The sequence below is a fragment of the Neophocaena asiaeorientalis genome, unplaced genomic scaffold (genome assembly GCF_003031525.2).
Source record: "Neophocaena asiaeorientalis asiaeorientalis breed wild unplaced genomic scaffold, Neophocaena_asiaeorientalis_V1.1 scaffold39, whole genome shotgun sequence".
Classification (NCBI taxonomy): domain Eukaryota; kingdom Metazoa; phylum Chordata; class Mammalia; order Artiodactyla; family Phocoenidae; genus Neophocaena; species Neophocaena asiaeorientalis.
The window spans coordinates 6,004,588-6,076,676 of record NW_020175670.1 but is presented as its reverse complement, the minus strand read 5'-3'; the positions used below and the strand labels follow the sequence as shown (position 1 = coordinate 6,076,676).

Genomic DNA, 72,089 nt, shown 5'->3' with positions numbered 1-72,089 from the left:
GATCCTTACCAGTTAGGGCATCCCATGATGTATTGTTAAGTAAACAATAAAATCAGAAAAGGGTACATAATATAACTGTTTTTGTAAAACAGTTAATGGCAACTCCAATATGTATATATTTATGATTATATGAACAGGAAGAAGGCTACGTAAATATAAACAGTAGGTAGTTAACTTCGGTTGAGGAGCTAGAAATAAGGCAGAGGTAAACAAGAAGAAAAAAGTATGCTTATATCTACCTACATACATACAAATATAAGAAAGTGCCAGTAGTAGCGATAAAAATTTGGAGAGTGCGGACTTCCCTGGTGGCGCAGTGGTTAAGAGTCCGCCTGCCAATGTGGGGCACACGGGGTTCGATCCCAGGTCGGGGAAGATCCCACATGCCGCGGAGCAACTAAGCCTGTGCGCCACAACTACTGAGCCTGCACTCTAGAGCCCGTGCTCTGCAACAAGAGAAGCCACCGCAATGTGAAGCCCGTGCACCACAACGAAGAGTAGCCCCCGCTCGCCGCAACTAGATAAAGCCCGCACGCAGCAAGGAAGACCCAACACAGCCAAAAATAAATTTTAAAAAAAAATTGGAGAGTGGTCTTGGCAATGTTGAATGTGCATGTGGGTTCTGAAGAAAAAATTTAGAACAGTGGAAAGGGCTGTGATATGGACCAGATGTCGTAAGTTTCACAGACAGCATTGTTTCGATGGAGCTCTTATAATTAAGTAAGATTGGGGAATTTCCAATTTGATTGCCTATGTTAACAGAAATAGGCAATAACAGACTTGAGTCAAAGTGATCACCCTGTTGTCATCAGGGAAGATAGTTTTGATTTTCTTGAAAAGGAAGTTTCTTCTCAGATTTTATATTTGCTCTATTATTTTAATAAGAATATTGTGTTAGTGTAATCTTTGACCTATGAGGTCAATGTCTGAATAGTTCCATCCACTTTATGGTTTCAAAACTTTTAAGTCTAACTTGTTATAAATGATAGTGGAAGGATTACTTTCTGATGTCTAAATGTTGCATTCTCCTTGGAGCATCAGTATTGTTTTTTGTTTTTGTATACACTTCACTATGTGTGATTAAGTGATGGATCTGCACTTGTTAGCACTTACATGGTCATTGATTGTCCATACATTTCTTTCCTTCCTTTGCTTGCTTTTTTTTGGGTTTTCTCCTGATCGCTAGTACTCTGAAGAGGCTGGGGCAAGGAAAAGAGTCTGAACATAAACCGAAGGACTGTTGCTTTGCACGGACTTCTTGTCTAAGGCTTGTTTGCATGAGGCTGAAATCAGCATTGAAGTGTAAGTCAGCCAAGGAGTTCACTAACATTCCAGAACCACCTAGAATCAAAGTGACCAGTGACCTCTGAGATTGTGGGTGACTGTCTTCCCCTTAATCCTTTTAGCAATGGATTCTCTCCCCAATGGTAGCAATAATTCAGGATCGAGTATGATATATTTGAGGACCTTATTACAAGTTTACCACTAGGGGTCAGAAATTAGCCCATGAATCCTGAACAGTTTCACCAAGAGTATGCTAGCTGATAATGCTTTATGTATTTTTCCTTTGTTTCCTACTTATGACGAGTTTCAGAACACTAATCAGATAGCTTTGAGGTTTAAAGGGAACCCCTGTAACTTTTTTACACCAAACTTTAGTAACTGGATTACTTGGAGTCTTTACTCTAATCCACCCTCAATCATTAAAATTTTTTTTGGCCTACTCATTATACACACTTACCATCCCAACATAAGAGTTCATTGTGGTAATATAAAGATTACAGATAAAATAAAAAATGAACTAGGTAGACGTCTAATAAGGATCTCAGCAGACCTCATCAATTTTTGTGCTCTAATTAGAAATTGTCAATTACATATATGTTTTCAGCTGTATCCTTTTGGCCAGATGTACCAAATGAGATAATTTCCTGTTCAATAGCTATGCTGAGTTATGCATTAACTTAAATGATTGAGTTAATGTGTCATGGGTCATTTAAGACAGTGTAACTGTCTTTCAAATATCCTCTTGTTCAATGATGTCTCTCCTACTTTGGTTCCTCTTTGGTGTTTGGAAAAGGATTGAAACTAGGAAACAAATGATATGAAATATATATTTTACATGTTTACACTTGAGAGATTTAATTGTTTTTTGGAACTTGTTTGAGAATTCAGTTTTCATATTTCGGTGAACTCAGATTGGCATATTTTATTTAGTGGTGTCCAGTTTAATGATTTTATCAGTTATGTTGGGGTTTGGTAGAGGCGTTTTGATGTATTTGGCCAGTCTTGCTGGGTTGCGTATTTAAAGGACTGAGCTTCCACTTTTCTCCGTCTGTCTTCTGCCCTTGGCTAAGCCCTCCAGAATGAAGTGCTAGAACATGTTATCATCGTCCTTGTTTGCTGTGGGCCTCTCCCTACTGCCAGAAACTAGGTAGGAAAATAGGATTCAAGTTGCAGGAGAAGGCTGCCAGCCCCCTTGGTGCGATGAGAGTGCCGTCTTGTACCTCACCTATTGCTGCCGTGATTGGTGTCCTTGCTACTTTTGCTCCCAGGGATAATGCTGGGTGCTAGTCCCCATGCAACATGGCCAGAGAAGCAGTTCAAGGCCGTCTGATGACGTTTGGGTTTAGCTTCGGATTATCGCCTAAGATGTGGCAGGGTATTATGGGTCGAACTGTATTCTCCCAAAATTCATACTTCGAAGTTCTAACCCCCAGTATCTCACAATGTGATCATTGAGTTAAAATGGTGTCCTTTGGGTGGTCCCTAATCTAGTACACTGTGTCTTTATAAAAAGGTAAAGTTGGACATAGCGATATACAAAGAGGGAATATAATACAAAGAAACACAGGGAGTAGAGGGCCATCTACAACTAAGAAGAGCGGGGCCTGGAACAAACCCTTCCCTCAGCCTCAGAAGAAATCGACCCTGCTGACCTTGATCTTGGACTTCTAGCCTCCAGACCAGTGAGACAATTAAGTTTCTGCTGTTTAAGCCACCCAGTCTGTGGTCCTTTGTTATGGCAGCCCTAGCAAACTAATATAGTGGGTTTAGATCAGTTCAACTCAGCTGTTTGTTTAAGTCTCTGAGAGTGACCATTTCACTACAACCTTCCCAACAATATATATTGTAGTCTCCCAATATCCAGCACATGGCCTGTATTAATGTTTGATGACTAAATGAACAAAAGCTTATATTGAATCTATGATGTTTCAAAGCTAAGAACTTTTTTGTCTTTTTGCAAAAGCACCACCCAGTTTTCCCTGTAGGTATCTCTGGGAGTAGGTCCAGGTGACACTTCCCTGATGCTGTTTGCTCCCCCGACTCCCCATCCCATCAGCAGAGAACATCCCTTGCAATCAGGCCAACTTTCCCTTGAGCCCCTCATGTCCTCAGAGGGGCTGGTCTAGGAAACCTGTCTGTTATACCACCTCAGTAGGTTACTCAGATCCTGGATGTGAGCAAATCCACAACCCAAAGTTGCAAAAGGAAGTTGACTGTCCTAACTCCTGGACCTCTCTGGAAGGTACCCTATGATGACAAAGAGTCCTTGCTTAGAATACAGCTAGATGAGGATTCGATGTGATCTCTGCCATGTTAGGTACTGTGGGGATATGGAATAGGAGGAAACACAATAGGACACATAATTGCTATACTACAAGGTAGCATTATGATAAATACTATGGGGAAGAGGCTATAGGGAAACATAAAGAAGTTTACTTTGACTGGGACAGCCTGGAAGGGGTTCATGGAAGATGGAGCACCTAAGCAGGGTTTTGTGGATGGAGATGGGGGTAAATGTGCTCTGTGCAAGGAGAAAATGTATACAAGGGCTCAAAGTGATGGTCAGGATATTCCCAACAACACCTTCCCTTGAAAAGTGAGCCTGAAAACAGGATGACATTCAGTGGGAAGACATCAGTGTGAGTGGACCAATTAGTTATAATTAAATTGTGTTCTCACTGCATGGTGCCTGGGCTGGACTCCTGTTAAACGTTTTGAATATCATTCCTACTAGTAAACCAACAATATTTCTTTTTCTCTGTGTTGTAACTTCTTCCTCTCCTCTCCTTTCCTCCCTTCCCCTACCCTTTTCTTCTTTCTTTTTTTTTCCCAGAACTGATTTCAAGAAATAGAAGGTACAGATTTGAACTTTTTACCCATAAACGTTCCTTGATTTACTTATGATTATAAAAGCAATAAAGCTTGTGAGAAAAACACTAAAAAAAAAAAGAAAAAAAATTTAAAACTCTGTATTAATCCTATTCAACACAAAAAAACTGCTAGCATTTTGGTGATTTTCCTCTGCCGACTTTCTGCTTTGTATATAAATTAAATATTTAAATAGCTGAGATCATACCTTGCATATATTTTTGTATCCTGCGTTTTACAATGAAAGTTAAACCATGCATCTTTTCTTATGGTATTAAAGGTCATGCTAATAGTTATGAACATACTCCATAGTATGGATTATAAATGATCCATAAATAAATGATAATTTATTTTCCTGTTTTTGGACATTCATGCTGATCCAAGTTTTCATCATTAATAATGTATGTGATGAACATCTGTCTCCACTTCTGATTATTTCCAAAACTAGATTCCTTTGAATCTTTTGTTATCTCCTCTCTTCTTTGATTATATCATTGTTTATCATTCCAGGAGTGGAGAGTGTATAATTTCAACCAAAAAAACCCTCTCAAGGTGATTCTGATAGGCATACCTTACCTCTCCCCCAACTCCAGTTAAGAACTGCAGGATTACGGCAATGAAATCACTCCATGGTGTCTGAAGAAAATAGGATAATAGGAACATAATAAAACCCCCAATAACTGTGACATGTCTTTTTTCTTTTCCTTTTTTTTTTGCGGTACGCGGGCCTCATCACTGTTGTGGCCTCTCCCGTTGCGGAGCACAGGCTCCGGACACGCAGGCTCAGCGGCCATGGCTCACGGGCCCAGCTGCTCCGCGGCATGTGGGATCTTCTTGGACCGGGGCACGAACCCGTGTCCCCTGCATCGGCAGGCGGACTCTCAACCACTGCGCCACCAGGGAAGCCCTGACATGTCTTTTTTCACGGAGTTAACTCTGATTATTCAAGCTCCCTGTGTTTGCCTCTAGACTTCGAAGTCAAAGCAGATGTCACCAACAGCCAGCTCTATTCTGCCTTCTAGAATTTTCCTCCAGCAGGGGAGGAGGAGACCTGGGACAGTGCCCTGAGGAAGCTCAATTTTGAAAACAGAATTTGCACAGTATTTTGAATTTGAGGTGTTTATGAAAGGAAACGGTTAACTGGGTTCTTTGTGGGATTTTAGGTGATCTGGTATCACGCAGAGAGAAGGAAGGGAGGAAAGAGGTAGTTCTTCCTTGCTTTGCTTTTTAAGACTTCTTGCTCAACTAGAGCACAGACTTAGTGTGAGGATATCTGATCTTTTAATATCAGACAAATTATTATCTGTCACCTGAGCCCTCATTTGTATTGTGTAGGATTCTGGGTCTCCTTAAGGCTGCTTCCAGTTCTGTCATTTTGTTCCGCAGTCATCTTGCACCCAGGCCTTTTTTGGTAAGAGCCGGTCTTACTTTTGTAAATCATATGTAGCCTAGATGTCTGTTGGGGTCACCCTGTCTTTTGAAATTCAAATAAAATTGCCACAACTAAATGTTTTTATTATGAAATGAGAGTAACTGAAAAGAGGCTGAGCATTTAACTTAAGCAACTTAAGAAAACAAAGAACAAAATAAATCAAAGAAAGTAACAGGAGGGTGAATTGTTTACTCAGAAATGAGTGCAGTGGAAAAGCAGTCTACCTTTCTGTCGCCTGTCAGTGTCAATACAAGTGAAATAGGTAAAATCAGAAATGAATGAATTAGAAAATAAAAATATAGCAGGAGTTGGTAAGTAAAACCAAAAGCTGTTCCTCAAGATATATAAATGCTATAGAGAGAAGTCTGGCAAGACTCACCAAGAAAAAGAAAAGAAAAACAATTCAGATTTAGGCATGATACTCACAAATATGGAAGAGATAAAGGAATTACAAGAAAAATTAATGGTACCTGGTACTCGGGCAGCATGTGCATTTTTGGTAGATTTCAGTGATTATTAACAAAACACGGGCACACTTTATCATTGAAAAATCAATGAACAAACTTGATCTTTAACTACAATTTGTAACAAGGACAATGATCTAGCTCTCCAGATAACATAAAGTTGCCCAAGGCTGAAGAAAGTTTTTGAAAGGTTTGCACACAGGGTCACCCCTGATACTTGCTCAACATATAAGCTAAATATATAGGAAACAACCTTCCTTTGAATGTTAACGGCACATTTGCCTCAGATGGGATGACAGGTTTGTGCAGCTGCTGTTTGAGAGCCCTGCCTGTCAGGGCAAGACTCATAGTTGAAACATCTAATTCCTACCTTAGGCTCTTCTATTTGCTTCTTCTAACTTGTTGAGCTTTTGCAGCTGGTACTTCTATTTGATTTGTGTGTGGCACTCTGACTTTCTCATTTGCAGTCTTCAGTTTTCTGTTTGTCTTCATTTGCAGAGTTCCGTTTTACTGATCCAGGCAGGTGGCAAAAAGGTTAAGACCATTTATAAGGATTAGATGCATTCTGGAGCAGTTATTTATGGGACATATCAGATATTAAAACATTTTGGAAAACTCCTGTCATTAAGATGCAGCAAAATAATGGTAGCTAATGTTTATTGAAACTTCCTATGTTGCGAGGGATGTTTAAACACCTGGTATGTACTAACTCATTTAATCCTCACAAAGCCCTATGAAGTACAGATGCTAGTATTATCCCCATTTAATAGCCGAGGTAACCAAGGCACATAGAAGTTAAATAACTTTCCTGAGTTTACACAGCATAATCAGGATTTGAAATCAGGCAGGTTGGTACAAAGGATTGTACTCTTAACTATTACATTATTGCCATGTAATTTTGAAAGAATGATAAATCATAATTATAGGAAAATATTGTTTACATTTTGGAGTGGTAAATAATCTAATCAATCTCAGAAATTAAAAACTTGAGCACAGCAAAAGTCACCATAAACAAAATTAAAAGACAAATAACAGACATAGAGATATTTTTGTAAAATATATATAAATTATTGATATCTTTACTATATAAAGAATTTTCCTAAATCAATATGAAAACAATAAATAATTCAATAGAGAAAAATGGGCAGAGGATATAAATCTACATTTCAGAGAAGACATAGAAGTAACCAGTAAATATGTGAAAAGACGTTGAATCTCACTAATTAATTAGCACGATATCACTTTTCAGCTGACAAAAACTAAAGAGATTTATAATACCTAGTGTGGTGAGAGTATAAGCAAATAGGTGCTGTCATTCATCACTGGCAGACTTCTCTGGAATGTAATTTGATAATACCTGCTACAATAAAAAATACATCTCTTCAGAAACCTTGCAAAGTCTCTTCCTGTCATTTATTCCACAGGAATACTTAACTGCTCATGCACAATTGCATTAAAGTGTTACATCGTTTTGTACAAGTACAGCACTTGCAATAGCAAAAAAGTCAATTTACATCAACATGGACTAAAATTAATTGTGGTACTTCCATATGATGGAATACTGTGCTGTTATTAAAGGATGAGGTTAACCTATCTGAAAATATGTCCATGGCACACTGATTGGTTAAAATAAAACAGAACAAAAACATGTTGCGAAACAATATGTCAAGCATGACTATTTCTGGTGTAAAGAAAAATGATATGCAAAATATATGTAAACATGTCATTAAAACATGCTAATATATGCAAAATATTGGTTCTAAAAATCATTCCATATTGAATGGGAAACATAGCATTTATACCTATTTTGCTGGGAATTTGGGGAAGCTTATGCTTAATATAAGCTCTAATTTCTAGCTTCCACTGAATGAACAGCCTTTCAGTGTTTCATTCTCTCTTGACCCCTTTCCCTTGATTTTCCAAAAAACCTGCTCACACCAGGCTATTGTGTATACAGGATTTTTACTGAGAATTTGGTGGTAACATTAGGGAATTACATTGTAGCAGAGTACACTAGGTGACTTAATATTAGTCATCTTTATTTTTAAAACTTCTTTAGCCAAATCTGTACCCCCATCCTCTCCCCCAAATAGTCATTAGTGGCCCTAACTTGTCACCATATTGCTAGCCCTGCCACGCCAGCCCCCCCTCCGCCCTTCTTCAGCCTTCTGTTTTCTTTTGTGCCAGCCCCAAACCTCCGACTTTCTGTTCATGTATTCTGGATAGTAATTTGATGATATTGTTGTCACCCCTCTTCTAAAAGCATTTTTGTCAGTAGCTTATCTCATAAATTAATATATCAGGGACTTCCCTGGTGGCACAGTGGTTAAGAATCCTCCTGCTAATGCAGGGGACATGGGTTCGATCCCTGGTCTGGAAAGATCCCACATGCCACAGAGCAACTCAGCCCGTGTGCCACAACTACTGAGCCTGCATGCCATAACTACTGAAGCCCACGTGCCTAGAGCCCATGCTCTGCAACAAGAGAAGCCACCACAATAAGAAGCTAGAGCACTGCAACGAAGAGTAGCCCCTGCTCGCTGCAACTAGAGAAAGCCCACATGCAGCAACGAAGACCCAACACAGCCAAAAGTAAATTAATTAATTAAAAAAGAAATTAATGTATCAATTAGGATTAGGTTAGGTTGTGTGTGACAGAAAACTCAAAAACAATAGTGGGATGTGCAAGATAGGAGTCTATTTCTCTGTTTTGTGAAGATGGAACCCAGAGGTAGGCGCTCCAGGGCTGGTGTGGCAGTAACAGGCTCATCAGGGACCCAGCCTTGTCGTTCTTCCAAACTCAGCTCACAGCTTTCATTGATTTCGTGGTCCAGGTGGGCTGCTCAAACTTAAGCATCTAAGAAGGAAAGGACAAAAAGAGCATCCCTCTTCCTATATGTCCTAGCCTTCGTTTCAGCTGGAGGTTGCCCACACCTCAGTAACCAGAACAAAGCCACATAACTACATCCAGCTGAAAGGAAGGCTAGGACAGGTTGCCTTTATCTTGGGCTGTGGTGTGCTCAATTGAAAATTATTTTCTATTATTGAAGAGGGGGATTGAGGGGAATAACCAGCAGTCTGCCACATCTGGTGGTGTTTCCCTTGCACAAAAGGAAAGGCTTTTCAGGTACGAAAGAGTGTTCACTGTGGCTGGAACAGAACATGTAGTAAGGCATGGGACTAGAAAAGTAGGCAGGGGACGTGTGAGGAAGGGCTTTGAAAGTCAAGCTGGGAAGTTTGAGTTTGGCAATAGGACGCCAAACATATTCTTATACTTAATATAAATTCTTCCAGGGATTTATACTGCCATACCTCATTTTATTGCACTTCATTTTATTGTGCTTCCCAGATACTGCATTTTTTTTACAAATTGAAGGTTTGTGGCAACCCCGCATCAAGCTAGCCTATCGGCGTCTTCATTGCTTCCTTCATGTGTCTGTGTCACATTTTGGTAATTCTAGCAATATTTCAAACTTTTCATTATTATTATATTTGTTATGGTGATCTGTGATCTTTGATGTTACTACTGTGACTTGATGAAGGCTTGGATGATGGTTAGTATTTTTTTAGCGAAAAAGTATTTTTAAATTAAGCTATGTACATTGGTTTTTTAGACATAAGGCTGCTGCACACTTAATAGACTACAGTATACACTGGGAAACCAAAATGTGTGTGACTAGCTTTATTGCGACATTCACTTTATTTTGGATTTCTGGAACCAAACCTGCAATATCTCCAAGGTATTCCTGTTTGTATGAGTTACTTCATTTTATATATATATATATTTTTTTTTTTTTTTTTTCAGTACGCGGGCCTCTCACTGTTGTGGCCTCTCCCGTTGCGGAGCAGAGGCTCCGGACGCGCAGGCTCAGCGGCCATGGCTCACGGGCCTAGTCACTCACGCAGCATATGGGATCTTCCCAGACCGGGGCATGAACCCGCGTCCCCTGCATCTGCAGGCGGACTCTCAACCACTGCGCCACCAGGGAAGCCCCATTTTATATTTTTTAATGTAAAGGTTATAACATATGAGTCCCAGTATTTAGAAAACAGGGGAATGGATAAAAATCTATGGGCAATTCTATCCCCCTAAGACAATTCCTGTTAGTGGTTTGGGTTTGTTTCTTCACAGTCTTTGAAAACATTGTTGTAATCATAGTGCATGTACAATCCCAAGTCCTGTTTTTCCTTTTCTTACCCACATAATCTTACATCATGTGACCACATGATCTTCCTACACATTATTTTTAAATAACTGTGTAATATCACAGCAAAATAATCTGCCTAACCATTTCTTTTTATTTTCAGCTTTATTGAGACATATATGACAAATAATATTGTGTATACTTAATATTTCTTTATGACATTCTACACTGTTAGCCATTTAGGTTGGGTATCGGCTAATTTTTTTTTTTCTTGCTAAATTTTTTCAATTTCAATTTAAAAAATTTTTTTTGGCTGTGTTGGGTCTTCATTGCTGTGCACAGGCTTTCTCTAGTTGCAGCGAGCAGGGGCTACTCTTCGTTGCAGTGCGTGGGCTTCTCATTGCGGTGGCTTCTCTTGTTGAGGAGCATGGGCTCTAGGCGTGCAGGCTTCAGTAGTTGTGGCACGTGGACTCAGTAGTTGTGGCTCATAGGCTCTAGAGCACAGGCTTAGTAGTTGTGGTGCACAGGCTTAGTTGCTCCGTGGCATGTGGGATCTTCCCAGACCAGGGCTCGAACCCATGTCCCCTGCATTGGCAGACGGATTCTTAACCACTGTGCCACCAGGGAAGCCCCAATTTCAAATTTTTTTGTTTCAATTTCAAATTTTTGTTATATGTTACTACATCGTTAGAAGACATTCAGTTGCAAGTATTAGAATAACGAACTGTGGCTTAGATAATACCTGCATTTTATTATCTCACATAATAAAAATTAAGAGGTGGAGAGTGGGTCAACAGTGTTCTGGCTCTGTGCCTCTGCAGGTTTCTGGGCTTTCCCGTGTGTCCTGAGATGACCACTTTAGTCGTCAGAACATCACATTCTCATATGACAACAGTCAAAGCATGAAAGGAAGGCAGGTGTTTTTTGACGTCTCTCACTGATCTACCCGATGAAGAATACCTTTCCCAGGAACACCCAAGAAGACTTTCCTGAATATTTCATTGAGTGGAACTGGGTCACATGGCTACCCATAGCTGCAAGGGAAGCTGGAGAGCCGGGAACCAGAAGAGTCTCTTTCACTACCTTAGACTGGACATCATGATTCATTCCCTGATTTGGGACACTTTGCCCATCACCAGACAGAGATTCTTTTTAGCAAGGAAGAAGAAATGACTTTGGGGAAGGTAGACATTCAAGTTAACAGTTAAACATTGGGACTTACTGCAGACACAAAGAAAACCACAGAAATGGTTTTTCAGGTTAAGTTCTCAAAAACCTGTCCTATATTGCTACATGGGCTAGAAGAGAGAACCAGATCTTCAGAATATGGCACTGTGATTTCACATTACTTTTTTTTTTTTTTTTTTTCACATTACTTTTTTAAAAATTGAAACCACACATACCTTTTTTTTAAAATAAAAAGTTCCCAGCAAACCAAAAAACTGAAGCGAAACCACATGCATTAGAGAATCACTGATGAGAATAAACTGTATGTTTAGAACACTTTATTAAAAATAGCTGGTAATGTTTGTTTGACTGATTATAGAGTTAATCCTTACTGATAGCTAAACATTTGCAGAATACAAAAAATCAGAGAAAAATAAATGAAAAATCATCTCCAATTTCACCATTCAGAGATAATCACCATTACTGTTTGATATAATTACTTTTAGTCTTTCAGACATGAATAATTTTTTCATATAAAATTAGGATTTTATTGTACAGATCCTTTATTTTTATATCTTATTCTTTATACTAATAAATCTATGAGCATTTAAAAATAACGGATTTTCTGCATTTTTTGCATGTCTCTCTTCAGTGTGTATCTCTTATCATGTTTTAATGAATCAGTTGGGAAAAGTAATTTGTTTTCTGCAGGGAAAATGCTATAGAGGTAAATTGATCTAGAGAGTTCTCTCACTAACTGGCTATGTGGCCTTATATAAGTTGCTTAACCTTTTTAAGTTTCAGTTTTCTCATTTATAAAATGAGGTTGCTGAGAATAATAATAATACTTGTTTTGCTATTTTACAGTGATCTTGTGAGGACCAAATACACGAATATACATAAAAGTACTTTGTAAGTTGTAAATTGAATCTGAAACATAAAAATTCAAAGTTAGAAGAAAACTTAGTATTTTAATATTTTTCTTCCAAAGCATTAAAAAAAAACTCATTATTTTATATTTAGAAGATTAAAAGGCAGGAATTATAGAGAGCAAAACAATCTTACTTTATGTTTTGAATAATAAATATACCATAGAGATAGCTTTGTTCAAAATTATAAAAAAAAACCATTTTGTTTCTGATAAATATTTAAGAACTTAAATTTCTTTTTTGGAAAAAATGTTTTAATAGAAATTTTGCCTTTTAAAAGGTTTATATGGTTTAAAAAAAGTAAAGGGTAACCAATATTTTATCATTGGACATTGAAATTATTTTCATTTGTCTCTACATTAAATAAAACTGCACTGAACAACCTTGGAAATAAATCTATGTATGGGTGTCTTATTAGTTTGTGAAGATAAATTACTTGAAGGAGATTGGCTGACCAAAGAATTCACCACAATTAAGGGATGTTTTTGTGAGACAATTTATAATTTATATTTATACTCATATATGTGTATCTATGTACTACTATACACTACTCATGTGAATTTAAATGGTATGAAGGTATATAGGTTTATGTATATGTGTATGTATTTATAGACACATATACACATGGCTATTTTTATACATATACATATTAATATGTATATTGTATCTATAAACATGATGGAATTTAAATTCACATGAGTAGTGTATAACAATCCTCATTTTTTTTTTTTTTTTTTTTTTTTTTTTTTTTTTTTTTCCTCATTTCTTCATACTATCCCCATCCTGATTATTAACTTTTTACTTACCTTTAATAACTGATGATATTATAAAAAAAAGTAAAGGTAATAGACATTTGTTTATGACTAAACTTGAAGTTTTATGAATTATTTTAAATGTCATTTAAACAGAAAGATTAAATGTCATTTAAACAGAAAGATTAAAAGAAAATTAAGGAAAATTTACAAAAATACTCCCTTTTCTCCTAAATGATTAAAAAATGCACAACTATAATAATTTAGGTAATAGTAATTATAAGAAAATAGCAGATTTAATTTGAAACCAAATCTTGCAATCGTTGACTGCCCTTGGCACAAACATGTTTACCTCTAATAAGCACCAAGCATTTCCCACTACCTCTTTCTTTTTGAGCTCAGACACTGAATAAATTTCCCAGAAACCTCACTTTTATTTCTGAGTACTCCTTTCTTTATCTTTCCCAGAAGATAGAGCTACTAGATAGCCTAGGATCTTTCCCAGCTATGATTTCCATTTTAAGGGAAATTTAAGATTGGACTTCTGAGAGGTTTAATGCAAAAGCCGCTGGAATCTCTTGTTTTTGAAGTCTGTGTGGAAGTGCAATTTGTATCTGGTTGGAATCATCTAAATATGACCCAGTATAGGCTGAGCGATGAGGAAGATGACTTTGCAAGGTTCAGCTATGGTTCAGTGATTCTATTCTGAGAATCAACTGCTATAAAATCACTGGTTATTACGCAAAACATATTGAGACTGAAGCAGTAACAAGGGTTTATGGAGGAAACAGGTAGACTTACTCAATGCAGTTTTAAAAAACCCTATAATTTTCTATCTGGCTTACATAGGTGTTAATATAAAAAATTTGGGAAATACAGAAAAGGAAAATGTAAAAATTACTGGTGTCCTGTCACCTAGAGATTACCTCTATTAACATTTGCATATGTGTACATAATAACAAGTTGAATTCAAATTCTGTCTTGCTTTTTTTTACTTAATGGTATATTGTGTGCACATTTCCACGTCATTAAGTATTTTTTGATTTATAGTGAGTTGAAATTGCCTGCCTCTTAGGAATGAGTCACCATCAGCAGAGGTGAAATCAGTGCCTCCTAGAAGGAAGTAGTTGCCTCTACTGCCTACACCTGCCTCTCTTTCATTGCACCCATAACTATTTTTCTAATAAGAAATGCCAACTGGTGTCAAGTCTCAGCTGGATGATGTGATGTTTTGTTTTGTTTTGATCTATGGGCTGAAGTGCAATTTATAAATACCCTAAGTACAAAATTTCGCACAAATGTTTCAAGCTAGTTCTCTCCATGAAGGTTGCATCAGTAATAAAGTGAATGGAATTCATGATTTTACTTAGCAGACTCAACATTTATCATTTAAGCAAGTGGGTATTTCCAACATAGGAAGTTAACTGGTAAGGAAGAAGGGCTATGCTCCTCTGAGTCTGGCTTCCCAAAGCTCAGGCCACATTATTCCAGGTTTGCCAACAGGTGAAATATAAATTTTCTATTGAAGTAAACACCGGCTTAAGAAGTATGCTACTTTCTGGTAAGCTTAAAGAGATACTGAACTGATTTTCTTAACCATTTTTAATATTGTAAGCAGAACCTTAAAAAACAAAGGAACAAAAAACAACTACATTCATCCAAGGACAAAAATGTACACACATTCCTGGCATTTGTGCAAAAAATTTTAAAAACTGCTATATGAAAGTAAAACACCACTGGTCATCTTATTTTCGACTCAGAACATACCCTGACTTCCTTGTGTTGGTTATATATTCCTATAAGATGTATTTTATTCATTTAAGAGAGCTACCTGTTCAGATTACGAACTGACAAGTAATAAAAATTCTAGTTTCATGTGATTTTCAGAAGATAGTGCCTTGTCTCTTCCATAAATCAGTATATATCTGTAATAGCTTCCAGAACTTTGTTCAGGAGAGCATATGAAAGCCATTTTTACACATGTCCTTCACATTGTCAGCACAGCTATTCAGTAGTGGGTGAAATTCCTTTTCTTTTCTTTTTTTTGTTGTTGTTTGTTTTTTTATTTATTTTTGGCTGTGTTGGGTCATCGTTGCTGTGCACAGGCTTTCTCTAGTTGCGGTGAGCAGGGGCTACTCTTTGTTGCAGTGCACAGGCTTCTCGTTGGAGTGGCTTCTCTTGTTGTGGAGCACAGGCTCTAGGTGCACGGGCTTCAGTAGTTGTGGCACATGGGCTCAGTAGTTGTGGCTCGCGGGCTCTAGAGTGCAGGCTCAGTAGTTGTGGTGCACGGGCTTAGTTGCTCCGTGGTATGTGGGATCTTCCCGGACCAGGACTCGAACCCATGTCCCCTGCATTGGCAGGCAGATTCTTAACTACTGCACCAGGGAAGTCCTGAAATTCCTCTTGCTTATTGGTATAGTGGCAGTAGCTAACAAAAAGTGCATCTAAAAACAAAATGTCTGAATTCCCTGGTGATCCAGTGGTTAGGATTCCACACTTCCACTGCAGGGGGCACAGGTTCAATCCCTGGTCAGGGAACTAAGATCCCGCATGCCACGCAGTGTGGCAAAAACAAAAACAAAAAAAACCATAAAAAACAAAACCCAAAAATGTCTAAAATTCATGCCTATACACTGAGTCATCTTAGGAAAAAAAGACAGAAAAGGGGCAAAGAACTATTCTTAAAAAGTGCAAAGAAAAAAACAAGGTATTTTTTGGATGAAAATACTGACAGCTTTTGAAGTTTAAAATCAATCTTCGGGAATACCCTGGTGGCGCAGTGGGTAAGAATCTGCCTGCCAATGCAGGGGACACAGGTTTGATCCCTGGTCCAGGAAGATCCCACATGCCGCAGAGCAGCTAAGCCTGTGTGCCACAACTACTGAGCCTCTGCTCTAGAGCCCGTGAGCCACAACTACTGAAGCCCGCACACCTAGAGCCCATGCTCTGCAACGAGAGAAGCCACCATAATGAGAAGCCCGCGCACTGCAACAAAGAGTAGCCCCTGCTTGCCGCAACTAGAGGAAGCCCACACACAGCAATGAAGACCCAATGCAGCCAAAAAATAAAACAAAAAACAAAACAAAAATAAACCTGTTGAGACAATCAACATATGACTTAGAATCCTATACATGATCTGTAAGCTTGTATGACTTTATTCAACCAGAATTTGGCACTGGCAAAGCTTCTCAAGCCCTGAAATATAACAGTTGTTATTTAAAGTGGGGGTAGGAATGGAGGGAAAAAACTCCAGAAGGCAAAAGTCCAAAACAGGAGTAGCTATTAATAGACACCATGTATTGAGTGTCTACTATATTCCAAGGACTATGCAGCCGTTTTACAAAACCCTTCCCAGGTAGATGTCATTATACCTATTTCCCGGATGGGAAGATCAAGGCCTCATCCTTGCTAGTAAGTGGAGCTGGGGTTTGAATCTTGCTTTGTCCAAATCCAAATTTATAATTCTCCAAAATTTCAGATTGCCTTTGGGTACAAGCTTCAACCCATTCCCTCCAGAACTGTGCTGGAGATCTGTTATTTTGTAAAGATGGCAAGTTAGCACTCACTGGGCCCTGCCTTTTAACTGAACCGTCTGCAACTCCCACTCTGAGCAGGTGTGCTGAGCTGCAGTTACCCTGTGATGTTTGTGCCCAAAGCGGAGATCCTTATCAAGGCAACGAGTAAAATGTGAATGCGAGAAGAAGCAGTGATGGTTTTCTTCTTTTTTAAGCAAATCAGAATTTCTACATCAGAGAGGATCTTGTAGGCAGTGTAGGAGTCCCCTGGAAGTTCATGCGCTTGACCCAAAGATGCTACTCTTATTCACATTACATTTCAAACTCCTCACCTGGATTTGCTCTCAGAGCCTGAGGCACAGTCTTTCAAATTTCTTCAGTGATAGCCAGTCTTTGTCCTTTTGGGGTGGATTTGATTTTGGGAGACAGCCCTTTGGAGCTACCTCCAGTGAATAAGGTAGGTGACCAAGCCAGATTATATTTTGAGTCAAAAACAAGTTGTGAATAGAATGCAGCACTACTGGTTTTCTTTTGTAGTGTATTAAGCTGTCTCGGAAGGTTCTAAAAAGGTTCTGAAAGTGCTTTGCCTGATGTCTGCAGGGTTGGAAAAGTACATTAACTAACCAGGGACTGCTTTGAAGGGTAATGGGCGTTTGACAACATTAGCTCTGCTCTGACACTTAAAAAAGTTACACCACAGCTTGAATGATTTTGTTGGGTGCTATCATCTTTTGCAACAAGACCCTGCATTATTATGAAGTATGGCTCTGCAATAAAAAGAACAAGGATATAAATGTTTGCTCGATAAACACAGTTATACAGGGCAAACAAACCAGGATTAAAAAGGCAGATGAGAATCCTGAGAACCTGGCATTCACTGAAACAAAAAGCAATACATTCTGTTACATTAAAACAGTTAAAGAGAAAATAAATGATGAGAATCACAGCCAGGGAAATGATGTTTTTATAGCTATGGCTATAAGAGGGAAGCTAGAAGATGTTTGAAATGATACTCTGAACTGGTTAGGGAGGCTGTTGTTTCTAATGAATTAAAATGCATAAGGAGGAAATCATTCATGTGATTTCTAGCCTGTGGCATTTCTAGGATATTTTAATATTTAGAATTTTAAAGTGTTTTATATGAGTGTATTTTTACACTGAAAGTGATACTTCAGAGTTAAGCTCTTTCTCTTATGAAGAGCTAATATTTTACACTCCCCATCATAAAATCTCTCAATCAGAAGGAATGCGTGTTTCGGTTTAATACAGTTATCTCTTAGTGGGGAGCTGAGTAAAAATAATTACCGTCTGACTAATGCCCTAGGTTTGAAACTCAAAACATTCAGACAGAGTTTTAGTACGTTTCCCATCTTCAGAACCCACTGAAATATTTTATTTTATTAGGTGGCATATTGTGAATGAGGGTCTGTGCAAACGTTAAAAGCTACTTACGAAATCGAAATCATTTCACTTAATACTCTAACAGTAAGAAGAAGGGGGAGGCATCTTACTAACCCAGGGTAAAAATAATTTAGTAAATGATTGATATCACAGGTTTTCCAAGGTTTACTATCCATTACAATTACCCTTGTCATTAAGAGTTCTCTGTGGTATAGATGGCAGAGACCTTTGCAACGGGCAAGAATACCACTTATGTGTGAGTTCAGAGTACAGAGACAGTCGTCATATTATTTCAAAACCCTCGCTAGAAGAGGTCCTCGTTCTTAGGAGACTGTTAAAGAGGAAATAAGCTGTTGGTCTGCTGTATCAGAGGACATCTCAAATGAAGGTGTTTTTGAGAAAGCAAGTCTTGACCTTTAGCGGGTTGTGTTTGCTGGAGAACCTCCGAGGAGGGGTGCTCAGGAGAGAGAAAATGGACCTGTGGCTAAGGCTAGGCTGCCTCTCTGTTCCCAAAGCAGCCCAGCTCTCCCCCTTGGGAACCAGCAGAGTGAACAGCCACAACGGATGGAGGGGGTGAATCTTTGTTCTTTGGGGGCCATGTGGTTTCATGCAAATTGTTTAGCCAGCTAAGGTGTCCTTGGCTGTAAAATACATAGTTAAGAATGATTAGCACATGAGGCTGTTGTGAGGGTCGGATGAGAGAATCAATCTATGGATCAGCAAGTGGTTCTTTCGTAGCTGACTAGTTAGTGCCTGAGATGCACCAGTGAGCAAGGCCAGGCCCTGGGCCTCAAGGGCGTCTGAGCAGGACATGACAGGGCTGTTTGGTGAGTGCTTGGCAGGGTTAAGAGGAGGTGCTGTGGGAGCTCATGGGAGGGCACTAGCCCGGCTCACAGTGGGTTGTGAGATTGTTACGGAAGACTTCCTGAATATGGCTTATAACAAGGGGCCGGATTCTACAGGGACCTCCACACCCATCGTTTCCTTCCTTCCCACCACTGAATCCCCAGGATTTCCCCTCACTTCTGTCCCAAGGCTGGACTATATAGCATCAGAACTGAAACACCCAGAGGTTTGCCTATGGCGTGTAGTGTGTACATGTATTTTAGGTTATTTTCTACATCTCCATCCCCACTACCCCTGTCTGTTAAAAGAATGAGAGAGACAGAGAGAGAGATTTCCAGAACAGGGAGGAATCTAAATAGCTGTCTCCCAACCTTCTCCAACCCTCATCCAGAAAATCCCCTCTTAGATTAAATATATGTGAAGACTAGAGGTGTGTAAAGGCAACAGGAAAAACCATTTCTCAACGTCAGAGGCAGGAGGCAGCACAAAGCCTGACTCCACCTACATCTAAAACTACAGTTACAGACACAGAGAGAGCGAGTCCATCACAAGAGGCCAGGATGTTAGCCAGGAGCCAAGAGGGAAAAGGGCATCTTGCAGCCAGACGGCCATGCCCTTCCCAGCACCTTGCAGGGCGTGGTGGGAGTTTTTGGGCCTGCGGACACACCCCATCTACCCTGCCCTGGAGTATGTGTGCCGTTTGTGGAGAAAATGCACAAGGCCCGAGGCCCTGAGCTTACAAACCGTGCTTGTAGTGCTTTTTCTTTGTTTCCCAAAGGGCAGAGTCTCGCCTTCTCCTGGAGGTGGATGGGGGCTGCCCCCGTGGGCAGCTGTCTGTCCTTGCCCGGTGCCTCTGCTTTCTCAAGGGGCACTGGGGCACTGACAAAACCACTGGATCTCTTGCTGGAGCTACATCCATTTTCACCTCTTTGCTGCCTCAAAGCTTTTGGAAGCTTGGATGAGAAAACAATTTTATCCTGAACTTTCACAGGCATTTCTGAAGTCTATTTTCATCTCTCCATTAAACTGGCGTATCAAAGCAGGATATGGGGCAGCACACAATGTACTAATCCCTCCACACACCCGCCCCGATGTGCACCCTGGGATTGCTTTCAGTCAACTCTTCCATGAGATGAAATCAACCTACATTGTGGAAGAATGTAAGGAACCATCTCACAAGACGTGCCGCTGGCAGTGTTTAGTCTCAGGATGGTGTTTCACTTCGGTTGTGATGTCCTCCTATTAGATTCCAGGTGCCAAGTTTCTCTTTAGTCTCAGCACTGGGGAGCCAGGAAGCCCTCACCATCCTGAGCAGTGTGCTCATGGTTATTCAGCGGGTGCTCAGTTTTCTATGTGGTAGTGTTTGCTGCTTCACACCAGTTGCTTAAACGCTTAGAACATGGCATTTTCATTTTCTCTACCAACCTCACCCCTGGTTTTAGATTAATTTTTGTCTTCATTTCTTTTGGTCTCATCTTTCCATTTCTTGTTTTTAATTTGCTAAGGTGTATGTGTTTTTATAAGCTGCCCTAAATCTTTCTTGACGACCCAACCTGGAGGTAAATAAATAAAGTATCCACGAGCCATATGTTCTGCTTACCTAATAACATTATGATGGTGATCTGACTTTCCCGGGAGAATTTTCTAAAAGGAGATATGTGCATATCAGAGGGCCCAAGGTTCTCACCTGCCAGGTTGAGTTCTTCCTGCACGTTAACAAATTGATACCTGAGCTCGTGTAAGAGTCTCTTATGGCCTTAGTAGTTGGGTGGCCATCTCTGAGAATACTCATTTTCCACCACTTATTCCTGCCATCATTACACACCAGACACATCAATCCTCTTTCACTTCCTTGAACACGCCAAGCTCTTTCCCACCTCAGGGCCTTTGCACATACTATTGCCTCTGCTTGGAATGTCTTTCCTTCTACTCCCCTTAGGTTCCTCTTTTTCATCATTAGAGTGGTGGTGTCACATTAGAATGATGGTGGGGGGGGAGTTAATATTGATGCCCAGGTCCCAACCCAGACAAATTAAACTGGAATCTCTGGGGGTGGGGCCTAGGTACTGTTTTTTTGGGGTTTTTTGCACTGTACTGCATGCGGGATTTTAGTTCCCCATGTGGGATTGTATTCCCGGACCAGGGATGAAACCCGTGCCCTCTGCAGTGGGAGTGCAGAGTCCTAACAACTGGACCGCCAGGGAATTCCCTAGGTACTGGTATTTTTAAAAAGCTTCTCAACCAGGGCTTAGAGTCACAGCTTCAGGTCTCACCTTAAATGTCAGCTACACGAAGAGGCCCTCTTTGACCACACCTGGGATGTAGTTATTGTCTTGCTCTCTAGTTTAGCTTCTTCTCTGATTCCTTTGCAATAGTTATTACAAATTGTAGTTATTGCATTTGTATGAATGTTTTTTTTTTTTTGTCTCCTCCAACCAGAACATAGGTCCTGTGAGCACAGGGAATATATGTCTCAGCCTTTGTGTTTCTCTTCAGTTCACAGTATCAGGCACATAACAGGATACTGAGGCTGCAACGGTGAGGGAGTGAGGGTGGCCCTCAGATGATGCATGCAGGTCTGAGCAGCCTCCTGCAAGCCAGCCAAGGGTCCCTGGAATATTATGAGAGAATCCATGTCAACATTCAATGGCTATCTTAACTGGCCAGAAGGTTGTACACGCACTTTCCTTTCACCTGACCCTGGTGTCCCAGGTTTTTTTGAGTGAGATTTTTTTTTTTTTTTTTTGGCCCCTGCACAGCATGCGGGATCTTAGTTCCCTGACCAGGGATGGAACCCGTGCCCCCTGCAGTGGAAGTGTGGAGTCCTAACCGCTGGACTACCAGGGAAGTCCCTTGAGTGAGATTTGTTAATAGATCCTGGCTCACAGCATCTCCTTTATGTCCATGTCTTTCCCCTTCACTTGATTTTGACTCTCATGAGTGAGAGATTCCATCTTGTTCATCTTTAAGTGCCCTCCTCCACCCCAGCACTGGACCTTGCACACAATAGGGGCTCTATAAATGCTTGTTGACTTGAATGGAGTTGATCTTATCCTTATGGCATGTAGGTATTTTGACTGAGATTTCACCCTGGGAGGTAGCATTTACGATTACTTAGGGATTTGAGGCAAGGGGGATTGTGACCACATCATGAAAGTTACATGTATCGGTGTAGGCAACTCAGCCATAATCTAAATATGTGCAAATGGTCTCTACACCTGGATTGCACTGACGGACAGAAGGAGTAAATTTGTGTTTGGAGGCAAATAATGAAACTCTGAGGAGTCTGAAAACAACTCATAGTCATGTATCTCACAACACAGGTGCTGGTCCATCGAAGGGTAAACGCGTGGCGGAGCTGCTTGAGCGTTAGCGCTGAGTCTGTCTTTTCCAAATTGTTATTTCATAGTTATTAATAAAACAAAGTGAACCGCCCACTTACCATTTTCCCTCCATAGTCAGTATGTTCACCAAGCTGACATGAAGATCTAAGGTGCTTTTTCCTAAGCTTAAATTAACCAAGACCAATCTGTGGAGTGGCCTTTTTTTTTTCTTGGTTTATTTCACTTCCTTAAGGAATCATCTTGGTTTTTCACTCTTCCTTTCCGCAGTTTTTCGTAGGTGATTTGCTGGTGAGAAATGGGGGAAAAGGGAGAGGGAAATGGTCCCTAGAGAGCTGATAAATTCAACACAAATTCAGCCATGCAGCAAAGGCCTTATTCTGTCTCTTATCTGGGGAAGTTTTCATATTGTCATGGAGGGAAATGCACGTGCACACACATATACACACATCAAATGAAACCCTCTCTTCGGAGAAGCCAGCTACAGGAAATTGACTTATGCACAGGAACTTGCTAATCTCTCTTGTCACATTTGGATTGTTGCTGCTGCCTCAGTCACCACGCACACTACACCCAACCATCTTGGGTTGGATTCTACACCAGCCCAACTCTCAAAATTTTAGCTCTTCCAACGTGAAACAGTTATATTCTTGGGGAGGAAGAAAAGATTGATCCTAGAAGGAAATCATAGCAGTGAAAGGGCTTGGGCGGCTTTTGTTTTTACTTACCTGCGCCGAACAAATTTGACTTGTGGAGTCAGTCATTTTGGTGTCAAGAAATTTCTTCGCCATTCTACAACAGGTAAGAGTTTTGCTTCTTTAAAAATATTTCTTCGGTGTTAATAGAAATCTCTCTGACTTTATTTAGCTTTTACAATAGGTTCAACATAGTGATTTCCCTGTTCTACCTGTTGTGAAGTATGGAACCACATTATGTGGGCAAGGGGAATTGCTCTGATAGCCAACTACCCCCCACCCCTGCCCAAGTCTAACAAGGTACATATAGTTTTTGAAACATTAAAAGTTATCATAGTTGGCTTTTTGGTTTTCCAGATATTCTCCTAGAGAATTCATACACTTTTGATTGGTAATGACTGAGCTCAAATATTTGGGGAGTTTAAATATCACCCAGTGTTTGATGAAGTAAATCCAAAGATCCTCTAAGTTGTGCAAATATGAGTTTTAAAATTTTCTAATTCAAAAAAGAAACAGAGCAAAAATCCAAATGATGTAGAGTCATATCTGGAATTCCTAGCTTGTGGGTTTCACCTATTCCCAATGCTAAAGTCCTCTTTTTCTAAAAGTGATATTTGATATATAAGTACATATTTTTAAATTAAATTAAATTAAATTTAGTTTTTGAGGTGGTTTGATTTGGAGACATGCTGTGAGGTACCAGTTGGTAGCCCGAGTTGTAACTAAATAAAGTTTGGGAAATCACTGGTTTTGGGTTCTTTATTAAATTAAAGCTGGCATTGAAATATTCAGGTAAACAACAAGTAGTTGATAATCACTTATTGATTCTAAGCTGGTGCCATGAAGCATGTAAGAGAAATGTAAAGAATTCTCTATTTTGAAGGATCCAGTAGACGTGGTCAGAACTAAAATTCAGGAAGCAGTGCAAGATGAGAATTAAGGGATGGATGGCATGGCCACAGGCTGTAAGAGTTATAGGAGTTCTGAGAACGAGATTTGTGGGTAAGCTGGAGTAGTCTGAAAGACATGGGCCATGGAAACATAAAAGATTTTATTAGATGGAGAAGGAGACGGTTGATTCACACTGGATGGACTGTGTGGGCAAAGGTACAAAAGTGAGACTGACTAGAAGATGACCAGCCCAGCTGAGGAAATTGACCTGAGAAAAGACTACACCATTCCGTGGTTGTCTAGTCTTCTTATGCCTTTGGGCACCTCTTTCTCAGCTCTCGCAGCTCCAACAGAATTCCACATGAGATCCTTGCCCCTTCATGCCTGGAGCTGTTTCTTGCATCTCCGCATCTGTGATCCTCCACTTGCCCTCCCTCTACTGTTTTCCCCGAGTACATTATTTATGCAGAGAAAGGTTTGTGTGGTTTAAGGTACCTGTAAGACCTCCATTTCTGGTTACTACTTGTTAAGGAGGCCCTCCAATCATCTGGTAATTCAAGTGGCCTTCCTCTTGGGAGGACAAGTTGGTTGACCAGTTACAAGCAAGTCTCCATTCTTCAAAAGTCAGATCCCAAATCCCATGGACTATATGCTACTCCCTTTGCATGTCTGAATGAGATGCTGTGGATATGCTGCTGCCCTTTTCCTAATGATTCCGAGCACTTTTTTTCCCTGGACTCTGAAATATCTGCATCCACATAACAGCAAAACCACAGTACGGTGAATACAAACCCAGACTTTGAATCCTGGTGCTGTTGCTTCTGATTCATGAGAACCTCGGACATGTTATTCAACTTCTTCAATCCTCATATTAAAAAAAATTCTGTAAAGTAGCTCTAACAATAAATGAAAATATCTACTTCAGAGGGTTGTTGTAGGGATAAAAGATAAAAATATGTAAAGCATTTAGCCTAGTGTCTGGAATAAAATAAACTCTCAGTAAATGTAGCTATTATGATTCTTATCAAGGCTGGGGACACTAGAATGAGGATGGCATGGTCCCTGGCTGGAGAACAAGATCTCTCTAAGGTAACTTTTTAAATGCCAGTATTCCTTTAAAAGGAAAGTGGGGGTGATAAGTAGAGCCTGGGAATTAATATTTTTTGAGCACCAAGAATAGACTAAGTACAGGGTTAGATGTTTTATAGCGATAATGAATATTATAAAAGGGAAACAAGATTAGGAACTGATTTTTTTAAGCCTTTTCATAGCAAATTCTCAGACTTAAAGGACAACTCTCTGAGTGACTGCTGTGTTATTTGTGGGCATCTGTGGCTGATGCTCTCTGAATGTACGGGGTGGTATTATAGAGTACTTGGAATTAGAGGCGAGTGGGTGACTCTTCTTCCTTGGCCAGTTTAAATTAAATTATTTATTTTATGATACCTTTTAATTTTAGTGCTAACAAGGCACAGCTAAAAATCCACTTCTATTTAGGAATTGGGACCATTTTGACAATGAGTGCCCAGAGTGCTTGTTTGAGTTTTCGATGCTTGGGTCTGGATGAAAGCCAAGATTAAAAAGCATCCTGCTTTCCTGTACCGCTCTGCAGATCAGAGATTCTTTTGAGTTAGTAAGTGCCCTTTAAAAATGCAAATATGGCCGGTATGTTCGTTATGCAGGGGATTCTCAATTATACATGCAGATTACTTTGGTCAAATCATAATACTGTTTTTCTTTCTAAATCCCCACTGATATCCTAAGGGAGGAAATTTTGGGGGCTTTGTGTATGGAAACGGGCGGACACAAGTCAGGATGGGATGCCAAAGTGGATTGTGCTGGAAGGCAGCCTGGCAGTATTGAGTGCTGGGCTGGGCAGTGAAGGGGTGGGGCGTTCAGAGATGGAAAGGGTGAATAGAGGGCCATGGAAGGTGCCAGAATTAAGGCTCCTCCGCTGAGGCTCTTAAGTCATTTGACTCCAACAGCTGCTTGAATGCCCTGAGCAACTTCTTGATGCCTTACATAAGAAGTTGTCATACTGTTCCCGGATTTGGACCATTGTTCAGAGACAGTTTGATTTGTCTGGTTCTGGCCTGGAATCATAGTTCCTCAAGCTGGCTGGACATGAAAACCCTTTGGGAAGTTTTTCAAAAATAGCAATTCTCACGCCTCACACCCCAACCCTGGAGTGGGGTCCAGGAATCTGTGTGATAAAAATACAATTTTTTTTTTCCCCCAGGTGACTTGGAGACAGTTGTTCTGTGGGTGAACTTTTGGGAGCCATTGATCCGGAGCTCTCCTACCAGGGCCCCCAGCACTGAGATGGTAAGTTGAGTAAGTGTTGAAATGGGGTAAAATGATCTTCCCTCTATTGTGAATAATATCGTCACACAAAAGCATTTTCCTTTGTTTTGAATTTATTTCTTAGGAGAATTTCTGGGAGTGGGATGATTTGGTCAAGGATATGAGCATGTTTAGAGTCTTTGTCAACCATTTTTACATTTTAACATGCAAATGTAGGGCACCACTTAAAAAATCCTGAAGTGTTATAGACATGTAGAGGCAATTCAGTCTCACTCAGGGAAAGCCCAAAGAAAGGAATTTGCTTTCACGTGAGAAAGTACCAAATTACTCTCCCATTTCTCTTTTCCAGTAAAACAGAATACTGATGAATTACTTTTGGAATAAAATTTCAAAGCATTACAGAAGGCTCAATTTCTTAGATCATAAGTTGAAGTCTTCTTATCACTAAACTTAGTTTCTTGTAAATCTGCAGTCAGCAGTGACCTCTTCCCCATTTCATAGAAAAGAAAACCAACAAAGAGAGTGGTTAAGTAACATGAATATGGTTTTCATGTCATTTCCCATGAGAACTGTGTATAATCATCCATTCAGTCATTGTTTGAGAAAATAAATGATTGAGTAGTTTTTAAGAGGTGACCCATGGAAAGACACTAGTAAGATGAATGCATGAAGAGAGCATTATCCATATTGGAGGAGGGTGGGCAGAATGAATTGACCCAGATAGACATCCTGCTCCATCTTTTTGTTTTTTTGTTTTATTCACTATGCATTATCATAATCTGCTAACCTAAAAGCATGGTTATTGCTTGTGGCACAGAGAGAATCAGGTGAATTTTCAATGGCTCCAATGGAAAAAAAAAAAGACGTGCTTTTGCAAAATATCAAGTGAGATACACACTGTGGTGTGCGGGAGACTGCACTTGCTTACAAGAGCTGATTGTGATGTTTCCAGAAATTTTACAAGCCAGTTGTTAAACACAGTCACTATTAAAAATTAAATTCTGGGCTTCCCTGGTGGCACAGTGGTTGAGAGTCCGCCTGTCGATGCAGGAGACATGGGTTTGTGCCCCGGTCCGGGAAGATCCCACATGCCGCGGAGCGGCTGGGCCCGTGAGCTATGGCCGCTGAGCCTGCGCGTCCGGAGCCTGTGCTCCACAGCGTGAGAGGCCACAACAGTGAGAGGCCCGCGTACCGCAAAAAAAAAAAAAATTAAATTCTGTAAATCACAGTTAAGTAAATTATATTAAAAATAAAGGTAATACTCAACACTCATTATTCCTGATTATTTACCACAGTTTTACTGTCATCTGTGCTTTTGAAGTTATCTACTCCAATTTATCTGTGTGATAGGAATATTATACAATGATGTGCTATTAAGTATCTCTTTCCAACTTTGTATTCAGTGAAATGGCCATGGCATGAGTATTTACACCACAAAAATTGGCAAACACTGTCAACCAGGCTCTCCACAATTTTTTTTGAGGAAAGCCTGTTGAATAAACATTTACCAGAATAACACCAAGGAAATGTGTAAAATACAATCATGGCAACTTGGCAAAATGTGTCAAGAGCCATTAAAATGCTCATACCAGGGAGTTCCCTGGTGGCCTAGTGGTTAGGATTCAGAGCTTTCACTGCAGAGGCCTGGGTTCGATCCCTGGTTGGGGAACCATCTTGCATGCTGTGCAGTGTGGCCACAATACAAAAAATTTTTTAAAAAAATGAAATGCTCATACACTTTGATCCATTAATTCTACCTCTGAGAATTTATTCTAAATAAATAATTCAAAGAAGGGAAAAAAATAACATGCATGAACATGTTCACTGTATTGTTATTATAACAGAAAAATCTGAAAATAACCTAGATATTAAGCAAAAGCGATCTGGCAGCACTAACTGTGTGGAATATTTTACAGTCATTAAAGGTCATAATTAACAGTAGTTATGAAAATATATTTGATACGGTGTTAAATTAGAAAATCAGGATTACAATTTTCACTTACATTCTGATTTCGTTATGAATGAGGTTTAAATGTGAGCATAAAAAAATAAAGCATTTGGTGTGTTAGAATGGTGAAATAGTAGAATTTTTGTTTTACTTCATGTATTGTAGAAGTGGTGTGTGTGCATTAAAAACTATGGAGAAAGCCTGTAAATAAGTGGTCTTTTTTTTTTTAGAAGATTTTTTTTTTTAATTTATTTTTATTTTTTTTGCGGTACGTGGGCCTCTCACTGTTGTGGCCTCTCCCGTTGCGGAGCACAGGCTCCAGACGCGCAGGCTCAGCGGCCATGGCTCACGGGCCCAGCCGCTCCGCGGCATGTGGGATCTTCCCGGACCGGGGCACGATCCTGTGTCCCCTGCATCGGCAGGTGGATTCTCAACCACTGCGCCACCAGGGAAGCCCAGTGGTCTTAAGTAGTTTTAATATTTAAGGGGAAGGCTAAGGGGAAGATTTGTGGACCAGATGGGGCTTGCTTTTGACATGCAGACGTGTACTGTGAACCCTGGGCAGGGCAGGGTATTGTAAAGGGAGTTAGGATCTAGGCAGTCTGGAGTGGTGAATGCTAAGTAGGTTTCGTTAGGGCAGCTCAGGAAGAAAGAAGTGACTGGCTGCCTACGGAGGATTTGCTAACGCAGTTGATGGAGATTGAGAAAGAGCCCAGAGAAAAGCTACCGTCGAAGGCCGGAGAGAGAGGAGAGAACATTTCTTAGGAAGAGACAGGGAGATGCTGATCTCAGAGGTGAACCAGATGGATGTGAAAATAGTTCCATTTAGATCCCAAAACAATAGGGCTCAAAGCAGAAAGAAAATGATTCTTCTAAATCATGTGTTCTCGAATCTCAGTGTGTTTACCTGTGTGTGTCGGGGGTGAACCTGTTACCTTGAGGCTTAGGATTGAAGGGCTTATGATGTAAAAGAGGTATGACAACAGAGAAAGCCCCGAAGGGACAAGTTATTCTGTTAAATCTATAGAAACAAACTAAAAACTGGAGACTCTTCTTATGATACTCCTTAAAGGGGAATATAGTTTGTGCCATAAAATTCCCTTCTGTAGTTAAGTAAGTTTTGTCAGGCATTTGGACCAGCTGAAAGTAACTGTGAACAGGGGAACTACAAGGGAAAGCACAGAGAAAAATGGTTAAAGGGAGAGTCTAGGACTCATGAATATTCTATTTCAAATCATTGGGAGGTGGTAATCAACAATAAACCTGAGTAGAATATGTGGTGCTATGTTCAGAAAACATTCGGGCCTTAGTGTATGATAATATCGCATTAAAGAAGGAAAGAAAGCCTAATTTTTAATGAAATGCAGTACTTTATATACAGAACTGTAGCACTCAAAGTAGTAATAACAATTAGACATGTGCCATAACAACAATGTACGTATCACAAAATAAACATATTGAAAGTAAATGACATCGCAGTAGCAGAAGCCATGGTACTGAGATTATCAACTTCACCTGGCTTTAGAACTTTAGTGACAGTAATAAGCTCTCAAATCGCCTTTAATATCTTGGGTGCTTTCAACTTTACACTGAAAATTGTTTCACTTTAAAAAGGATTTCACATTCCCTGTCGTCAGGGGCAGTAGTCTCTTGGGACATGACATGATAAAACAAGGACAAATCAACAACCCTTAGCCTTGGAGTCAGGGTCTGTTGGATATGCAAGGGTCTGGCACCTGAAGTCAGACCTCCTTCTGCCTTGCCTGCTGACTGTCCTTTTCCCTACTTTACAGGGTGTTTCATGGACTAATTGGCTTACAATTTAGAGCAGTATTTCCTAATCACTTTTTTGGTCATAAATTCCTTTGAGAATCTGATGAGAACCAAAGACCGTATCCCCAAGAAAAAGAACACATACAAGAACACGCACATTTGTCATACACTTTTAGGAGATTCAGGGATCCTCTAGAGTGTATCCATGGACAATCTGTAGTCCAGAGGCCTCATATTAAGAAATCCTGCCTGAGAGGCTGTCAGTATAGCAGAGAGGGTATTGCAGAAATTGAGAAAGTGCTGGTTATTGTTGATGTTGGATTTAGCTGCTAAAGAGAAAAGTTGACTCTCCACTTGATGGCTAAAATGAGGACATGGCAGGTACATGTGTAATTTTATAGCACTGGATCCTCAAGTTCAGTAAACATGCGGAGCTAGAGCTTGTTCTCTTCAGAGTATATATGACTAATGTTCTACGTCCTTAATTCTGAATTCTCTTATGTGAAGCCAGGATCAGTAGCCATCTGGGAAAACATCTCTAAGATTCTATTTTAATGTCTTATTTACTGTCATGTGGTACCTACTTGGCACAAGAAATGCAGGCAGTTTGTAAATACCAGTCTGGCTAACCCCAGAGTGTAGTGAGTGGTATTCAGTATTGGATACCCAGCCAGGCTGCTTTTAGAGGGGAAAGGCCTGTGTGTAATGTGATCGCTTCTGAGTGTAAAATGCTGGTTTTCCTATCTGAAGCTGAACATCTGTTTGGGCCCTGATGACTTTGGAGATAGTACTTTTCCTGTGTAGCCTTTAGACCACAGAAGCCCAGTTGGCCATCTTCTATTAGTGGGTACTTGATTTGCAGTTTGGGGACCTGGGTTTTTTCGGCTCAAAGTTCATGCCTTTGTTAATCTCCTGTCCACTTAGATGGTGAGAGGGGCTCAGGCAGGGTGTGAAGATTTGTCCCAAATCTGTCATGTTGATGGAGTGGGGGAGATACAGGATGGGGAGGGGAAATGCACCCAGTCTTCAACTCTCCAGAGAAAAAGTATGTGCAACTGGATAAAAAAAAATTGTGAAATATGAGTCAGGCTTCTCTTGGTCTGGCAGTGTAAGAATTATACGTCTTTCTTTGAGGTAGAAAAGGAAAATCTGTAACAAGTATATTCAAGTAATTAGTGCGCCTCACCTTCTACAACCATTTAAATTATTGTACACCCATGACTAGGTCTCCTGCCAATTTCAGTTCAATGTATTCAATGTATTTTTCAATGTATTCAGTGTATTTTAATACATTTAATGCATTTAAATAATAACACTGCATCATAGAATCCTCAGTGACAGCCCACAAAACAGAAATATTCCATGTACACCAAAGACCAGTGGCAAACTCTCCACCCCCTTGTCTCCTGGAGATTGCTTCCCCTGCTTCGACATTATGTCTAGCAAACTAGTTGCTGTTGTGGGGAACTGACTGGCATGTATCTTGTATCTCTTCCTTGAGGCTTTTCCTTTCTTTCAGAGGCTCCTTTCTTTTGGGCAGGATCCCTGCTTTTCCTTTGCTTTCACCAGTGCTATTCTAACTTCTGCCTTCTTGAGCACTTCTAAATACACATATCTTATCATAAATCTTTTTCTCAGTTGCCACAAAAAATCCTGCCTGTCTTTGTTCCAATCTGGAGCTGAAAATGATTTCAGCCATGATTGAGAAGTATAAGAATGCCTGGGATTAGTCCTTCTAGCAAGGAAAAGGAGAGCCATATATTTGGATTCAAATTTAAATGATGTCAAACCACTGTCATCAGCTGCAGAAACCCTTAAAGGGTCTTGAAATCTCCTTTGGTATACTTTTTGGGGTTAAAACCTGATTTTCCTCAAACTCCAAGAACTTTGGACAGTAACTTGCTGTAATTTACGATGACAGTCTTTCTTTCTCGCTCTCTCTTTCTCTGGCTGTGATAAGGGAGTAGAAGAGGGTGTTGGACGTATATACAGGAAATAGGAGGGGAAAAGGCAGAAAAACCTTACATGTTGACAGTACCATAACTTCCTACGTTTACTAAAATGATACTGTCACTCTTCCTATACACAGACTATCTGGTAATATCAGAGAAATATCTGTAATAATGTTGACTTTAAAAATATAATAGCAATGCATGTTCATTGTAACAAAATGTGGCATATGCCTTTTAACCTAAATATACGTGTACACATTTTATTTATGAGTATTTAACTTTTTATTAAAAACACCATCATGCTAGTGCTTTCCCTTCAAAGTGTGCAGAATCTATAGAAAGGAGCTTAAAGTAAACATTGCTTCTTAATATAAGAGAAATACAGCTGATGCTTAAATGGATCACTTGAATTAATGAAGGGCAAGCAACTATGGTATCTTTTCTGAGTCCCATAGCTATCTTTTTTTCCTTTTCATCCTCTACATCTCAGGAAAAGTGATTTCAAGATGTAGATTGTGGTAAAGTTTCTATTAAATTCTAGAGCCATGAAAATACATGGACAGTTTTGTCATGGTGGCAGGGGGGTTCTGTGTAAAACTTGGACCAAAAGTTCAAAACCCAAACCAAGAGTTTTGGATTTCCCCAAGGGCTACCCATTTGACATGTCATCCAGGAAAGACCCAACACACATAGATATGGAAGGAAAAACAAAAGTTTCTCTTCCAACAGGGGCTAGACTCTTGTGGTTTCAGTTTAGAAACTAGATTGTGCAATTGTACTCATGAAAAAAGTCACCAGCATTTTTAGCTTAAGCTGATGTTCAATTTTTTTTTCTGACCTGTGACCAGCCAGCCTTAAGAAGTTATATTACCTTAAAGCTCCCTCTGATTTACCATTCCTTTCTTTAGAGGGCTGAAGTGATCATATTTAAAATTCTTTCCTACATTCATTCACGCTGTTTGGAGTTTAAACGTTAGTGCTACTTCCTTTATGTATTTGGTCATGACCGGTTTTATTTCTCAACAGGTATGTAGCTCATTATTTTATCTACCAATTATAATTACTTCTTGTTTCTTTTGCCAATTTTGAGAGTGCTTAACGATTCTTAAATGCTAGATCTTTAACAAATTAATTACTAAAATGCAGAATAAATAACATAGCAAATTCACTTGCCTTCATAGTCTTTTAGAGTTTGATCAAGAACTTTTCAATTATTATCAAGTTTTTCCTTTTCCTATAAAATATTGGCTGAAGTACAATTTATAAATAATATCACCAGTCCGGAAAAAAGAGTTGAATGAACCCTTCTGCTCACCACATAATAAGCTTTGTTCTAAATTATTATTTTAAATTACTTTAGATGGCTATAGAAAGGCTGCTTTTCAGAAAAATTGCAAGTAACTGGGCAGTATGAAGTAATAGCCTTAAAATGTTCATATACTGTGACTGCTTCTAAGAATTAGTCCTAAGAAAACAATAAGTGTTTTATTATAAAAGCAAAGCTTTTCAACACAATGATTTTTTTATAATAGAAAAACCTAAAAATCATTTAAAATGAAAGGCATGACTAAATAAATTATATTTCAGCCTATTAAATATTCATTAAGGTATTTTTTGAAGAATGTTTAATACATGAGAAAAAAATTTGAGTACAAAATTACATATTTTTGTTTAAAAGGGCCTATATATTTTTATACATGAGTTCAGAATATGAAGGTAGATAAACCAATATGTTAAAAGTTATCATCTAGTGTATAATAAGATTACGTATGATTTTTAAATGATTTTTATTTTTCATGTATTTTCTGTGATTTGCATATATTACTTTTACAATAAAAAAGGTAAAAAATCCTTATTAAAAGAAAGTCAATTTATGGTGTGAGGTTAATAGTGAAACTAGTAAAATGATTTTGATGTGAGAATTATTTTGATATTTTGAAGAAAACCTAATGCTTGAAAGCCCTAAGCCTATAATTAAATTTTATCTTTTAAGATTTAGTGGATCTTTAGGTTTAAAGGGATTTTGAGTTTCTTTTATCTTGAACCTTGAAAATCACTTTTAATGAGAGATGTTGGAGTTATTAAATAGGTTTGGCTTATATTTTTAAAATAAGAGAGAATTAGCTTTAGCTAGTATCAGAATTTAAGTAAAATATAAAATATTTGAATGATGAATATAGAGGATTATCTAAAAAATTTTAACATGTGAAAATATTCCCAAAGGGAGCCTTTAAGAGGCACATATTCCTTATGCATCTTAAATATTTAATTTAGAAATAACTGACTTTCAAATATTTTGAAACACATACCTACTACGCAAATCATTCATTTGGTATAAAGTAGGAAAATTATCTCGTAGCCTTTCATGACCGTTTTTCTACACAGTAATATCAAGTATCTTAAAGTTTGTTAGTTTCAAATGCTAAATATTAGTTGGAATACTTTACGATTATTTGAAAAGTTGATTAGTTTAGTGAAGGAAAGCATTTTCCTTTTAAATATGAGTGAAATCTCCTGTTTGCTTGTGTAATATTCCTGATCACATGTTTTGCTTTTGTTTGTGTTTCTTTCTGGCTTTGGTTTAACAATAATCCATGGTCATGTCAGACAAGCTATGGTTCATGAGACAGACAACATATCAGTTAGCAATGTTTCAGCTGCAACTTATACAATACCTAATGGTAACTTACAAAAATCTGGATTCCCACATAAGAAGTCTGGAGATCTGCATTCTGCCATTGGTTCAGTGGCTCAGTGATACTGCCTTTGCAGTTCTCGTGTCTTTCATCATAGTTGCAAGATGGCTGCTGCAGCTTTGAGCCTTGTGCCTCCATCGAGAGGTGTAGAATTGGGTGGAGGTGGAAAGGAAGCTGATCTGGCAATGGCTGTTGCTTTTTCTAGGAAAGCAAGAATTTTCCCAGAGATCTCCTAAACAGATATCAACTTTCATGTCGTTGCTAGGACTGGGTTACGTGGCCAGGCCAGCTGTGAGGAGGGTGAGGAAACAGGAAGTAGAATTGTTATATAATGGCCTTAGACCATGCATTCCCGATAGGGAAGCAAAGGGAGGAATGCAGTTAGGGTAGGGATGGGGTGAGGGTAGATGGGATGGTGATGATAATCCCTAAGGGGGAGAATTGTTTATTGGTGGGGAAGAGAGGCAGAAAAAAGATATTACTCTTTTTATGTATGTAGCACAGGTATGCATACAATACATAAACAGACGTAGAGTATATTTATGGTATTAAAATTTCATGAGTAGGGTGATTAGGGAAAAAGTGTCTAAAAATGCTCTGAGGTGGATGATAATGAAAAAAAGGTTGAGAAATAGTGGCGTAGGCCAAGAATGATCCATTGCCTAAGGCTTTGCACAAAGTCCTACAAACAAAATTGGATTATCTTATTAATGACAAAGAGAGGCTTGGATATTGAGTAGAAAACTAACAATGCCTGCCACTGATAATGTCATAAATTAAATTGAGGAACAACTTACATTATCTTGTAATTGGTGGTCTCTCATTGGATTGTGAATTTCTTAAGAGTAGGAACTGTGTTCTATTCATTTTTGTATATTAGTACACTAGGCCCTCAGTATATATATATTGTGTATTGAATGAAACAAACAGTGTTTTACCTAACATTGTTTTACAGCTGGACCAGTTACCCCCAGACATTAATTTGAACACTTCTCCACCCAAAAACCATCAGTAGCTTCCAGTTCCTTAGAGGTACAAGGTCTACCTTCTCACTCACATTTCCTACCACATTCTCAACTCTGGTCTGGGGTCCAGGCACACTTATCTACTTGGTCCCTAAACACATCTTTGGTCACAATCCTCTGTGCTTTTGCACATGCCAATCCCTCTCTTGTGACCTTTCCAACTCCTTTCGCCTCAAGACTCTATTCTAGGTCACTTTCTCTGGGAGTCCTTAGGTGGTTCCACTTGCCTAGAAGACCTTTTCCTTTGTCTCCCTCAAATCCTTCCCCTCACAGCCTAGTTTAAGTCCTACTTCTTCGCAAGTTCTTTCAGTGCCCTCAGCCCACGTGTACCTCCATCCCTTATTCTTTTTTTTGTTTTTCCTTTTTTGTTTTTTCGGCTTTTGTTTGTTTGTTTATTTGGGGTTTTGTTTTGTTTTTTTGCAGTACGTGGGCCTCTCACTGTTGTGGCCTCTCACGCTGCGGAGCACAGGCTGCGGACGCGCGGGCTCAGTGGCCATGGCTCACGGGCACAGCCGCTCCGCGGCAAGTGGGATCTTCCCGAACTGGGGCACGAACCCGTGTCCCCTGCATCCGCAGGCGGACTCTCAACCACTGCGCCACCAGGGAAGCCCTGTTTGTTTTTAATGATTCCCATCCTTTTAAAATCCTATTGTATTTCTGATCTGTTTCACTCTTTGGTGTACCTAATTAAGTAATTAAGTGTACCTAATGTCTTTAGTTGTTAGTTGCCTGACTCAAGCATTTATATCTTATCTCCACAATAGGCTAAATTCCAGGAGAGCAGGGAATCTCTCACAATGACCAGTGTAGTGTTGTGCATCTAGGAAGCAATTAATAAAAGCTGGTTAAATAATAGATAAAAACGATAAATATCAATAGATAAAATGAGAGCCAGTAAGTAGTTGGACATTTTGCTTTCTTTGCAGTTCTAACACCCACTGTATACTATTTGTGTTTTAACATTAATAACCCAGCACAGCACCATGGGGATTCACTCACAAGAGACAAACCTAAAGGCTTGATTTAGGAGCTAGAAACCATCCACTAGCTCAGTTCTGCCTTCCATTTCCTGATCCTCTCTGCATGAGAGAATTGGAAGCATGGAGGTGTGGTGTAAAGCTCAGGGCTTTGGAGTTAACCAGGGTTAAGTTATTAATTTCTCTGGATCTCAGTCATCACATCTGCAAAAAGGGGATAGTATTATTTACCTTGTGGGATAGTTGTGAGGATAAAATTAGGTCATATATAAAAGTGCTTGGGCTTCCCTGGTGGCGCAGTGGTTGAGAGTCCACCTGCCAATGCAGGGGACACGGGTTCGTGCCCCAGTCCGGGAGGATCCCACATGCCGCAGAGCGGCTGGGCCCGTGAGCCACGGCCGCTGAGCCTGTGCATCCAGAGCCCGTGCTCCGCAACGGGAGAGGCCACAACAGTGAGAGGCCCACGTACCGCAAAAAAAAATAAATGAATAAAAATTTAAAAATTAAAAAAAATAAAAGTGCTTGCCTCAGGATCTGGCACCGTGTAGGCACTCAATAAATGGTGCTGTCGATGGGTTGGTTTATCAGCCTGATGTTTTGGGGGCAATATGTCTTTGCTTTATTGAATTTCCCTCTCAACATTCCCCTGAAGAGAAGAAGTCACTTAGGAGTACTTATTTAAAAGGTATTTTCTACCTAAGGAGTTGGAATAAGAGTAGTATCTACATTTCATAATATTTTGAGCCAGAATGAAACCCTCCTGTCTTATGCGTGATGAAAGAAGCACCTAGAGGTGAGTAGTTACTCCTGGTTATGAGGCCAATGACAGAGATGAAATTGAACTCAAATATCCTGACTCCTGATTAGGGCTTTTCCCCCTTGTCTAGGCTTGCCAGATCTAGCAAATAAAAAACTAGGATACTAGTTAGATATTGAGTTTCAGATAAACAAAGAAATATTTAGTATAAGTATGTTCCATGGCTATTAGTTTAAAAAATAAAACCCCTTTTTAAAGAACAAATAAGAAAAAATAGGTGTGAAGGGAATAGCTTATTGACACGCTATTTTAATAAGAGTTGAGAACTTGCCTTTACAAGGGGAAAATGGCACTTGGAGAAGTGAAGGTATTGATTTTTTTTAAAAATTGTATTATTATAAAAATTTCAAACACATCTAAAAGTTCCCATAAGCTTATCACCCAAATCCAGCAACTGTCAAGATACTGCCATATTTGTTTCATCTTTTTCCCCCTTTGCTGAAGTACTTTAAAGTAAATTCTAGACATCACGTCACTTTACCCACATATGCTATGCATCTCTGAAATCGAGAATATTTTCTTACACTACCATGTGGCCATTAGCCCACCTAACAAAATTAGCAGTAATGCCTTGGAACTTTCTAATACCCAATCTATAATCATATCTACCTGATTGTCTCAAACATACCTTTTCATAATTGACTTATTTAATTCCATATTTAAACAAAGTCCATCCATTATACAGTTGTTATGTCTCTTAAGTATCTTTAATGTTGATTATTTTTAATGGTAAAATGAAGTATGAGGAAAGACACTGGTTGATGTCTGGGGGTAGTTTTATTTAGATTCATAGCAAGTTGTTTGATTACTCTTCTGTAGATAGTACTGTACAAAGACCAGAAGAGACTTTGCAAAGAGCGATGTCATAAATGATTGTTTATGAGATGATCCGTTATGGTAGTTCTATTACTTTGTTTGCAACAGATGAAAAAGAAGGAAAGAAAATGGAGAAAGAGAGAATTTGTTTTGTTTTGTTTTTTGGGGGGGTGGGGGGCGATTGTCTTTTTGTGTGTTTGTGCTGAAGCTGCTTCACATGTAAGTTGAGGATAATAATATAATAATTCTTACTACCCAGATTGTGAAGGTCAGATGTAAAGCTGTCTGAGAGAGCTGTGCTTAGATGTGTAACGTTGTTTCTCCAATTTGACTGTGCTTCTGAGTCATCCTAGTACTTTAAAAATAGCTTCTCTGGTTCTTCCCAGACCTACTGAATGTGTATGTCCCCATGAGGGGCCCAGGAAAACATTTTAAACAACCTCTAATTTTGATGATGCTCAGATTTGGAGATCACAGACTTTACCCCCTGGACATTGATCAATTTATCTGTAAACGGAGGGAATTCCCTGGTGGTCCAGTGGTTAGGACTTGGCGCTTCACTGCCATAGCCCCGGGTGCCATCCCTGGTTGCGGAACTAAAATCCCGGAAGCCGCGTGGCACGGCCAAAAAAAAAAAAAAATTATCTGTAAATTGAGAATAATGATACTTCCCAGGGCTAATGGTATATCACAGCACTGTGGGATGAGTAGCAAATGCAGTGAATAAACACCGAGTACTTCCTTAATACCTTAGTCATGATCAGTGTTATGAACCCAGTGTTATGAATCCACACGTTGGACACTTGACTTTGAGATGGATTAGAATTCTTCAGCTTTCTCTATTCCCCCTGCAACATTTAGTATAGTGCCCAGCATGTAGTCATGCAACATTTACTATAGTGCCAGCATGTAGTCAGAGTGTAGTACATATTGGAGGAATGAGCACATGAATGGTATTATTGACAATTCAGATCAATGACCCTTCAGATTATCAATCCACAGACAATACAGGAGACTGATAGGCCCCTAGTGCTATTCCAGTTTAGGAGGGGCCTGGATTGGGATGGGATTAATGCCCAATGCCTTACCTCTCTTTGTATACAGTTTTTGTTTTTTGGTGAAACTTTCTCCTCTTCCAATCAAAACTGGCTTTGAGGATAGAGAGAGACTTGAAGCACATTCGTATAAACGTGGAAAGGGTAAAAAGGGCTTTATCTTCCAAGGATATTCGCGTTTCAACAAAGCACTGAGCCCCTGGAGAAAGGGCTGTTTCAGTGGTGGGAGGGATGCGCAGTTGGGACGGGACTTCCCATTACCCTGATGTCCCCTGTGGAGTCGAGTACCTTCTGGTAAGGCTGACCCCTGAAGGAGACATGCTGTGCCCGCTGTGCCAGCTGGTCGGAAAGCCCACGCGTCAGACTTTCTTGCAGGGGATCCTTATTGGCAGGGATGGCAGCTACTGCTGGTTGATTGGGAAGCTACTTCCTTTGCCATCTCCCTGTGGGGAGGGCTCCCCTGAGCTGGGCCTCTGGATGATCCCAGATCAAGAACTGTGCTGTGGGGATCTTATCAGATGCTTCTGAACTGCTGTCCTGCTTCAAAATGAGGAACCCTGAACATTCAATTCTATGCACAAGTAGCGGTGATGACTCATAGTCGAGAAGACACTGGAATTCAGCCAGGAGAATATCATTAAAATGAGGAGATGGGATAACAGATTTTGCATGTGATAAAGGAAGTCCTCTCTTTCTGTGCCCCATGATGCAAAAAGGAGGGGACATAGTTTGCCTACTGATAGTTGACTCTGTGATCGTAAAGTTTCCTGGGACCTTATTTTAGAAAAATAGCAAGTGTGGGGAATTCCCTGGTGGTCCAGTGGTTAGGACTCCACGCTCTCACTGCCAACGGCCTGGGTTCAATCCCTAGTTGGGGAACTAAAATCCCACAGGATGCATGGTGCAGCCCCAAAAAAAACCAAAATAGCAAGTGCGAGTCTCACTCTTCTACTTCCTGATTACACCCACCCGTGCATACACACACACATACTCATGGGCCAGGCTAGTAAAACTTCATGGGAAATGGAACACTGAAGAGTTCACTGGGAGGTTTTCAAATTTAATCTTACAAGGTAAGCACTTTGGGGTTGATAAACCCAAAGGAAGTTTTCTGATGGATGTCTGCATGAGATATGTGAGTGTTACAAGATACAAGCAAAATGTACAAGTGAAGAGGTGGTTACAGGAAGGTAAAATGAGTTTAGGGGATTATCTTCTGATGCATTTCAGTTCACTTTGGAATTATGGACATGAGAAGTTGGCTAATGCTGATGTTCTGGGGTTTCTTTTGGAACCCTGAACCCTGAGGAACCCTGAAATGTCTATTGAAAGTAATTTACTATTGCCTCTCGAAAGTAATTTCAGGTGGGCTCGTACCACTAAGGCAAGACTTGAGTGGCCTAGTACATGAAGATGACTGAGCGTCATCTCCTGAGAAGCTGGATTTATATGAAGAGATATTGATCAGAACAAAGAGGGTTGGTGATCCATGGAAACATAGAAAACAAGCAAGTCTGAGAATCGTACTCTGGCAGTGCCCGTCCATGCATTGTCAATGGCCAAAGAATCTTGGCTAATAGACTTCCTGTATTTTGATCCCATTCACAAGACCATAGAGAGGAAGTGAGCCTTAGGCTAAAGCATGCCCTTGAACTTTCTGGTACTCAGTGACAAAAGGAAAGGTGTTGCCATAAATCCTAACTGTGGCAACTATCTCTGTTACGCAAGGAACCTCTTTTCCTAGGGTCTGAGTTTCCCCAGGAATTTTTCTAGCATATTGAGCAAGGTGGTATAGGCACAATCCAAATCACTGGAATATTCCAAGGTGTTTTTTGTTTTGTTTTTACATGAGTGGTATCTGAAAGAGCTATGAGGAGTTCCAGACTAAGAAAGGGACTTACAGACCCAGTGAGACCTGCTCATCTGACAGATGAGGTGCCTGTGGTGGGAGGGGTATCCTGGACTGGTTCAGGGTCATTTCGTTAGTCAGGGGCTAATCCTGACCCAGGATCCAGGTCTCCTGTGTCATACTTTCTTGAAAGTGACTACAGTATCTGATGATACTAGCAAATCCTATTTCTATCCAGGAAGAAACTGGGGATGCATTTATATTTTCTTTTACAAAGAGTCGTGAGTTACTTTTACAGCTCCCTTTTATTACCGAAGCAGTATATGTTTTCGAAGGAAATTTGTAAAACATAGATAAGCACACAAAAAATCTATAACTGCACCAATCAGAGCGTTGCTAGCATCTGGGTTTAGCTTCTTACTCCTCTCTATATTTTTATTGAAAAAATCAGGGTCATGTTTCACATACTGTTTTGAACTTGCTTTTTTTCATGTAACAATGTTGTCATATACCTTTTTTCCACATTATTAAATATTTTTCTAAAATAATAAGGAGTTTAATGATAAAAGAGGTGTGTGTGTATGTTTTTCTCCTTTGAAAAGTTATCCTTTCTGGCAAGTAGTCTTGTGTTTAAAACGTTAAGGCAAATGAGGGCAAAAATGAACAGAAGTGGCAAGTCCATTCCACAGGAAGTGTGTTTTCTGGAAGTCCCTGCTGCTAGAAACACATTTACAATTAGGCCTCCTGGTTTCATACATGTTGATAATAGCTGTGTGGAGGTGTGAGAGTTGGCATAAAGGGTGAACATCAAACTCCAGGTGGGAGCTCTGGTTAATCTACAGAGTCGCAAGTTACCCTGCCGAGAGCAGATATTCAATAGTTATCCAGTTCCTCTCCCTGTTAGGACCTGACCATTTTAATGTTATGGGGAATGCTTTACAAGGCCTGAGAACTTCTCAGTGTGGACATTTGGGAGGCAAATGAGTGATGTGGCCAAAGACTGCTTTCTGTCTCGAGGAAAGCCAGGAGCACGCCTTAGAGTTCTGAGGGATTTTGTGGGGTCTACGTGACATTCCCCTTTGGGCCTCTCTGCCACCTTGGCTGCCTAGTTGTTCTGCTGTTGAGGTCTGTAAAGGGGCTGGGTGTTTTCTCCAATCAGCCTCTGAAAACTCTCTGAAGTGCAAAGTGTTTGCAAGTTCTTTCTGTCACAAATTAGGCCAGTGGACTCTAAATTGGACGTGTTCCCGGGGAAAAGAGGTACAAATTCTGTTTCTATGTGTACAGCTAAGATGGTTGCAACTGAACACTGTCTTGAAATCTGACACCAGCTGGGGCCCCTTGTGCTTGTTTGACTCATGCACCCAGGCTGAGGGCTTTTTAGCACCCATGCCTCTGGGTCAAGTTAGGGGGTGGAGAAGGAAGGACAAGCTAGGGAAGGCAAGAAGAAAAGCCCAGGAGTAGGGAAAGGGCATCTGTGGCAGGAAGGTTGAGCTCTCTGCCCCTTCATGCTCTTTTCTGTTAATATCTGTTCTCAAAGCAGCAGCAGGGGTTGAGAGCACTGACTACAATTTTGAAAGAAGTTCCACTGCGGGTAATATGTTATCGAACAGCATCGCATGCTACAGAGAAATCGTTCATGAAAGGCAGAGCCCATCGATGTCGTAAACTTCGTTGTTGTCTTATTTTAAGAAACTACCACAGCCTCCCAGCCTTCAGCAGCTATCGCCCAGATCAGTCAGCGGCATCAACGTGGAGGCAAGACCCTCAATCAGCAAAAAGTTTATGACTTGATGAAGGCTCAGATGATGGTTAGCATTTTTTAGCAATAAAGCATTTTTAAATTAAGTCATGTACACTATTTTTAAGACAAAATGCTATTGCACACTTAATAGACTACAGTCTAGTCTAGTGTAAACGTAACTAATACACACTGGGAGACCAGAAAATTCATGTGACTCACTTTATTGCCATATTGCTTTATTGTGGTGGTCTGGAACCCGAACCTGCCGTACCTTTGAGGTATGTCTGAAAATCTGGTGATAAAGAAAAAATTAAGTGAGAGGAGTATAGAATAGTATGCAGCAGTTTGTATACTAAAAAAAAGAGCGAGTGTGTGTGTTAGGATAATTACACATATGCATTCGTATATATGTTTGTGAATACGTGCCATAATGTAATAGCTTTGGGAAAATGCATGAAAAACTTAACACAATGGTTGCCTCTGGGAAAATGGCCTGGGGCCCTGGAGGGCAGGCAGAGGAGGAAGACATATTTTTCACTTTTGTACTCTTTGAATTTTACCATAGGCGTGTATTATATTAACTATTCAAAAAGGTAAACATAAAAACATTTAAAGATTACATGTGAGCTCAAATAAGGGAGAAAAATAATGCTGACGAGGAGTTTCTGGAAGGCCTCCTGGAGGAGGTGGTGTCTGAGCTGGGCTCTGAGACAGGTAGAACTTTACCAGGAAGAGTCAGAGCAGAAAAGATTGTACTTTAGGAGATGAGAGTGACACACTTAGGATTACTAAGTGAGGCAACATTAAAAAACAAACAACCCAATCCAAAAATGAGCAGAAGACCTAAATAGACATTTCTCCAGAGAAGACATACAGATGGCTAAGAGGCACATGAAAGGATGCTCAACATCACTAATCATTAGAGGAACGCAAATCAAAACTACAATGAGGTATCACCTCACACCAGTTAGAATGGGCATCATCATAAAATGTCCAAACAACAAATGCTGGAGAGGGTGTGGAGAAAAGGGAACCCTCTTGCACTGTTGGTGGGAATGTAAATACATTCAGCCACTATGGAGAACAGTATGGAGGTTCCTTAAAAAACTAAAAATAGAACTACCATATGACCCAGCAATCCCACTCCTGGGCATATACCCAGAAAAAAGCATAATTCAGAAAAACACATGCACCCCAGTGTTCACTGCAGCACTATTTACAATAGCCAGGTCATGGAAGTAACCTAAATGCCCATTGACAGACGAATGGATAAAGAAGATGTGGTACATATATACAATGGAATATTACTCAGCCATAAAAAGGAACAAAATTGGGTCATTTGTTGAGACGTGGATGGATCTAGAGACTGTCATACAGAGTGAAGTAAGTCAGAAAGAGAAAAACAAATATCGTATATTAACGCATATATGTGGAATCTAGAAAAATGGTACAGATGAACCAGTTTGCAGGGCAGAAATAGAGACAGATGTAGAGAGCAAAGGTATGGACACCAAGGGAGGAAAGTGGCGGGGAGGTGGTGGTGGTGTGATGAATTGGGAGATTGGGATTGACATGTATACACTAATATGTATAAAATAGATAACTAATAAGAACCTGCTGTATAAAAAATAAAATAAAATTTAAAAATTCCAAAAAAAAAAAAGAACAAAAATAAAGATTACGGAGTGAGGAAAGGCAGGGAGAGTTTGGGGGATATTTCATAGTCCCAGGGCAGCAATGGCTAGGTGGAGTGGGGAAGAGGAGAAAGTAATGAGAGAGCTGGTGGGAAGGAGGTTATTTTATACTTAGCATTCACAAATTGGCCCCACTGTTCCTTTCCAATTCGTCTCCTGCCTGTGTTTCAGCCACAAAACCCAACTCTCTACCCTCCAAATACACAGAACCTTCTCCCCTGCACACCCGGGCACCGGCTGCTTCCTCGGTCTGGATGCAGTCCACCAATCACATTTTCTCTCCCCTCTGAGACCGATCTCAGATGTCTCTCCTTTCTGCCTTTCCCACTCCCACTGCCCTTGAAGATTTAAGCACTCTGTCCTCAGCATTCTCTTGGCATTCTGCACTTACCTTTATCATGGCACTTGTCCATTTAAATTTTAATTTTTTCTGGGATGAAGCTGAGCGTAAGGTCATTTGTATGCGGAAGGTTGCTTCTTTTCTCTCTAGTTTAGGATTTTATTCTCTAATGTCCCAGCTATATGGGGCCTTAGTATGATGAAGTACAGCCATACCAGCTACCTTTGCATGGCCATCGCATTACCTCTCCTCAAGAAGTCATTTCTTCTATAGAAAACAACCACAACAAAAAAGTGAGGGTTAGAGACATTATTAACAAAGTATGAAAAATTTTTTTAAAAAACCTCTAAGCCCAGTCTAAACTATATTAACAGTTTCTTTGTTATCTTTTGTCCCCATTAGTCTCTTTAAAAGTATTCCTAGTTTAAAGCCAACTAAAGGCAGACATCCTGTCATTCTTTTAGACTTCTATGGATTTGGAACTTAATGTTCATGGAACATTATGTATGCATAAGCAATGAATTAAACAGCGAAAGAAAAGAATTTTGCTGTGGAGTATCTTGATAGTTTCAGGGTCATTACGAACTTGTTTCTCCCAGTCTCCTGGGAGAAGTTGAGCATCTAGGGAGACAGTTGATGCATCTAGGGAGCTAGTTAATCCCACTGCTGTGTATTATATCTGCAATATAATTAATATAGAAAGTATATACATTGATATCCCAAAAGGGGATTTTAAAAACCTAAGAAAGGCTGTACAGACTTGTGTTCTTAGGTTATTCCTCTTTGTTCCTCTTCTCCCTTAGAGAATTTAGGGAGTAACTGCTGTGCCCTTAGTACAGTTTTATCTGTAGAGGAACACGTATTGGATGAGCTAGAATTCACAGCAAGTCTGGTTTTGTCCACCATTGCACAGATACCTTTCCTATGCCTGAACCCATGCCATTCTGACCATTTTGGGCATTCAAGGGCATCAGACCAGGCTTGTACATTTATTTTTCTACATAAATGAATCATTCAACTGCTTCCTTCTTCAGTTACTAATATATCATGGGTACCTTTCCTCACAATACGTACAAGGTTAACCTAATTCTATTTTTTAATTCAAAATATAGTTGACGTACAATATTACATTAATTTCAGGTGTACTACATAGTGATTTGACATTTGCATGCACTGTGAAATGATCACCACAATAATTCTGGTAACCATCTGTTCCCATACAAAGTTATTACAATATTATTGACCATAGTCCTTATGCTGTTGTATTACATTCCTGTGACATTTATTTTATAACTATAGGTTTGTACCTCTTAATCCCCTTCACCTATTCACCCCTCCCACCCCTATCCTAATTCTTTTTAATGCTGTATCGGATTCCACTGTATGGATACAACAGAATTAATTTAACCACTGCCTTTTGATACCTTTTAGTTATCATCAGTTCTTTTTCTTTTTTTCTTTTTTTGGCTGTTGTGAATAATGCTGCAATGAAATTCTATTTTTCAAAATATTTTTAAAATAGATTTATTTATTTTTATTTACTTATCTTTGGCTACGTTGGGTCTTTGTTGCTGCTCGTGGGCTTTCTCTAGTTGCAGTGAGCGGGGGCTGTTCTTTGTCATGGTGCGGGGGCTTCTCGTTGTGGTGGCTTCTCCTGTTGTGGAGCACGGACTCTAGGCACGTGGGCTTCAGTAGTTGTGGCACGGGGGCTCCGTAGTTGTGGCTCGCGGGCTCCAGAGTGCAGGCTTAGCAGTTGCGGCTCACGGGCTTAGTTGCTCTGTGGCATGTGGGATCTTCCCAGACCAGGGTTTGAACCCATGTCACCTGCATTGGCAGGCGGATTCTTAACCACTGTGCCACCAGGGAAGTCCTGCAATGAAATTCTTGCACATATTTCTTGAATACTTGTATAGGTACAACATGACAATGGGTTTAAAGAGTTAGAATTGCTGGGTTAAAAGGTACATGCATTTAAAATTTTGATAGCTACTAGCAGGGATATACCAAGGACATGGGGGTAGAAGGGGTCCACTCCAGGTATAGGCAGTGAGGGAGTACATCATCTGCTGAGAATTTAAAGACAATAATAAAATCAATGGATGTTTACTTTTTATTATCACCATGTGCTGGCAGTGATAAAGTTAGAGTAATGCTTAGGGGTGTGTATAGATTCCATTAGAGCTGACTTCTGGGGTATATTGTGATTCCCCAACCTTATGGCACTACGTATTCCTGATTCCTGTTTACTGATTCCTAAACAGTACATTAGAATTAAAGAATGATAGCACAATGATTTTAGAGACTATGAAACAGAGCTTGACTTATTTCAATTCTGTTATTCTATGTGACTTTTTGGAGTTTTGTGTTTAAATTTAAAACAGTGAAGCAGAGTGCAAATTGCAAAGTGTGATATTTCTGATCAGTAATTGCAAGTTTTAGTTTGTACAGAAAATATTTTATTGCACTTGAATAATACTTTAAAAATTGAAATTTATCTTTCTTGTAAATTGTTACTTGTTTATTTTAAAGCTATAGAATGAGTCAAGGAAATAATGATTGTTCCTGACTCTTACACATTATTACTGAAGCTAATTTTGCCATTAAAATGAGGGAGGTTAAAAAATGATCAGCTCCGGGTGTTAAAAACACAAAATGTGCCCTGAATTCTGTCATATTGCCTTCTACAAAGATCATTCTTCCGTACATCTTCCAATGGTGTCTGAGAGAGTCTGCTTAAGGGAGAGATCTTTCAATTGTTGTTAGAAATAAGGCCTATAGTAAGAAAGAAAACACCCACCAGCTGAAAAACGTCTTTCCAGCTCTCCCTCCTCATCTGCTGCCTTTATTTTAGGATTGTGTCTTAGTCTATTCGAGCTGTTATAACAAAATGCCACAGACTAGGTGGCTTATAAACAATAGAAATTTATTTCTCACAGTTCTGGAGGTTGGGGAGTCCAAAATGATGGCCCTGGCAGATTCAGTGTCTAGTGAGAGCTTGCTTCCTGATTCATTGATGGTGCCTTCTCACTGTGTCCTCATACGGTGGAAGGGGCAAAGGAGCTCTCTGGGGCTCCTTTATAAGTGCACTAATTCCATTGATGAGGGCTCCACCCTCATGACCTAATCACCTCTCAAAGGCCCCACCTCCTAATACCATCACCATATGAATTTTAGGGGCACACAAGCATCAGATAGCAGCAGATTGCTTAGTTTCATCAAGGTTGCAAAGGTAGGTAAGCTTCCCCCAGATGAGAGACAGTGGGAGGGGAGATAGAGACAACTCTGTGAATGGGTTTGGAGGCAAGCCCTCCTCACTAGCTTGTCCTCTTGGGCAAGTTACTTTACTTCTCTGTGCCTTAGTTTCCCTGGCTGTAAAATAACAACAATGTATTGAGCACATAGTATCATTTTATTTTATTTATTTATTTATTTTTGGCTGTGTTGGGTCTTTGTTGTTGCGCACAGGCTTTCTCTAGTTGCGGCAAGCGGGGGCTACTCTTCGTTGTGGTGCATGGGCTTCTCATTGCGGTGGATTCTCTTGTTGTGGAGCACGGGCTCTAGGCACAAGGGCTTCAGTAGTTGTGGCACGTGGGCTCAGCAGTTGTGGCTCACGGGCGCTAGAGTGCAGGCTCAGTAGTTGTGTTGCATAGGCTTAGCTGCTCCACGGCGTGTGGGATATTCCCAGACCAGGGCTCGAATCCATGTCCCCTGCATTGGCAGGCAGATTCTTAACCACTGCGCCACCAGGGAAGTCCCGAGCACATAGTATTGTTGTAATGATTAATGAGCTAATTTTCATAAAGCACTTTAAACAGTATCTGACCATTGTGTTTATTATTATCCTTATCTACTAAGGGTCAGGCATGCCGCTAGGCATGAGAGATAGAATCTTTTTAATTGCCTTAAAAATCCTTCAAACTATTCACTATTATCCACATTTTACAGTTCTTGTTATGTGAGTTGCCAAAGGTTATACTACTAGTCAGCGATAGAGATGAGAATCTAACCAAGACCTCAACTCCACAACCTGGGCTCTGCAAATGATGGAATATCAGCAATTTTATACTTTGAAGCTGAAACCAAATCACCTCACTCCATGCAGTGCTCTGGGCTAAATATCCTGAACAAAACACCTTCACTTCTTTTACAGTTTGAGCAATCTGTAAATTAAGGGTTTACCCTAATTCTAGAGAATGTTGGAAGCCTTAATGATTGCCCCTAAAGAGAGATGATCTATCTCTCAAAGGAAGTTAAGTAGAAAGAGAACATCTGTTTGAAAAATAGTTTTATATTAATACTGGGAGTTATCTTCTGAGTAAAAAGCCACCAATTTGGAACATATATCTAAGCTATCTATAAGGGTTTACATTTTTAAATTAAGGAAATTAAGTATGGGATATAAAATGTAGATAACAGGGCTTCCCTGGTGGCGCAGTGGTTGAGAGTCCACCTGCCGATGCAGGGGACATGGGTTCGTGCCACGGTCCGGGAGGATCCCACATGCCGCGGAGCAGCTGGGCCCGTGAGCCATGGCCACTGAGCCTGCGCGTCTGGAGCCTGTGCTCCGCAACGGGAGAGGCCACAGCAGTGAGAGGCCCGCGTACCGCAATAAATAAATAAAGAAATAAATAAAATGTAGATAACATATATGTGAAAAAATACTGTGTAGATGGAAAGAGTGCTGACTCAGTGATCCAGTTTCTGGGCTTCAGGTCAGCCCTCACTACCTAAACCACCTTGGTGGGCCTTGGTTTCCTCATGGGAAAATGAGGAAACCTGGGCCTTGGTTTCCTCATGGGAAAATGAGGAAACCTGGGCCTTGGTTTCCTCATGGGAAAATGAGTAGGTTGAACTAGATGACCTTTCAGTTATCTAATCATGCTAAGTTTCTTTCCACAATCAGGAGACATGCTATTTCACATTCTATTTAGTGGTTGCTCAATAATGGGGGAGTACCAGGATTTTGGGGAATTACCAGAATTCACGGACGCAAAGCATATGAAGAAAAAAAGCTACATATTTATTTAACCAAGAGAGGATTAATATCCTTAATCTCTAAAAAGATTTTTAAAAATATTTAAGAAATGATGACCACCTTACTAGAAAAGTAGGCAAAGTAGGTGACTTATGAAAGAAAAAATGTAAGTGGTCAACAAAGAGATGAATTTTAATTTTCACTAGTCGCAAATGAAAACAGATCAAACTGGCAAATATTATACCCAATGATGGCAGTGTGATAAAATGAAAACTCTCATATACTACATATGGAGTACCAATTTGTCCATGTTTTTCATCTTTCTTGTTCCAGTAATTCTGCTCATACCTATTTATACTAAAGAAATAATTGTATATTTGTACAAATTTATTTTTAAAATGTTCACTCAGTGTTATAGTAAAAATTAGAAACAATTTAAATAATAGTTGGTTCAATAAATAATGCTATGTTCATATAATGAAATATGACAGTCATTAAAATTATGTTCAAAGGATCTCAATGATATAAGAAATATTTATGATGTAAATGTTAAATAAAAAAAGCAAGATGCCAAACTATATATAAAGTACGATATTAGTACTGGCAAAAAATGACACTGAAAAAACGAAACAGGAAAAGGTACACTAATATCTCGCAGCTTTTGGTTTTAGGTGGTAGCTGCATTTCTCCTTTAGGTCGTTTAGATAGTTCAGTATTTTTGAAATGTTCCATAACATGTATTAACTACTTTTATAATTAGGAAAAAATGGTATGTATAGATGACTCAGACAAAATGAGGGGAAGAGTTAGCCAAAGTGAGGAGGCCATCTTCAGTCTGATTGGATCAGCAAATAAGGGAGGAAATGTTGCTCACCACTAATGGTTTGAGTATGTGTGTTGAATGATGGTGGTGGTGGTGGTTCTGGTGGGGGGGGGAGATGAGGGAACTCTGGGATGTGATGGTTTTCTTCGTTACAGGTGGTGATTTAGAGCTGGGAGGTACCATGGGCTTGGTGGAGGTCTACCCAGGTATCAGGTAGATTTCATATTTTCACATTAAGTAAAGATCAGATGGAGCTACTTTAAGTCTAAGGGGAAAACATAAAATCTGAAGGTAGAAACTCTTCTCTACCCCTTCACCTTTTCAGACAAAAAGAAAGACCCCCAGGGCCAAGGGTCTTCCTCATTCTCAGAGTTGCTTTGATTTGTGATCTGGTTTTATGTGGGTAGTCCATTTTCACTCTTGAGTTTCTTTTCTTTCTTTTTTTTTTTTTAAGTTATTTTCATTATTACTTTTTGCTGTTTTGCAAAGAGCTAATGCTGCAGAATTGGGGCAAGGAGGGCCAAGGGAAGTTAGTGAACATAGTTATACCAGTTAGGAAGTTCACATAATCTCAAAGTAACTTCAAGAGTATCCTTTGACTAGAATACTTTCTATCCATGGCCTTTACTTCCCAGGGGCAGATGGTGATGTCTTATTGAGATGCAGGTAGAGCTTGTACTTGAAACTCAAGCCTTTCTCTTTATGACTTGGCTGGGAATCCTCACCTTTTTCTCCTCTATCTCCCTTCAACCAGGAGGCAGGCTCTAAGTCTTTGCACTGTCTACCTTTATGTCACTTATTTGATGCATCAACATTCCTTCAAATACTTGAACAAGTCACTGAGGCGCAAAGTATACTTTTTATTTTTTAGTGATACTTTTCTTCATTTTCTCTAAAACTAAAGATGAGAATGAAACCACAGCTTGGACAAAATGCTATAGAAAACAAAAGTTCCCACCCTTTAAAACTTCTATCATGAAAAAATTTGAATATATATAAAAATAGTGAGAATAGACTAACATACCCCCATGTACCATCATTCAACATCAACAGTTCTCAATATTTTCCCAGTCTTATTTCATCCATCATCCTTAGTTCTTTTTTTCTTTTCTGGAATAATCTAAAATAAATCCCAGACATCATATTTATTTCAGCTGTCTGATAAGGACTTTAAAAATGTATATGACTGGGCTTCCCTGGTGGCACAGTGGTTAAGAATCCACCTGCCGGGGCTTCCCTAGTGGCGCAGTGGTTGAGAATCTGCCTGCCAATGCAGGGGACACGGGTTCGAGGCCTGGTCTGGGAAGATCCCACATGCCGCGGAGCAACTGGGCCCGTGAGCCACAATTACTGAGCCTGCGTGTCTGGAGCCTGTGCTCCGCAACAAGAGAGGCCGCAATAGTGAGAGGCCTGCGCACCGCGATGAAGAGTGGCCCCCACTTGCCACAACTAGAGAAAGCCCTCGCACAGAAACGAAGACCCAACACGGCCATAAATAAATAAATATATATTTAAAAAAATCCACCTGCCAATGCAGGGGACATGGGTTCAAACCCTGGTCTGGGAAGATCCCGCATGCCGCGAAGCAACTAAGCCCGTGCACTGCAACTACTGAGTCTGCGCTCTAGGGCCCGCCAGCCACAACTAGTAGCCCGCGTGCCACAACTACTGAAGCCCGTGCACCTAGAGCCCATGCTCTGCAACAAGAGAAGCCACCGCAGTGAGAAGCCTGCGTACCGCAATGAAGAGTAGCCTCTGCTCGCCGCAACTAGAGAAAGCCCACACGCAGCAACAAAGACCCAACGCAGCCAAAAATAAATTTTAAAAAATAAATATATTTTTAAAAAGTATATGACTACAATGTGATTATCACCTAACAAAATTAGCAATAGTTCCTTAATGTCATCAAACACCCAGGCCGTATTCAAACTTCTTTGAATATCTAAAAAAATATAGAAAAGACTTCAAAAACTCTCTAATGAGCAGGAAAAAGAGAGATGGGCTTAGGACATTTGTGAGAGGAGGCATAATTACTCAGCTTAGCTTGTCCCTTAAAAAAAGAACCAGAAGCCAGAGATAGTGCTTCTAGGAATTTTAAACAAATTCAGCTGTACAGATATAGAAAATTCTTGTCTCGGACATGATGGGGGCTCATAGATATTCTCTAACTTAAAGGGCCCTCAGATCAGCCTTTTTCTGCCTTTTCAAGCCAAACTTAAAAAACAAAGGAACACACACAAAGCGCTTCAAAATTGTACACAGAACTCATGCTTTTAAAATGTGTTTTGTTTTATTTTAATTTTATTTTAAAATGCACAGAAGCAAGGAGAAGAAAATTAGAATCAGTTACAATCTCAGGACCATAGACAATTCATCCTAACATGTTGGTATATATACTGCTCTAGACGTTTTCATAACTGTGGAATCATACTGTACATATTTTGAAAACTGCTTTTATCCCATTCAGCATAGGGACACTTTTCCTGTGTCAGTTAAGTTAATATACTTGTACTCTGTTATTTTAAAGCGTATTGATTACAGGAATAAACTAATTAGTTTATCCAAGAACCACCTGTTCTTTAATAATTTTTTTCCCATTATAAACAACACAGACAAGAATATGTGTGTAACTAAATATTTCATGTCAAAGTTTGTGGAAGAATAAGAATTCTCCTCGCTGCCATCCTTCTTCCCTTCTCACTCATTCTCATCCTGTATAATGTAGCCAGATTACCCTTGGTTCTCCTGGAATCTCTCTGGCACCACACTGTCTGTCCCCTTGTCTCATAGACCTGTCTCTCCTCCAGTGTTTGTTTCCTGTTTGCCAGTGGCTCCCTCCGAGGCCCCCAGGCCTCACAGTCATCTCACTTTGGGCCTGCATGTCAGCTCTAGCTCTAATAATCTTACAACACTTCAAGGTAAATAGATAAATAACAGATACTTCTATAGTACTTACTCTGTGCCAGGTACCATTCTATGTGTTTTACATTCACTTACCCATTTATTCCCATACAACAACCTTGTATGATACTATCAGCATTGCCTATTTACAGTTCAAGAAGCTAAGGCTTAGTGACTTTGGAGGCAGCATGGTTTCAGAGTCCAGGCTCTTAATCACTGAGCTATACTGCCTCTATTGACAAAGGTGCAAAACTCAGAGACGTTAAGTAATTCACCCAAGATCGCACAGTAAGTAGCAGATGTTGGGGCCAAACCCAAGCTTGCCTGATCCCAGGGTCTGTGCTCTCCTTCTTACTCTGAATTGCCTCTTTTTATTTAGCAGCAGTTGTCAAACTTTTTCTGTAAAAGGCCAGATAGTAAATATTTTAGGCTTTGTGGGCCATAAAGTCTCTGTTGCAACTTTGAGTTGTAGCAAGAAAGAAGCCATAGAAAATTTGTAAATGAAAGATCATGACTACGATCCAAAAAAATGTTCTTATGGACACAAATTTGAATTTCATATGATATGCACATGTCATTAAATACTGTTCTTTTGATTTTTTTTAACCATTAAAATTGTAAAAACCATTCTTAATTCGTGGGCCATACAGAAACAGATGGTGGGTTTGGCCCACAGGTGACCCATAGTTGACAACTTTGGTTTACAGCATCATTACATTCTAGAATGGTTAGATATGCATGTATTTGCCTCTTTGCTTTCTTTCCTTGAACAATTCAGCTTGGGTCCCAAATGTTCATACCCAACTGAAAAAATATGAGTCCTTCAGTAAAGAAATTCCCTTAGAAAGCAGTTCAGAGACCATTGAGTATGCCTCGTGGGGTTCCACCCTCAACACCAGGCAGTTTTTCAGAAAATTCCAACTACTTTGAGAGAGGTACATTTTCCCATCACTTTATTAGTTTGGTTTTTTTTTTTTGCGGTACGCAGGCCTCTCACTGTTGTGGCCTCTCCCGTTGCAGATCACAGGCTCCGGACGCGCAGGCTCAGCGGCCATGGCTCAAGGGCCCAGCCGCTCCACGGCATGTGGGATCTTCCCGGACCGGGGCACGAACCTGTGTCCCCTGCAACAGCAGGCAGACTCTCAACCACTGCGCCACCAGGGAAGCCCACTTTATTAGTTTTGACATGAGATTCTAGAGTCTTAAATGGTGCTCTGGGCCGTTGCCTGGCTGACTAGCCTTGTTTTTGACTCTGAACTTGGACAAAATTGAGAACTCTAGACCTGTGGAGACAATCCAGTTACTGTGCTCATGGGAGTGGAAGGGACCATTCAGGGCAAGGTGGGTGGGACAGAGGAGGGGAAGGGTGCCAGGGTCCCTGCTTGGCCTGGGGTCAGGGGGGCAGGGCTCCTGGCTCAAAGAGGCCTCGGGGCTTAGTGATATTCCATTTAAATTCAAATATAATGGTATTAAATAAGCTTTAGGTTTAGGAATGTAAATACTGCTTAGAACCTTGACTCTGGAGAACAGAAATAAAAGCTGCAAACCAGCGTCTTGCAAGCAAACTTTCAGAATTAAACCCACTTGGAATACAGATGATCTGTGTATAAAAATAAACTGATTTAAAAGTGATTTCTTTTTGTGATTCAGAGGAGAAATTTAATTATTTTTTATAGCAATTAGAAATGAGCTAAGGGGAATTACTGAAGTAGCGTTGAGAATTAGTGAAATGAATTCTTGCAAGATAAAAAATTTACGATAAAATATTCCTTGAGAAGATGTTCCCTGCAAAGGCAGTAACCTTATTTTTAAAAATACTTTTTCCTGAAGTTTAATCTTCATACAGAAAAGTGAACACATCATAGGTCTGTAGCTTGAAGAATTTTCACAAACTGAACACACTTGTGGAACCAGTTTCCGAATTAAGACACACACACTTCTTGTAAATATCAAGAACTCCTTATTTGTAGGAGGAGAATTGGAGTAGGGACCTGTTTGGAAGGGATGGCCGGAAAAAGTGTCTCGAAACTGGGTTTGCTTACGAAGCATGGTTTTACTTGAGGTGCCTTGGGTAGGGCAATGGGAATTATGGTGTGTGGGTGACACGTGCAGCTGCTGCAGCTTTGGGGTCACCCTCTGTTTAGGTCTAACTTTGCCTCTGCCATTGCCTCACAGTGTGACTGTGACAAGACTCCCTACCCCCTGAAGTCTCTGCAGTTGTGAAATGTTGATCTCCATGCGGACAGAAGCCAGCTTGCTCACTGTTACACTCTCAGGACCTGATACGGTGCCTACCACACAGGAAGCCCCAAACAACCGTTTTTTAAAAACGAAGAAAACAACTAATGAATAATGTATACAGCCCTTAGAAGATGCTCAGTAATGTAAATAAAAGTCACAAAATGACCCATTGATCCAGTAATGCCACATGGGTAAATGTATTCCCCAAGAAAATTTTTCCACGTAAAAGTAACTTCTATAAATGAATATATATTTTATGTATAAAATAACACTTGTTAATTATTGTGAAATATTGAAAGTAACTCAAAGACTGCTAGCAGTGGGGAACAGCTGTGCAATTATGAATTGTTGAAACATTGAGAGCTATTTAGCTAAAACCTGGCAAGTATGTTGATTATGTTGAAATAGAAAGTTTTTTAAATTGGAGAAAATGTTTAGAAGATATATACAAGTGTATATCTATTACAGAAAGAAAACTGAATGACAATTTGGACTGATAAAGCTTAGAAGTGGCTATAGTTTTCCTCTACTAAGTTGCTTAAGATTTTTTGAATTGATTCTCTTTCTCCAGAAGAAAGAGAAACAAAGTGAAGCACCCACTCCCCTACCACCACCCCAGCCCCCCAGTACGTGGAGCCCCGCATCCCGAGCAGGGCCTGCTCTTGCTGTGGTGTCCCTGCCAGGCTGCGAAAGTGTTGTTGAGAGAAGGCGCTGGCGGGAGTTGCTGAGAGGCACAATGATTTCCTAATCATCTAAGTGTGTTAGATTCACGGCAAAAGCAATTTCCTTAATGAATGAATTGGCTGCTGCCAGCATAAGTCCTTTGCCCAAAACTCTTACAAGAAGGATGACATTTAGATGTATTCTTTATCATTGACAGGCTATCCCTGGCAGATGACTGCCATGGGCTCATCTGTTTAAAAAAATATCAGGGTTTTTTTTTTTTTTTTTTGCGGTATATGGGCCTCTCACTGTTGTGGCCTCTCCCGCTGCGGAGCACAGGCTCCGGACGCGCAGGCTCAGCGGCCATGGCTCACGGGCCCAGCCGCTCCGCGGCATGTGGGATCTTCCCGGATCGGGATACAAACCCGTGTCCCCTGCATCGGCAGGCGGACTCCCAACCACTGCGCCACCAGGGAAGCCCCAATATCAGGGTTTTATCAGCATTTTGAAGTAAGCCACAGATTCAATCGAAGCCCAGATAACCTAAAATCTGCAATAATAATAATCAATGAAAGTTATAATTTCATCTTAGTTTTGTATTATGCTCTATCATTGTTTTCATTTTTAATTTATTTTTTGTTATTTTTATTATTTTTTATTTTTGGCCATGCCACACGGCTTATGGGATCTTAGTTCCCTGAACAGGGATTGAACCTGGGCCCTGGCAGTGAAAGTGCCAAGCCCTAACCTCTGGACCACCAGGGAATTCTCTGTTTTTTTATTTTATAAATTATTATTATTATCATTTTGTGCTCTATCATTCTGAAGGGGCTTTCTCACAAGACAATCAAGGGAGTATTCTCAAATGTACAACATCTTGTAAAAGTACAAGTATAAATTATTGCTGTGTTATCATTTCCATATGAAGATGTGAGTCTTCAGATAGAGTCTGGGCGAATATTTGATGTCCCAGCCCCCATGCTTGGACATTCAATATTTGGCATTTTGAATAAATAGTAGTAGAAGTTGAAAAGTATGGTGCCTGCCCACAGATCCCATGTGCCAAGTTCTGTGCTAAGCCAGACTCTCCACATACTGAATTGTTATAACAGTTCCATCAAGAATGTGCTTTTCTTATTTTCATTTTTATGAAGAAACCGAGTCTCAGAGAGGTTAAGTAACTTGGCCAAGGTCACCCAGCTTATGTGTGGTAAAAATGAATTTGTGAAAATCATGTGAATTATTTATTTGATTAACTCATTTGTAAAGGCTATTATGTCTAATTAAACAGAGACTGTAGGTAGACAAAGATAATAATGTCTTGGAGGGGAATGTCTGGATTTAGAGGAGTGATTTTAAAAATTACCTTTTGAAGGAGACCTATCCTATGTGTCTATCCTACATTACATGTGATCTGTCAGGAAGATTGCCAATGGAGGAAGTTATAAGCCCAGATTGTATTAATAACCTTTACTTTGAAATTTGGTCCAAAAGACCTTTCCTTCATCTGAAGCTGGGATGGCCCTGTGATGACATCCCTTGGCAGACGGGACACCGTCTCCAAGGTTGATCTCATTGTCTGGAGCTCTTTCACCTGCAGTGAATGAGAATTTATTTGACCCTTTCAAGAAATTCAGATTCCGTCATATTTATGTGGCCCGGTTTAAGTGACAGGCACTGAATACGGTTGCTTTTAAGCAAGTTATTTTGTTTAACCAGGGGCCTAGCAGAGTTCCTGATTACATAGGTAGCTGTTCAGAAAAGAAAGAAACAATTTTATCCTCACAACATCTCTGACAAGTGGTTCCTAAATCTATCACAATTTTGCGGATGAGTAAACCGAGGCTTGGTGATGAAGCAAAGTGCTCAAGGCCATGTCGTTGTATAGGTAATGGAGTCTGATTTCAGATGCAGAAAATGCCAAGGACAGTGCCCTTTCCATTATACCTATAGCCAATTTTTGGAAAAACCTCAAGGGAAAAACCACAGCAAATTTTTAGAGTTCTGGTGATTTCTTCTCTCTGACCTTAGCACAAATTCCCACATAAACCAAGGACTGGCTGATGAATCAATAAATGAAAGGAAGTGCTTCTGCTACGTGCAGCTCATCACATTGCTCTTTCTTGCAGTTCCCAAAGTGGCTGGGATCCATTAGAGACTGAAGTGGCAGAGACCACTGTCAGCTGTGGTCTCCACTTTTTGGAGCAGAAGCCAGGAGAGAGCAGTCTGAAAACGTCTCATTCACACATTAGGTTTCTACTGTGGTCTTTTTCATGTTGCCACCAGAGCAACTGCTTGTGTTTTTAACCGTGGGCTGATTTTAGAGATCAGGTCAGCTTCTGCTTCTTGACTGGGTGGGGTCGTGGGTACGGGGTATAACAGATCCAAGCTTTCCCCGCCGAGGGTAAGAGTGGCTTAGACAAGAGGGGAGGACCCTTGTCCACTGAGGTGGACCCCCTGATCAATCAGTTTGCCAATGAGGAAGCTCCCCCATCAGCAAAAAAGGGAAAAAAGACTCAAGTTCTCCTCTTCTTTTTCTTTTTCCAGTTGAAGACCAGCCTTTGGAGGTTTCCAAAGTAGATGGTGCATCTCCCTTGGATGGACTGCATGAAGTAACATTCTGCAAATTGCTGTCAGAGGTCCTCAGAACACAAATCCATCTGGTTTCCATTCCTCGTTGTTGAATGGCGTTTGCTTCAGCAGCCCACTGAGGGCTCTTTTCCTCGGAATTCTGAATTTGTAACTAGGAATCCGAGCGGGGAAGATGCTGAGTTCCATCAAGTGTGTGTTGGTGGGAGACTCTGCTGTGGGGAAAACCTCTCTGTTAGTGCGCTTCACCTCAGAGACCTTCCCAGAGGCCTACAAGCCCACAGTGTATGAAAATACAGGTGTAGACGTCTTCATGGATGGCATCCAGATCAGCCTGGGTCTCTGGGACACAGCTGGCAATGATGCCTTCAGGAGTATCCGCCCTCTGTCCTACCAGCAGGCAGACGTGGTACTGATGTGCTACTCCGTGGCCAACCATAACTCCTTCCTGAACCTGAAGAACAAGTGGATCGGTGAAGTCAGGAGCAACCTGCCCTGCACCCCCGTGCTGGTGGTGGCCACCCAGACTGACCAGCGGGAGGTGGGGCCCCACAGGGCTTCCTGCGTCAACGCCATAGAAGGAAAGAGACTGGCCCAGGAGGTGAGAGCCAAGGGCTACCTGGAGTGCTCAGCCCTCAGCAACCGGGGGGTACAGCAGGTATTTGAGTGTGCCGTCCGGACTGCCATCAACCAGGCCAGGAGACGCAACAGAAGGAGGTTCTTCTCCGTTAACGAGTGCAAGATCCTCTAAACCCCAAAGACTCCACCCAGCAGTCACTTACCGCAAAGACTAACTGGGACAGGGAGAGCAGGCAAGCCAGCAAGCGTCGATGCTCTTTCTGGGCACGTCCTGAGCAGCCTGAGCAGCAGCAGGAAACCTTTCGGATACAGTTGTTGATGAGACTTGGCTACTGGATGTTTTTACGAAATACACTCTATCAAGGAACTCTTTGCCCATTACAGTTAGAAGATCCCTTGGGAAACTGTAATGAATATTCCACCTTCGATTATAAAACCAAAGTGGTCTCCATAATTTCGGATAATGAAGTGAGTTTTCCAAAGAATTCCATATTTAAAGACACATTGTATTTAAATAATAACAAAATAAATAGCACTGGTATATAATTAGTTTTCACACTTGGGAAGTCTTTTCCTACCTACTGACAAACACAAATTGATGTATGAGTGAAACGACCTTATAGGGCCCTGCCATATGTTCGTAGTGTCGGTATTTTCATCTGAAGTAGGAATTTTGTTGAAATCCCTTGCCAGCTAGATTTTATTAGGTAATCAGATTTTAAAATGACTGTAAACTGATCCTTGCAATTAATTTTCCACCTACTTGTTATTCAGAGTTGTATATAAAATACAGTTCAATGACATAAGATACTTTAATACTGCCTCATGATTTTAAACAGCTACCATTATATGTCTCTGTAATTATTTTTTTAAAAAGCGCATTTCTTATGGTTTTGCCTTTCACCCAAAGAACTCCAGTTGTGTACTAAGTATCCTTCTGTCATCCCCCAAAACAGATTGAAGGAACACCTCTCAGGTAGAGAATCAGACTGCTCGCGGTGATAGCAGCAGAACTTGGAAGAGACACGAGGAAGTCTTGCTTTCATTTCAGAGACCACTGCACTTTGCCGCTTCTTCTGACACCGGGGTTCCTAGCTGGTCGTAGGTCTTGTGAAAGAGCAGGCTCAAAGCCGCTATAATTGTGATTTAGCAGATTTGTTATTTGAGCTCTAAACTGAGCTGGCATGGCAACATAATTCATTAATTTTAGGACCTACTCAGAATAATTGGGATGGTGTCTACATGTATATGTATGTATTTAAGGGAATTTATAGCTTTTACTATTTCATGAATATGAAACACCTGAGTGGAAAAAAAAAAAATCACAAATTCCCAGCATAGGAAAACTATACAGCAATTGCTTAGATAATAAAAATTTCTCAAGGGAAATACTGAATCAATAGGGACATCCCTCCAACCCCCAACCACCATTCTGTCTAATAGCTTAAAAGCAATGGTATTGACCATCTGTGAAAGCTGAGAACAGAGGACTATGTAAATTAAGAAATCGTGAAGGCTGGAACCCAAGTGTTTCATTTACTCACCTAATCAAAACCTATAACTACTCTGAACCACGTTTATGAAAGTACATCATTGGTTTGGTGTAGCATGCCATTACACACCAATGGTAAGGCAGTTGGCATAAATGACTATGATTAGACCTATGCTGACATAACCAAACTAATTTTTCAGTTTCCTTATGTGGTCAATTCTTTATAGCTATAATAGATGTCAAAATCAAATGTGTGCTCATCTCCACACTGCCTTCTCTTTTTCCTCTTCTCCCATCCACATTCAGGAAAAGGGCTGGGACCAGGGTCTGAGTCTCTGCGTCCAAGGTTCCCTCAATCCTCTGGGGCTGACATATCTGCCTTCGCCCAGACAGCACCAGCTCTCCAGTCCCACAGCTCATCCTCAGCTCTGTGTCACCTGTGTCCCTTGACTTGAGAGCTACTATATCCAGCTGTCTATGTTGGGCATCCAGAGGGTTGGAGGGCTTCAAAGCTGGCCAGGCAGGGGAGGCGATGGGAATGCATCTCCTTGTGATATCCCTGTTGACCCGCCTCCTCTTCCCCAACAATTGCAAATGGTCTTAAATAACTTCTGCAGATTTTCCTTCAGGGCCTGTCTAAGGTAGGCGGTATTTAACATGATAGCAGGAATAATTTTCTAATGACTAACATTGGTTGTCCCAAAGCTTTTCCTTCTTTCTTGTTGAAGGGAGATTGGCAGGGGCTGGGATATGAAAATGGGAAGGGCCCAGATAACTGATTCAAAGTGAGGGAAGAGGTGGTGATTCCACAGTGGAAGCGGTGGAGGAAGGGAAGGTCATAGAGGGCGTGGTCAAATGACTTTGCCTTCATCTGGGCCACAGATGAGCCCTCTGCTTGCTGGCTGGAGCCAAGCTTAAAGGCTGTCTCTGGGAACCCTCACACCTGAGAACAGGAAGCCACGTGTAAACCCTCCCCAGCAATGGGACCTGGCAGAAACTGTGGCCCGCTGGCATCTGTCTCCCCTACTAGACGATCATTCTTGAAGGCTGGGCCACCTCCTGTTCATCTCGGTGTTCCCAGGGCCCAGCTCAGGGAAAGAAGCATAGCGAAACAAAGTTGTGTTGAACTGAATTGGAGAGAAGGACAAGAATTGGGCTGACGTGCCGCAAAGTGCTTATGGGAATGAAGCAGACCTCCAGCAGCCCTGGGGGGTGGGGGACAGAGGTGGGGAAGAAGCAAAAATGGGTCATTTTGTTAGAATCCATGCAGTGTATGTTCTACATGGCTGTTTATCTATTTATCCTGCCTCGACTCAGGCTATGTTTCTTCCCCTTCAAAACTTTCAGTGCCTTTTTGTAGACTATTGTACGCTGATTTCTAACCATGCCAAATAGCAACATTAAATATGCTCTTGTTTACGTGAAAGGGTTGGTGTGAGTGGGTAGCTCATCCTATTCTGCTTTACTTTGTACTGACTAATGGGGCGGCCGAAGCTAGTGTGATGAAATGAGGCTGAGCGACAAGAAAGCAGAAGGCATCCCAACGGTGACAGTCTGCGGAGGGCTCCAGATGTGCTGACCCCTGTGCTAAGCACCTGAGCGTGTGTTATCTCGCCATGTGGGGTGAGCACCACCTTACACGGGGAAACTGAGGCCTGGTGCAGCAGGTGAGTGGCAGTATCAGGAGTCTCGAGTGGGTCTGTCAGACTCCAAAGCTGTGCTCAAGACCACTGTGCCCCACTTCCGCCCAGAGCAGCCCAGCTGTATGGTTTTGCCACATCTCATCTCATGTAACCTTGCAGGCCCCAACCCTACTAGTCCCTGTAGTTTTAATAAAATATTCCCAGTCTGATCTTTATCTTCCCCTTTTATTTTTGTTTCTGACAATAAGAAAGGGACCCACCTAAGTCACAGAGCACCATCATTTGCAAAGGTGTCTGCTTTAAACCTTGGCTTTTAAGTATAATTTTATAGGTTGACTGCATGTGAATTGGCAGAAATGAAATACATCATGATTTGACGCTTTAAAAACCTTGGAAAAAATTCTCTTTTTCTTATTTCACTTTTCCACGCCTCAGGTTTCAGGTATCTCCTTTGAATGAGGAAGTGACAGGGGAGAGGAAAGCCCGGTTATTTCCTTTTAAGGATTTGATACCAAGGAAGGGCACTTTACCCATCATGAGATGGGATGAAAGGGTTCCAGTGTGGCACATCTATAGGGTTACGATACGATGGAGGGGACAGGGCATCTGCAAGTGTTCATCCCCAGTGCCGAGAAGACTATCTTATGGGTTGAGTCAGATCAGAGCAACTCAAGGGTAGGGTCCTATTTTTCCTCAGGCTGTATCTCTTCTGATAAAGCAAAGAAACATTAATCACTAGCCAAGATCCTGAGCAGTTTTTCACCAGAAAAGATAAAACAAGCCACAGAAATTACTTGTAACGTAAAGTTCCTAAAGAGTACTTGATTCAACCTAAAGTTCATGTTTTGGTCAATTCTAAAATATATCCTGACATGGGACATAATCCATGATGATAGATAGACAGCAATAATGGGGGAGTAAGAGGCAGACATATTTTGGAGTCACAAAGTCTGGGTCATGTGTCTTTCAGCCTCAATTTCCTTAACTTAAAACAGTAATTCCTGGATTCCTCTAAGAATTCGTGCAATAGTATTCATACAATAATAGCTTTATATCTGTGAACTATTGTTCAAATGGATGTGTCGTTACGGTTTTGGTGGACCTCTATGCAGATACATAGGCTGAACATTCTAGATCAGATCAGAATATTCTAGAACTTGTTGATAGTGGGCCACACGATGGGAAACCTACACAGAAGCAAGTGCCATTTGTAGCAGTGCTAGATAGAGCAAGATGAGTAAAATGACACGTAATAATAGTGGAAACAAACTACATTTGATTCCTACTGGCTCCAGCTTTGTGCTAGGCACTTTACATACACCATGTCATTGAATCCTCAGAACATGCTCATAAGGTAGATATTCTTCTCTTTCTGTTGATAAGCAACTGAGGCTCAGACTGATATATGGAGATATTGCCCTTGTACAGTTACTTTTCAGAACATCCCAGTCTTATTATGTAATTTTGGTTTAAACTTGACCAGCTAAAAATTATATGGTGAATTATATTTAATGTTCATTACACTCGCTAACTTAGCTAAGATGGTGAGAATGATCCCTGTTACACGCTAATGATTAGGGCTTGGCAGCCTTCCTTCATGCACTTCCTTTTGTCACTTTTCCTATGAAAAAGTCTCAGGTGGTTCCTATCCCACTGCCATGGTGGTCTCTGCTGGCTGTTCCCACTCCCCGTTTCCATTTTCCACCCTTGGCTGCCCTCCCCTGTGGCTGGGAGGCTAACCCTGTGGGCTGCATCACCCAGGAACTCTTCCTGGCTGGCTTCTACTTGGATGCAGCTGGTGGGAGACTCTGGCTGGAAGTCAGAGGGTAGGAGGAGAGAATAGTTGGGTGTTTTTTCCTACTTCTTTCCTGCTTGGGTGATGCTTATCTGTCCATAGCTGTGAATCCCTCCCACCTGCTGAGCAGCTTCTCCTCCACATCACCCGCTTTCATGGGGCCCCAGGATGGTATTTCCTCTGTCTGCCTCTCCGTCCTGTAGGAAGTAATGGCTTCCTGCTGGTGCTAGTCTTGGGATGCAGCAACATCCCTCCTGTGTTAACCCAGACCTCTACAAGTAGTGCCTTCATTCAGATCTCTTCATCTGAACCATCTGGAATAAATTTGGTTTCCTATGGAATTTTGACTGATATACTCACCAAATATTAAAAGTCATCTATATGTTCTGGTAGTAAGTGAGTACACATAACTCTTTTGAAGGATATGGGTTTGGCAGCCTGGCTAACTCTCCTGTCCTGAGCCTCAAAAGCCAAGAAATATCACTCTCTACTTCTATTTGCTTGGAAGAGAAAGGAGTGCGCTGATTAATTCTAATCTGAATATGCAAAAGAATAGTTCTGGGAGGGCAAAGTTCAAGAATTGTGGGGTTTCTAATGACATATTTATATTAAGAAGCTTTTATCCATAATATATAAAGAACTACTATGAATCATCAAGAAAAACAGCCCAATTTTAAAAATGCACATTTCTCAGAAAAAGAAATATGCAATAAACAATAGAAAAGGTGCTCAATCTCACCAGTAGCAGGGAAATGCAAACAAAATCCACAATGAGATATCATTTTCCTACTACCATATTGGCAGAGAATTAAAAAATATGACTATGAGGCACTGGCAAGGGTATGAAACAATAGAAAACCTTATATGCTTCTTGTGGGCATATAAGTTGATATAACATTTTGGCATTACTTAGTAGTATTGAATATCCTATACCCTTGACCTAGACATTTCATGCCCTAGAGATATACTTACATAGACTTCCCGGGAGACCTGTATGTAAACGTTCTTAGTAGCATTGTAGATAATAGCAAAAACTACAAACAACACAATGTAATCAAGAAAGAATGGCTAAATAAATTTTGGTATATTCTCACATAGAATACTATGCAACAATGAAAATGAATGAACTGTAGCTGTATGTATCAATATAAATTAATGTAGACAATATTGAGAAAAAAGCAAGTAGTCAAATAATATATGTATTATGATTGCATTTAAGTGAAGTTCAAATGCAAGCAAAGCTTAACAATACAATACTTAGGGTCAAAAACATTTTAAAGCATGGGAATGATTAACACAGCATTTAATTAAGTGGTTACCTCTCCTAGGGAGATAAGGGAATACAACTGAGCAGGGTCACCCAGGGATGTCACAGGTATTGTTCTATTTCTTAAGTTTGGGAAGTGGGTACAAGAATGATCATTTAATTTTTTCTGTTATTTATTCTTCAAAAATATTCCTATGTGTTTTATACACTCTTTTGTGTGCCTGATATAATTCATAATTTTAAAAGGTTTTTAAGGACTTCCCTGGTGGTCCGCGGTTAGGACTCCGTGCTCTCACTGTCAAGGGCCCAGGTTTGATCCCTGGTCAGGGAGCTAAGATCCCACATGCCGCACGGTGTGGCCACAAAAAAAAAATTTTTTTTTAAAGTTCAAGTTGTACGGTCAAATTTCCAGAATTTCAGCTCTGCCCCTCAGTAGCTTTGCAGCCTTGTTCAAGTTAACTAGCCTCTCTGTACATCAATTTCCTCATCTGTAAAATGGAGAAAATAACATCACAGGGTGGTGAGGATTAAAGAAAAGAATGAAAACAGGTAAAGTCTGCACTATGTCTGGCACATAGCAAGTTTTCAATAAATGGCAGCTCTATCATTCAATTGTCATCCTCCCTCAGAGCTGGGAGGATCCTGATCTTTAGTGGATGAAGATGTTAAGATCTGGGGACAGTTAAATGACCTTCCCAAAGCTCTATGAGCTGGTGGCAGACTCAGCCCACCTCACTCTCCCTACCACACTTTGGGTGTTCTTTCTCTAAGCTTCATGAGAGCAGAGAGGTTTGGTTTTACTTGTTCACTTTTTATAAGCTCACTTTTCAATCCAGGTTTCCTGTACTCTATAATTTGCAGTATTTTTTCTTAGCACAAAGCAGGTGCCTTTCAGTGCCTTACAGAAGGGATCAAAAGAGAATCCTTTATCTTATTTATTCATTCAGCATTTACTAGGCTCCTTTTGTTCTTTCAGGGGGTGATACTAGGCTTCTTGCGTTCTCTCAGGGGGTGATTCAAAGAAAGTAGAGGACGTCACTAAAAGAGACATCGATCCGAGCATCTCTCCATCGCTGGATTTACAATATTGTTTCATAATTATGTGTTCATGTTTCCATTCCCCCATTGGACCGTGACCTTCTTAACAACAAGACTGAAAATAGCCAAAGCTGCTGCTTTTGTGGAGTTTAGGATCTAGTTAGGTAGGGATAGCTGTGTATGGGCAGATAATAATTATGTAAACAAATCTGATAAATATGGATGGGTGATCAGTACTATAAGGAAATAAATTAGGATAAGGGAGGGAGGACACTTGGTAGTTTATCCTCTTAATTGAGGAGAAGCCTGGCTGATGTAGACAGACTGCATCATTTAAAAATAAACCACCCCGGGCTTCCCTGGTGGCTCAGTGGTTGGGAGTCTGCCTGCCGATGCAGGGGACATGGATTCGTGCCCCGGTCCGGGAAGATCCCACATGCCGCGGAGTACCTGGGTCCGTGAGCCATGGCCGCTGAGCCTGTGCGTCCGGAGACTGTGCTCCGCAATGGGAGAGGCCACAACAGTGAGAAGCCCACGTACTGCAAAAAAATAAATAAATAAAAATAAACCACCCCTCTGAAAAAGAAAGCAGGCTTAACTTTTTCTCTGCTGGCCTCAAAAAAGGGACACACAGCTTTTCACAACAATCAGTGTTCAATACCCATTTCTCTCCCGAAGTGACTGACTTGGGGGATTCCAACCCACCTGACTGTTGGGTTAGGGCTGTTCCAAAGGATGGATTAGAAGAGACTGGCACAGAAAAGTGACATGATTTACAGAAGCTGGGGTTTACACAGGCAAGTGGTTTCCAACAGATTCTGAAAACAAGGAAGGAAATGACTGGAACTCAGGGTCTAGATAGGACTCAAAGTGGAGCCAAAAGCTTGCCTGCTGGCACTTGTGGAGCAATTCCAAGAATATGTGTGTGGACGTGGTAGCACAGGCGTGAGAAACAGCAAGGTTACGTCATGCTAGAGCCCATCTACTGATGCAGTTGCAGTGCTTGCTCTTTATGGCTGTGTTGTTTAAATAGAACATAGTAAGTTGCCCTAATCTGTCTTTGCTCTGTGGAAGTTTCACCCTGATGGAAACAGGAGGGGTGCAATTTACGAGTGAGTCACTGGAATTAACCAAAGAGCAGTTGTTGGGTGGTAAAGCTGTCATCTCAGGGAACTAAAGATTTACTGAAGATTTTGATTGACAATGTTTTTTTATTAAGTTTTCCGAAAGCCCCCAATAAATCACTGCATGTATGTACTTTTCAAATACATCTCTTTCCCTCTTTTCTCCTCCTTTTCATCATTTCCCTCTGCAGCTAGGTACCCCTGTCACCTGTCTTTGGTTGCTCCAGCATCTGAAATGGTGCTGTGCCCATAGTAGATGCTGACCTCTATTTCTTTTTTATTTTCTTTTTATTTTATTTTTTTGGTGGTACACAGGCCTCTCACTGCTGTGGCCTCTCCCGTTGCAGAGCACAGCCTCCGGATGCGCAGGCTCAGCGGCCATGGCTCACGGACCCAGCCACTCCGCGGCATGTGGGATCTTCCCGGACCGGGGCACGAACCCATGTCCCCTGCATCGGCAGGCGGACTCTCAACCACTGCGCCACCAGGGAAGCCCTGACCTCTGTTTCTTGAGTAAATCAATCCTTATTATCACCATCACACACATCCATTCATACAGCACTTTAAAAGTGTCCAAAGTGCTTTTCCATGTCTTCTGGTACTAATTGCCAGTATTTGCTTAGCACTCTCTAAACAATCAAGTACTTTGTGTATGTTGTCTCCCATGACCTCACAACAATGCTGTGGGTTATCATTATTGGCCCATTTTACAGGCAAGGAAGCTAAGGCTCTGGAAGGTTAAATGACTCATCTATGCGCACTTAACTGACACTTGGCAGACTCGGGATCGTGCTTAGATCTCTTGGCTCCAAACTCCCCTTTTTCCATGCCACTAAGCTTTCATCTGAGGCTCAAGACGACCCTGTGAAGAAGAAATGAGAGAGATGAGGCCCAGGAAGGCGATGTGACATGTCCAGGCCATGCACACAGTTACTGACCAGAAGAGAGGTCTCTGTTTCTAAGCCCTGGCCGTCAATATTATCATTCTTATTATCATAACGTGTTTTTAAAAAATTGGAAATTGCTATGTGGTTGTCTCTGATCAACAAATGGAAAAGTCTGAAAGAGGGAAATTATCTGTTAATCTAGGTCTAAACCATATTTGCATTAATTCTCTGGATACTGCCTGCAAACTCACACTAATTTTTTTCTCTCCTTCCGTTAGTGTGTATACTTCCATTGAGAGTATAATATATAAATCAACATGGCTGGAACATTTTCTTCTGTTTCTCTATTATTTTTGTTAAATTATTATAATTATTATAGCGTATAGTATCAATGTTTATATAATATATTATATATTATTACTATTATTATATTATTATGTGCTATTATTAGACCCACATTTTTGGAGCTGGAAGAAAACTCAGGGAGGATTTAACACAAGCTCATCACTTTGCAGATGAGGAAACTGACTCTCCAAGTTGCCCAAGGACACACAGCTGGCTGCAGGCAAAGCTGGGACCTTGAAAGCCAGGTCTCAGCTCCCAGGAGCTCTTCTATCTTCCCTCAGGCCTCAAACGTCCCAGCCTCTATCTACCTAGTTTCAGGTTTCAATGATGCAAGTTTAAAGGTTTACCCTTTGCTTAAAACGTCAGAGGCACTGGCAGGTGATTAAAAAAAAAAAAGAATGTCAGAGGGAAAGGCCAACACATGAAACCAGCAATGGTAGAAGTGCAGGAAGACACAGGACACAGCAGCCAGCCAGCAGTGCTGCTTTGTGTGTTATTAACAAGCTCAGCAGCCAGAGCTATGAGCCCTGAACAACTCAGAGCTGGGCCTTCATGGGCTCAGGGGGAATCTGAGAGAGGCTCTCCCTTCTTCCACCCAAATACTCAGAAGGGAAATTTGCAAGCCAGCCTGGTTGTGACAGGTTAAAACAGTCATAGAGGAAAGAGATTCTTTACATAGATATGTATTTCTATAACTGTCCCCCCAGATTATACAAATATTGCATGCTTATTGGGTTTTTTCTTTTTGCGGTACATGGGCCTCTCACTGCTGCGGCCCCTCCCGCTGCGGAGCACAGGCTCCAGACGTACAGGCCCAGTGGCCATGGCTCACGGGCCCAGCCGCTCCGCGGCACGTGGGATCCTCTCGGACCGGGGCATGAACCCACGTCCCCTGCATTGGCAGGCGGACTCTCAACCACTGCGCCACCAGGAAGCCCTGCTTATTGTTTAAAAAATTAGAAAAAAACAGCAAAGCAAAAGACAATAATTAAAATCCCTGTTACATCTTTTTTTGTATTTACCCCTACAGAATTTTTCTTATACACTTACATATGTATTTTTGAAAAAAATAGGATCATATAGTAAAATCTGATTTCCAATCTACTTTTTAAAATTTACTATATTGTGAACAGCTTTCTATGTTAGCATGTTAATGAATATACATACTCTTATGCTGTTGTATGTAAAGGCAGCATGGTAACTAACTATTCCAGATTTTTCCAAGGAACCTGTAACCAAATGTTTGTTAATTGCATCTATGGGCATGTATTGAACTGTGTATGGGAAATTTGTGTGTGTGTGTGTGTGTGTGTGTGTGTGTGGCCTTGCTTAAAGCTGTAGTAAAAACCACAGATATATCTGGCACTATGTGCTTTGTGTATGTTAATTTATTTTCTTGTAAGCACTCAAGATGAAGTTAATATTATCATCCCCATTTTACAGATGAGGAAACTTACCCAAGGTCAGTCACCTAGCATGTGTCAGAGTCAAGATTCAGTCCAGGCAATCTGGCCCAAGCCTGTGCTCCTGACACCACACTTCCAAGAATGGTTCCACCTATTTGGTTCCACACTCCAGCTCCTCGGTTACAAAACTGGAGGGCCTGTAGGAACATCCAGTCCTAGAAAGAAAAGTCTTAGTATGACAGGTGTGAAGTCCAGAGAGTTCTTGACTTCACTATCAAGTCACCTGTAAGTTCATCACAGAGTTTGACGATCATCCATCCAGCTGTTCTTTCTCTGGTCTTCTCCGACCATCTTCCCCCGACAGACACCCCTCCCCTCCCCCGCAAAACCCATCTTCTTCTACCTTCTCAGCCCTTCCCGCAGCCTTGGGCTCCATGTAGAAGGTCCCAGTGGAGGCTTAAGCCCTTCAGAGTGAAACAGCTATAAAACAAACACACCTTTCTTTGGTTACTATTGACAACTGTCAGACAGAACTATTTGGTGTTAGGCTCTCACAGTCACTTTCTTTCATTTTACCAGACTCCCTCCCAGGAAGGGCTGGGAGGGGGCCTTGGGGAGGAAGGAAAGAGGGGTGAGAGAGGAAGAAAACCCCCATCCTGCCACAACACAGAGCCTCGGATTTTGCTCTGCTTTGATGCTAACGTCTCTGATTCTCCCTGGTTCATTCTGAAGTTGGGGGGTGGGGGAGGGAGGAGGGCATGAGGGCAGCTGAGCCTCCAAGCAATGGCATGGCTCTAAGAAGCTGTTTGACGAGGACCCTTGAATGGACGCCTCTATTTCCCTCCCCTTCAAAGAATGACAGTCACCTTGGGTAAGTCTGTTGTTAGAGTTGAATGGCTGGAGCTTTGTGTAGGATGGACTCAGGGTCTCTTCTCTTCCAGGAGGTTTTCAGAATGGAACTTTTCATGTGAGAAAGTCATCTGGCCTTTCCAGTGGGTCTGTGATCTTCTGATTAAAAAACTGGTAAAAGACCTTTTCTTTTTCTTTATTTCCAACCATTGCAGACAGATACTGCTTAAAAGTACAATAAATTCCAAGAAGAAGAAGGAGGAGGAGGACAGAGAAGGAAAGACAAAGATTTAATAGGAAAAAAATGAAGTAAAAAAAAGACATATGGGACTTCCCTGGTGGCTCAGTGGTTAAGAATCTGCCTGCCAATGCAGGGGACACAGGTTCAAGCCCTGGTCCGGGAAGATCCCACATGCCACAGGGCAACTTAGCCCGTGCGCCACAACTACTGAGCCTGCGCTCTAGAACCCGTGAGCCACAACTATGGAGCCCACGTGCTGCAACTACTGAAGCCCACGGACCTAGAGTCCGCTCTCCGCAACGAGAGAAGCCACCGCAATGAAAAGTCGTGCACCGCAACAAAGAGTAGCCCCCGCTCGCCGCAACTAGAGAAATCCCGAGCAGCAGTGAAGACCCAACACTGACAAAAAAAAAAAAGACTTAAAATGCAAGTCCCATTTTTATTATTAGATTCAATAGACATTATCCAATTGCTAAAATACTTTCTAATCTAAACTCCTGATTTCTGTGCTTAT

At 40.7% G+C, this 72,089-nt stretch overlaps 2 protein-coding genes and 1 long non-coding RNA gene across 5 annotated transcripts in view; 2 read left to right on the top strand and 1 right to left on the bottom strand.

Moving 5' to 3' along the window:
* Positions 1–11,395, top strand: part of N4BP2 (NEDD4 binding protein 2) — a 117,399-nt gene extending 106,004 nt beyond the window's left edge. Inside the window, exon 16 of the mRNA XM_024731676.1 lies at positions 11,015–11,395. Within this exon, the coding sequence (XP_024587444.1) occupies positions 11,015–11,046 (32 nt within the window). The 3' untranslated portion in view covers positions 11,047–11,395. The remainder of the gene's footprint in view (positions 1–11,014) is intronic.
* Positions 11,396–22,678: 11,283 nt separating this feature from the next.
* Positions 22,679–59,693, top strand: RHOH (ras homolog family member H). 3 transcript variants are annotated; one of them, XM_024731640.1, is made up of 3 exons: positions 22,679–22,945; positions 25,970–26,055; positions 58,868–59,693. In XM_024731640.1, the coding sequence occupies exon 3, from the start codon at positions 59,085–59,087 to the stop codon at positions 59,658–59,660; it is 576 nt and encodes a 191-aa protein (XP_024587408.1). In that variant the 5' UTR covers positions 22,679–22,945; positions 25,970–26,055; positions 58,868–59,084; the 3' UTR covers positions 59,661–59,693. The 3 variants fall into 3 exon arrangements, with proteins under 3 accessions (XP_024587408.1, XP_024587410.1, XP_024587409.1); XM_024731642.1 differs by lacking the exons at positions 22,679–22,945; positions 25,970–26,055 and adding an exon at positions 32,432–32,733; XM_024731641.1 differs by lacking the exons at positions 22,679–22,945; positions 25,970–26,055 and adding an exon at positions 56,707–58,651.
* Positions 59,694–68,232: 8,539 nt separating this feature from the next.
* LOC112390633 (uncharacterized) lies at positions 68,233–71,026 on the bottom strand. The gene is made up of 3 exons (XR_003001312.1): positions 70,889–71,026; positions 70,537–70,700; positions 68,233–68,709 (listed from the first exon to the last, which is right to left on the bottom strand). It is a non-coding gene; the product is annotated as an uncharacterized LOC112390633 (long non-coding RNA).
* Between the last annotated feature and the right edge of the window lie 1,063 nt (positions 71,027–72,089).

Bases quoted from the DNA above. Each gene is read 5' to 3' on its own strand.
- RHOH (XM_024731640.1), top strand. From the start codon at position 59,085: ATGCTGAGTTCCATCAAGTGTGTGTTGGTGGGAGACTCTGCTGTGGGG.